The sequence below is a fragment of the Hippopotamus amphibius genome, chromosome 9 (assembly GCF_030028045.1).
Source record: "Hippopotamus amphibius kiboko isolate mHipAmp2 chromosome 9, mHipAmp2.hap2, whole genome shotgun sequence".
Taxonomy (NCBI): domain Eukaryota; kingdom Metazoa; phylum Chordata; class Mammalia; order Artiodactyla; family Hippopotamidae; genus Hippopotamus; species Hippopotamus amphibius.
The window spans coordinates 96877283-96949371 of NC_080194.1; the positions used below are offsets into that span (position 1 = coordinate 96877283).

Genomic DNA, 72089 nt, shown 5'->3' on the forward strand with positions numbered 1-72089 from the left:
GCAACCTAAATGCCCATCAACAGATGAATGGATAAAGAAGATGTGGTAAATATATACAATGGAATATTACTCAGCCATAAAAAGGAATGAAATTGAGCTGTATGTAATGAGGTTAATAGACCTAGAGTCTGTCTTACAGAGTGAAGTAAGCCAGAAAGAGAAAAACAAATATTGTATGCTAACTCACATATACGGAATCTAAAATAAAAAAAAAAAAAATGGTACTGATGAATCCAGTGACAGGGCAAGAATAAGGATGCAGGTGCAGAAAATGACTGGAGGACACAGGGTTGGGGGGGCTGGGGGCGAAGGGGCAGCTGGGATGAAGTGAGAGTAGCATACACATAGATACACTACGAACTGTAAAATTGATAGCTAGTTGGAAGTTGCTGTGTAACAAAGGGAGATCAACTCGATGATGCATGATGCCTTAGAGGGCCAGGACAGGGAGGGTGGGAGGGAGTTGCGGGAGGGAGGGGATGTGGGGATATATGTATAAATACAGCTGATTCACTTTGATGGACCTCAAAAACTGGTACAAGAGTGTGAAGCAATTATATTCCAATAAAGAGCTTAAAAAGAAAAAGAAAAAATGGAACTCAGTAAGTAATATTAGAAATGAAAGTGGAGAGAAAACTGATACCCCACAAATAGAAAGGATCAAAGAGACTACTATAAATAATTAAATGCCAACAATTTGGATAGTACAGAAGAAACTAATATAAATTCCTAGAAACATATCACCTACAAAGACTAAACCATGAAGAAACAGAAATCTGAATAGACCAATTACTAGTAGGGAGATTGACTCAGAAGTAAAAAATTTCCCAGCAAAGTCCAGGAACAGGTGACTTCGCTGGAGAATTCAGCAAGATATTTAAAAGAAGAACTAATGCAATCCGTCTCAAATTCTTCCAAAAAAGAGAAGAGTGGGGATACCTCCAAAGTCATTTTATGAGATCAGAATTACCCTGATATTAAAGGACACTACAAGTTAAAAAAAATTACAAACTAATATCACTGATGAACATATTTGCAAAAATCCTCAACAAAATTCACAAAACAAATTCAATAATGCATCGAAAGAATGATACAACATGACCAAGTGGGATTTATTCCAGGGTTTTGAGAATGTTTTAACATCTGCAAATCAATCAATGTGACACATCACATGAACAGAATGAAGAATAAAAATCATATGATCATCTCAATAGATGCATAAAATGCATTTGACAAAATTCAACATCCGTTCATGATGAGGACTCTTAAGCAAACTGGGTACAGAAAGAACATAATAAAAGCCATATATGACAAGCCTACAGCTAACATCATATCAATAGTGAAAATTTGAAAGCTTTTCCACCAAGATCAGGAATAAGACACAAATACCTATTCTCACCACTTTTATTCAGCATAATACTGGGAGTCCTAGCCAGAGGATTTAGGTAAGAAAAACAAATAAAAACATCCAAATTGAATAGGAAGAAGTAAAACTGTCACTATTTGCAATCAATATGGTATTATATGTAGAAAATCCTAAAGATTCCACCAAAAAACTGTTCGAATTAATAAACAAATTCAGTAAAGTTGCAGGGTACAAAATCAATATACAAAAATTGGTTGTATTTCTATACAATAATAATGAACTATCAAAAGAAAAAATATGGAAAGAATCCACTTACAATTGCATCAAATGGAATAAAATACTTAGAAATAAATTTAACCAAGGAGGTGAAAGACCTGTACACTGAAAACTGTAAGACACTGATCAAAGAAATTGAAGAAGACACAATTAAATGGATAAACAGTCCATGCTCATGGGTTGGAGATATTAATATTGTTAAAAAATATCCACACTACCCAAAGCAATCTACAGATTCAATGCAATCCCTATAAAAATTTCAATGGCACTTTTCACAGAAATAGAAAAAAAAATCCTAAAATGTGTGTGGAATCACAAAGACCCTGGATAGCCAGACAAGGCAATCCTGAGAAGAAAGAATAAAGTTGGAAGCATCACATTTCCTGATTTTCAATTACATTACAAAGCTATAGTAATCAAGACAGTATTGTATTGGCATAGAAACAGAAACATGAGTCAATGGAACAGAATAGAGAGCCCAGAAATAAGCTAATGCATAAATGGTCAATTAATTTTCAACAAAGGAGCCAAAAATGTATAATGATGAAAGGATAATCTTTTCAATAAATGGTGTTGGGAAACTGGATTGCCACATGCAAAAGAATAAAACCAAACTATCTTACATAGTACACAAAAATCAGCTCAAAATGGATTAAAGACTTGAACATAAGACCTGAAACTATAAAACCCCTAGAAGAAAACGTAGGATGTAAACTCCTTAACATTGGTGTTGGCAATGGTTTTTTGGATTTGACACCAAAAGCACAGGCTACAAAAGCAAAAATAAATAAGTGTGACTACATCAAACTAAAATGCTTCTGCTCAGCAAGAGAAACCATTGACAAAATGCAAAGGCAATCTATGGAATGGGAGAAAATATTTTCAAACTATATATATGATAAGGGGTTAATATCCAAAATATAGAAGGAACTCATACAACTCAATAGCAAAAACAAACAAAAAATTAAAAAATAGACAAAGGATGTGAATAGGTATTTTTCAAAAGAAGACATACAAATGGCCAACAGGTACATGAAAGGAGGCTCAATATTACTAATCAGGGAAATGAAAATCAAAACCACAAATGTGATATCACTTCCCACCTATTAGAATGGTTGTTATCAAAAAAAAAAAACAAAACAAAACAAAAAACAAGAAATAAATGTGCTGCTGACGATGTGGAGAAATGAGAATGCTTGAATACTGTTGGAATGTAAATTCCAGCCACTATGGAAAACACAATGGAAGTTCCTCAAAAAATTAAAAAGAGAACTACCATATGCTCCAGCAATCTCACTTCTGAGTATTTATCAGAAAGAAATGAAAACAGAATCTCAAAGTGATATCTGCACCTCCATGTTCCATGCAGCACTATTCACCAAGGTCAAGAAATGGAAACAACCTAAGTGCCGTAAGTGGATGAATGGGTAAAGAAGATTACAGAACTCAAAGAAACAAAGAGTAGAGAAGTGGTTTCAGGGACCGGAGGGTACCAGAGATAAGGAGTGGCTGGTAAAAGGGCACAAACTTCCGGTTATAAAGATGAATACAATATAAGGATCTAATGTATAACTTGGTGACTATAGTTGATAACACTGTACTGTGTAACTGAGATTTGCTAAGAGAGCAGAATTAAATGTTCTCAGCCCCCCTGGAAAAAAAGGTAATTATGTGAGGTAATAAAGGTGTTCATTAACTCAGTAGGGGAAGAATCCTTTTATAATGTACACACATATCAAATCACTATGTTGTACACTTTAAAGATCTTATAATTTTATTTGTCAATTATACCTCAGTAAAGCCGAACAAAAAAGAAAACTGTGCTTGTATAAGAAAACATGTGGGTTTTTCGACCTACCCGTAGTTTTTTGTAGGAAGGAGGTATCAGAGCAGGGGTTTATAGCAGAGCAATCCAAACAGCTGCAAACTGTACATCAATTATCCTCTTCCTTAAAATGTCCTCCAGACTTCCTAGCAGTGGGAGTTCTACTCGCCACACTAGCCCATATCTTACTCAGAGTCGATCCCAGCCTCACAGCATCTGGTTGTCTCCTCCTCATGCTCTCCTCTCCTCTTAGAAAATACAGATTTCTCTCATCTCATACGGAACAGTTTTGCTTTTCACTCTCTGTTGTATAAGTTCTTGCCAATTCCCTGAGGTCCTCTCCTTCTACATGAAGGTGAGGAAATTGAAGGACAAGTAAGAGTAGCCAGAGAAGGTGGAAGGGGAGACAGAGGACTTGAAAAGCCAGTGTGTCTGGACCTTAGAGAGTGAAGGGTGACGGAGATAAACATGGAAAAAAATGTAGGTACATCACTCCCTCCCCTGAAAAACGATTTCATTTAAAAAAACAAAAGCCCTTCAGGGAATTTTCCCCAGTGCTGGCTACCTGTCACTTCTACCCCAGTTCTGCTCCCTGGGGCTGCCTAGAAGGACAAGTACAGCATCTGGTTGACTCCTTCTCATATTCCTTTCTTCTCTTAGAAATTACAAATTTCTCTCATCATCTCATACAGAACAGTTTTGCTCTTCTCTCTCTGTTGTATAAGTTCCTGCTCTCTTGGGCTGCCCAGAAGGACTGTTGAATAGCATTCCTCTGACCCTCTCCCTGGCATTCTCAATAATAATTTTTTTTTTTAAATTCTTGAAATGCAGTCCAACAAATAATGTGCCTGCCAGCATCTCCCTTCCTTGTCCTCCATCTCCAGGCCCCTCTTTCAATGTGAAAACTCACAGAAAAGAGCCAGCCTCTGATGACTCCGTTCTGCACACTTTGTTCCATCCGGATAGAGCCCCTGGGTGGGAGCAGGAGCCTCACTGGATCTGCTCAGCCTCTGTTGGCTTCCCGGCATCCCCCGCAGGCAGCTTTGATCACAGTCAGACTTCTTTCCCTGCAAGCTTCCCAAGGCATCTTAACTTTCCTTGTCTCTCAACACTGGACGGCCCCAGCCTGTGCTGAAATTTTGTGTGCACGAGAGAGAGACACCCTCTTGGGGCTGATGCACAGTTTGGTCAGGGGAACCTGGGCCGGAGTTCAGTGGCCCCCTGACCAGGCCCCTCTGTGCAGCCTGCAAACTGCACAGCTGAACCAGGAAGCCTGCTTGCAACATGCCCGGGAGGGTGGCCGGGAAGTAAGAGCCTGGCCTCACTGGGGAGGAAACTGAGGCTCAGGTTGGCCCTGAGCTGAATGGTTTCTTGGCCCATGGTTTAGGCAGATTCAAATGCACCACCCTACGGGATTAACCCTGGTTCAGCATGATGGGATGCAAAGGGCCAAACGTACATTAGAATGTAGCTCCTATTAGCTACGTGAACTTGGTCTTTCTGAAGCCTCTGTTTTGTCATCTATGAAATGGGACAAACATTCTCATCACACAGAGCCATGAGGGTTAAATGAGAGACTGCAGATAAGTTCCCAGCCTCAGGCTGTCACAGGACCACATAGTTGGCCCCCTGCCCCCAGTCCTGAGTGGAGAGAGCAAACCAGAAGGCCCAGGAGGCTGGTGTGGAAGCCAGAGGGGAGGGAGGAGGCCAGAGCTGCGCGCAGTGGAGCCTCCTTTTTCTGGTGACTCACAGCCTGGTGACTAGCGAGGCTGGCAGGCAGCACATCTTGGTGGGGAGGAAGCCCCCCCTCTGCTCCATACAGTTGGCATATTGTGGGGGGGTGGAGGGCAGCCTGGTAGGCATGACATGGCTCCCGAGAAATCTGTCGCAGAGTTTGAGAAATACAGAAAAACAGGAAACACTCTGGGAAAATATCAAAATAATATTTCTTGTAGTGTGAGGATTTGGGAACAAGTCCTGGTGGAGGAAAGATGATATCGGGGATGAGTGTGGCTGGGAGGGGGCTTCAGGGCAGACACTCTGTACCAGCCTGGGCTCCATGCAGACCCGAACCTCAACAGGACAGGGGAAAAGTCAGGTAAGACACTCTCCTGCCACACCACCTGGAGTGCCATGCCCTTGTGGGACAAAAGCCTGACTCCTCCAGTCCAGGGACCATGACTCAGGCTTTGGAGATCTGGCTGATTTTCTCTAGTCACTCATGTGATCTCATGGGAGCTCAGACCTGTGCCTCTTTATTCATTCGTTAAAAGCAGATTCGTTGAACACTTATTCCAGGCACTGTGCTAGATGCTGAAGTTACAAATATAAATAAGGTAGGAGGCAAGTCCTCTTTTGGTTTTAATTACTGATGTGTATGCATGTATGAAAGGGGTGTGTGTGTGTATTTGGTGTCAATATTTGTGAGTTTATGTACGTCAGTAGCTGTGTTTGTATATGTATTTTCATGTACCCATGTCTGTAAGTCTATCTGCATGCATGTACAGTTGGCCCTTGAACAATGAGGGGGTTAGGGGAGGTGACTCTCTGCATAGTTGAAAGTCTGAGTGTAACTTATAGTCGGACCTCTGTATACACAGTTCCTTCATACCCGCAGTTCCGCACCCACAGATTCGTGTCGTACTGTAGTTAATCGCTATTGAAAAAAATCCACATGTAAGTGGACCTACATAGTTCAAATCTGTGTTGTTCAAGGGTCAACTGTATATGTGCGTATATGTGTAAGTGGATATGATTATGTATGTAAGTCTACACGGGCAGTTCTAAGTGTCTAAGTGTTTCTGTGTGCAGCTTCAACAACTAAGAAGAAGGGGAGAGTTCTCCATGGTGGGTGTGAGGTTTATGCATAGTGAAAGGGGACATGATTGTTGGGGGGCATTTGTTCCAAGGATTCTGGGAGCTGGGAGCTCATGCTGCCTCACATCACCCTCACCTCCTGCAAGGTGGAGTGAGGACACCAAGAGCCACGTGGACATGAGGGACTGACCGCAGGTCAGGGCAAGCTGGAAGCCGGGACCCAGGGAGGCAAGGCCAGAGTCCAGGAATTTGCCCAACCCAAGGGCTAGAACTGGTAAGAGGTTAGAACTCCCAGTGAGGGCTGAGGGCCTGGCAGTTATTAGAGGCCTGGAGGAGTTAGAAGACCAGGAGTGGACAAGAAAACATCGGCTACCCAGGTGCCCTGGCCAGTGGGGCCATGACTCCCCCACTGTTGGAGCACAAAGTAATTTCTTCTATTTTTTTTAAATTAACGTTTATTGGAGTATAAATTGCTTTACAATGTTGTGTTAGTTTCTGCTGTACAGCAAAGTGAATCAGTCATACGTATACATACATTCACTCTTTTTTAGATTTCCTTCCCATTTAGTTCACCACAGTGCATTAAGTAGAATTCCCTGTGCTATACAGTAGGTTCTCATTAGTTATCTATTTTATACATAGTAGTGTATATATGTCAATCCCAATCTCCCAATTCATCACCCCCCCTTCCCCCTTGGTAACCATAAGTTTGTTCTCTACGTCTGTGACTCTATTTGTGCTTTGCAAATAAGTTTATCTCTACCGTTTTTCTAGATTCCACATATAAGCGATACTATATGATATTTGTTTTCCTCTTTCTGACTTACTTCACTCTGCATGACACTCTCTAGGTCCATCCATGTCTCTGCATATGGCACTATTTCATTCCTTTTCATGGCTGAGTAATATTCCATTGTGTATATGTACCACATCTTCTTTATCCATTCCTCTGTCGATGCACATTTAGGTTTCTCCCATGCACTAGCTACTGTAAATAGTGGAACGCAAGGTAATTTCTAGACAAAAGCTGTCTCAGGCAGAGCCTGACTGAAATTTCCTACAGGGTGGCCATCACTGGCTGGCTTGGGAACCAGTAAGAAATCAGTGTCTGGAGTTAACGTGGCTCTTCCTGAGACGTGAGCCACCGGTGGCTCCAGTGAAGACTGAGACTGTGGCATAGGATGTGGGGAAAGGTGGCAGGGGACCCCGAGGGTCTCAGAACAGGAGTGGGGATGGGTCAGACAGGACACCGAGGTCATCTAAAAACATATGACCTTTGTTTACTATTGTCTCTAGTGTGGTTTGTCACTGAGATGGGCTTCTTTGCAATTTATGTTCACATAATATCGCTTTTATTATGCAGTTAATCACAAGAGGGAAAGGGAAAAGGGAGTGTATCTGAATGCTTCTATTTCATTTGCTTAATGGAGCGCTCAGAGTAGGAGACAGAAAGCTCCCCAATCATTTATTTTAGTAATCAGACTTGTATTCCAGAGTTTCTGACAGTGACATCCAGCCATTCTGGGCAGGGAGACCGACTGTCTTTATCTCGGTGCCCATGAATGGGAGCAGACATGCCTTCAAAGCTGTGCTGTCTTCTGGGAGTGCAGATAACAGCGTTGATAGGGAGAACAGGGCTGAGGGAGATGGCAGAGGTGCTCTCTCCAATCCTGCCAGGGCTTGGAAGAGACTTCTGTCTTACTTTGCACTGTATCCCAGATTGGTGGGTTTGGGGCTGTGAAAGGGATTTTAGATGTTCACAGCCATTTCTTCCACCTGGAGCTGGATTTCCTTTCAACCCCGGGCTTGTGAACGTGGGCTGACTTCCAGGGTTGCTTGGGTCTGTTCTCAGCACAGGGCCTGAGACCCTAGAGACAGGTAGTTTCTTCTCCAGGCTACTTGGCTTGATTTCTAGGCTGTGAGTTCACATTTCTTACCCAAATGAGAGAGAGTAATGTGTTAGTTGGTAAGAGCACTGGCTGTGGAGTCAGCCTAACCAGAGTTCAAATGCTGACCCCCTAGTAGTTGGGGCCTTGGACAAGTTACAGGGAATCTCAGCTGCTGATACAGCGAGAGGCAGTGTAGCCTAGTGGTAAAGGGAGTAGACTCCAGGCGGACGTTCCGATGCATACTTGTTACCTGACCTTGGACAGGTTATTTATTTCCATGTCCTAGTTTCCTCATCCAGAAAATGGAAGTTATGAAAGTACCTATCTCTTCGGGTTATCGTGAGGATTGAGTGAATTAATATATACCTATATAAATGCATGCATAAGTATACATATACGTGAGTACATATATAAATAGCTTAGAACAGTACACAACACACTTAGTGTCTGATCTTATTAATCTGCCTCTATCTCTAAAATGGAGATTATGGTCGTTCCCATGTCACCGAGTTGCTATGAAGATTACATGAGGTCGTGCTTTTAAAATGCTTTGCTTACTACCTGACAAACAGTAAGCTCTCCATAAATACAAGCAGTTGTTGCTAATGAAATCAGCCTGGATGCCGGGGTTGGGGCCCAGACAGCCAGGCGATCCCGGAGAGACCTGCCAAGCCGCCCATCACCTCTCCTAATAGGGCAAGAGGCCTGGGCGGCCTGAGCCTCCTGACATCCGGACGGCTATTACAGAGACGCGGCTCATCTCGGCTGACTCCAGGCCCAGCCAAGCGTCCCCTCTTTTATCGACCCAGGGAGGCGGCAGACTGAGGGGGCTGATTCCTTCATGAAAGAAAGATGCCTGTGCCTCTGACTTCCCGCTGGGTGCAGACAGAGGAGGAGTGGGCGAGCGTGGGCGCCAGGCCAGGGGGAGGAGGCAGGAGTGTGTGGGAGGAGCGGAGAGATGGCTGGGCTCCTGCCGCTGGAGACAAGCATGCCCTGTCTGGACGTCTGCTGGGCGCTGGATCCCTGCCTGGTGCCCGTAAAGGCAGCGTGCGCTCGCACCAGGACCCTCCCTCATCCAGAGAAGACCCACTTTCAGAAAGGACCCTGGCAGAACCCAGAGCCACCAAGTGCCCCCGTAGGTCCTGGGGTTGAGGACAAGGCTGAGAGCTGCCTGGCTCATTCTGCTAGGGGTACTGGACATGCAGACCTAAGTGGAGGACACAGGGAGGACATGCTTTCACATCAGGGGTGGACCCCTAAACCCAGCGGTCTCAGCCCCAGCAGGGAGCCTGGGGAGCTCTGTCCTGTGCAGCTGGTATCAGCAAGCCCCCCAGTCCCAGGCTGGCACCTCTCCTGTGACCTCAGATCTATCTTCATTCCACAAGACCTTGCCTGAGAGCAAAGTCATCTCAGTGCTTCCTGCTAGAACTACCAGTCACATGTCAGTGTTGTGCCGTGTATTATTTAAAAAATGGTAGCAATAATGAACTGCCCCTAGGCCAACATGCAGAGGAGCCAGACTGGGCTCTGCACTCAGATTGTCTGACTCTATTGCTTATTTTCACTTAACTTCTAAAGCCTCGGTTTCCTCACCTGTTAAATGGGGACCACCCCACCGCGAGGGATTGTTGTCCTGAGGATGACACACAGCCCTGGGCCACCTGGATCCCCATCAAGACGGAACTAGTGCCTGACTCTGGGGAGCATGGGGGGCGGGAGCATGGGGGGCAGGGAGCCCCAGCTGTCTGCTTCTTCAGATCTGCCTCAGCTGCATGGGGCTGCTTTGGCTAAGGTCTTGTCCTTCCTGAGGAAGCCTTAGAAGCCTCAGCACAACACATGTGCCCTAGAGGATGGGAGATATACCAGGAAAGACCCAAGGGACTGCCAAATCCATGAAAGTTTCAGGGGTGCAGTGCTTAGATAGCTCCTTCAAAGTCAAGGACAAATGATTGACCTTCTTATCATAGTCATGGAAGCAAAACACCTGGTGAACCTCTTTGGGTTCTGGAAGCAGAATCTTCCAGTCCTAGGGACACTGCTCCACTCCATCTACTAGATGGCATGGAAGGCTGCCAGCTTCAAGAGAGGCCCAGAGCAGGAAAGGACTCTGCAGCTGGTACCATTAGGTTCTCGCAGTTCAGCAAACTCTTCTGTGCTGGAGGTATCAGTGATAGGAGAATATGCCGTGTGCAGTTTGTGGCCAGTCCCCATGGGAGAATCACATCCCAGGCCCCTGGGTTTCTGGGGCATATGCCTTATGAAAAATGGCTCCCAGTGTGGGGTGGAGTCTGTAGAAATGGGATGCCTGATAATGAGGTGACAAGGGATGATGTGGCTGAAACTGACCATGGTGAGCTGAACTTCTAAAGCCTCTGTTTCCTCACCTGTTAAACAGGGAACATCCCACTGCAAGGGATGGTTAGGCAGGCCCAGCAACTATTCACTGTAAGATGGAAGTGGTAAGTCCAGGATCAAGGACCAGCAGGGCCAGAGGGCACAAAGAATCTGCCTGCCTATCAGCCCAGACCCGCATGGCACCACTGCTATTGCACCAGAGCCCCTCCCTCAGCTCAGACCTGTGGCCCTATGGGGGGGACCTTGTGAGGCCAGCTAAGGAGGACAAAGCCTGAGGCGGGTTTGTGCAAGGTTAGCTTGGTAACTGAGTATAAGCATTAGTGACCTTAAAATGCCTTCAGTTTCCAGGAAGATGCAATAGACATAATTTCCCCTATTCCTCCTGTTAAGTATAACTAACCCCCTGGACAATATTATAAAACAAACGTGAAAAGGCTCTGAAAGGTGGAGAGAAGAAGGCAGACCAGGTTGGGGCTTGGGTCCTGAGAAACAAGACAAACGTGAGGAAATTGAGTTCTTTGTTTTTTCCTGTTGCCTCTTATTTCCCAGGCTTGGAATTGAAGAAGTTGGCATCCTTGATTACCAACAAATACTAAAAAGATAGCCCTCCAAAGACCTTCTGTCTCCAGCCAAAGGACCAGGAAAAGGGCATTCTAGCAAGATAGAAAGCTTTAGACAATAATCTCTCTACTCCAGCCAAACACTATAGGAAAAAGTGTGGCCCCACCCCCACCCCCACCAGCAAAGGCTGAGTGGGGACCCTGGACTCCCACCCTCACCAAGCCAGGCTGTCATTGGGTGCTCCAATCCTCTTGCTGCATGCTCAGAGAAAGCATCAATAGAGAGAAGGGAATTTTATCCCCCCAACCCCACTGCACTGCAGTGTCAGTGGAGAGCACTTGGGGAGCTGGATTTGCATCCCCATCAGGTTGTAATAATGTGCCTCTCTCCCCGCCAATGGGGTGGGCTCAGAGGAGGTCCACTGGAAAGACCACTCATAGGCAAAGACCATCCTCATCCCAGCAGTGTCAGTGGAGGCCATGTGGGGAGCCTGAACTCTTATCTGTTTCCAGCAGAAATGAGGATTCTGATCCCTATGGTGTCTAGAGAGGTGAGTGGGGAGCCTGAACTTCTACCCCCACTTGGCAGCAATGAGGCAGCACCAACCCTTCCCCTATCAAAACTGTGTCAGAGTAAGTCCACTAAAACAAGGTTGAAATAAGATCCAAAGTCTTGTAACATAATACCACAAATGTCCAGGTTTAAGTAAAAATTAAAAGCATACAGATCAGAAAGGAAAAAATAAAACTGCCCCTATTTGCAGATGACATGATTGTTTATACAGAAAATACCAAGGAATCTACAAAAACCTCCTAGAACTAATAAGAGAGTTTTATACGTTCCCAAGATACAAGAAAATATACAAAACTTAATTGTATTTTATATATTAATAATGAATATGTGGACACTAAAATTAAAAATACAATACTATTTACAGTTTCTCAAGACATGAAATACTTGGATACACATCTAACAAAACATGCATAGTACTTGTGTGCTGAAAACTGTAAACTGATGGCAAAATAAATCAACAAAGATCTAAATAAATGCAGAAACGTACTATGTTCATGGATTGGCAGACAATATAGCAGTCAACATAGAAGTGCAACATAACAGTATCAGCAAGTTTAGTTTCTTTGGAGGCCTCTCTCCTTGACTTGCAGGTGGCTGCCTTCTTGCCATGTCCTGATGTGATCTTTTCTGTGCTTGTGTTTACCTGGTATTTCTTTGCATGCCCAAATTTCCTCTTCTCGTAAGGACACAGCCAGATTTGATTAGGGCCCACCCATATGACCTTATTTGACGTTAATGAGCTCTTTAAGGACCTATCTCCAAATGCAGTCACATTCTGAGATTCTAGGAGTTAGGACTTCAATAAATGAGTTTGGTGGGTCAAGCTGATAAAATTCAGTCTGTAACAGTTTCTTTAACCTGATGTGGAAGGCTTGCTATGGTCTGGCACTTCCCAGTTTCCCAGCAAACACATTTAGTTCTTCCAACGCATCGTGAGTGTTCTTAACCTTCATATATTTGTGCGTATTACTCCCTCTGTCTAGAAGACTCTCCACTCCCCATCATAAACACTCTCAACCCCCAGTTCACCAGCCTGCTCCTCCTTATCTTTTAGATCCCAGTTAAGATATCATCCCCTTCAGGAAGTCTTCCCTGACCCCAAGCCTGGGCTAGTTACCTTTCTAGACATCCCCATCCCAGAGCCACCACCACTCCAAATGTTCTAGTAACTTCTGGCTCACCTCTCCATCTCCCCCACCAGACAAAGCTCTGTGGAGTCAGAAGCCATATCTGACTCAGTGACTGTTATACTCCCAGAGCTAACAGAGTGTCTGGCATACTCAATGTAGATACTCAATGTTTGTCGAATAACAAACAATGAATTTGAGCATGAGGCTGGCTTTGTGTCCTGCTTTCTCAGGTCTCCTGCCTGCATTGCCTGAGGGAGACAAGGTCTCCCCTGCCCACGCCTGAGATGCACCGCGGGGAGCCCTACACTAGAGGTCACTAACTCTACCATTTTAGTAGCCAACCACATGCAGCCATGCAAAAGCACATCTATTTTACTGGTGATTATAGTCTAATATGAATGCAGATTATGTGATTACAGGTACCAGGTTTTGCCTCTTCAGTTACCCTGGCCCCACTTAAAGCATTAATCTGCTGCTTGTTTTACCCTCTTTCCAATGAGCAGCCTCTTCTAAACAAGACCTTTGAGGTCCCTGCCCAATCTTGCCCATTCATACTTCATTCACTCTGAATTACATACACATTTTTCCTGTTCAATCAGAGGTGTATTTCTCTCTTTCAGTTTCCCAGGACCCTGTGTGTGTGTGTGTGTGTGTGTGTGTGTGTGTTGGGAGACATATTTTCTGAATCCTATGTAAGCATCTTTGGCTTTGGGTTGAAACTGTTGTCTGCAAAGCCACTGCAATTTACTCCATGGTATCCATTTGATTTTGCCCAAAACCCTTGTTTCACTAGAGTCTTGTCTGTTCTGAGTCCCAAGGACTTTCATAGATTCCTCTGAACTGAGCCTCTGATCCTGTTTCACAGTGAGGCATACTTATTTAGCTGGGTTTGAATTCCACCTCTTTCACTGGCCAATTTTTGTCAAGTGACTAAGACTTTCTACAGCCCACTTTCTTTGTTTGTAAAGCTCGTTTAATAACGGCGCCTGTCTTGCGGGGCCTAAATCAGGTGATACAGGTCAAGCGCCTGTCATACACTAAACTTTCAACAGTGTTAACTTTTGCTGTGATGAGTCAACCTTCCCACCTCCTTCTTTTCCTTTGAGGTCTAGAGCCGTGAGACTGAGGTTTCAGCCTCAGCTCTTCTACTTTACTAGCTTTGTGACCTTGGGTGAGTCTCTTAAAGTTTCTGATCTTTAGTCTTCTCATGAGTGAAAGGCACAGACACACTACGTTGGAGGGCTGTTGTGGGGATGAGAGATGATCAGCTCTGAAAGCTCTTTCTCCACACTGTTGCCATGCAAATGGCATTCAAGCAATGGCCAAAGATCCAGGAAGTTTCCCGTGGTCCTCACAACAGCTCCTGTCAGCATCACAGCTTAGCTGTGCTGTAATAGCTCATATCTGCCACGCACATCAGCATACTAAACTCCTATTCTTTCCCATCAGTTTTCCTGAATCTATTTCTGTGAATCGATTTTCATATTTTTCTTACAAAATTGATTTGCTTAACAGTTCCCATCCCCCCAACCAACAGGAATGTGAACATACACACACACACACACACCCCGGTGTCTGGGGGCCTCCATCAATATGCAAAGATTAGGGGGAGGAGATGTGAAAGGTCTATCTGAGAACGAGGGATCTTGGCTGGATTTACTCTTTCTCAGTGGTTATGTTTGGGTCAGGAGGGGGCACCAACATCATCATCATTTTATACAAAAATGGAATTTTGGATCTTTGGAATCAGTAATTTGACCCCTTTACAATAGAGTAGAAGAATCCAGGGCTTATAGAAGGGAAAGGCTGGTCTAAGATGATAAGCTTGGGTTTTAATATGTCTGGATACCTTTCTTAGTTTAGGTTCTTCAGAAACAGATCGTGGGACAAGGATTTTTTTTCAAATGATTTATAAAGAAAAGTCTTTCAGGAGAAACTAGAAGGGAGTGAGGGAAGACAGAAAAACTACCAAGTGTACAATTTCAGGCGGAGTTCATGGACACTGTTGTCAGCCTGATCCTGTAGGGAATCTCTGGCATGTAAATGATGCCTCAGTGTTTGTTGGCATCAGAGACAAGAGAGCTGAGTGTATACCCACCAGTCAACGGCTAAGGCTCAGCATGAGGCAGGGCACAGTGGGGGGACTAACCTGCTGAGTACTGCCTCTTGGCTGTCTGTGCCTTTGGGGGTGCAGCCACCAGGTGGGTCTCCTGGAAAGTCAGGGACGCAGCCGTAAAGCATAAGTCACAGGAGCTGGGGCGGGGTGCATGGAAATGGTTAGAAGGCTCCCTGGGTTTTTGGGTAAGCACTGACAGCATCTCCCTTAGTATTTTATTCCCTTTCTGGGTATTTTTTTCCTTTTTCCCCTTAGTTCCTGCACCATAAGTAAGTACTCTAAAAATAGTTCCCTCTGGTTCATTACTGGTAGATATGTAAATTGATGTAACCACTTTGGGAAATAGTTTGGCATTGTCTCCTAAATTTGAATAGCCTACGCCCGAGCAACTCCCACCAGGTTATAAACTCTTTCTCATGTATGAGAAGTCAGGTACAAGAGCGTTCAGAGCACAATAGCCCGAAATTGGAAGCCAACCACACACCCATCTACGGTACCATAGATACAAATTGTGTTATGATGATGAAATATTGTAGAGCAATAAAAATAAACTGCAGCTTTACACAAATGCATGTAAATGTTGAATGTAAGAAAATACAGCACAAAAGCATATATGATATTTTACTTACATTAATGTGAAACAATAGGCAAAAGGAAACTACAATATTTAAAGTTGCTAGGAGGCAGGTCATGTTCTATTTCTTGACCTGGGGAGTGGTTACAACAAGGTTTGCTTTGTGATAAATCATCAAGATGCATGTATCAGTTTTGTATACTTTTCAGATTGTGTGGTGTAGTCCATAACAAAAAAGTTAAAATATCTAGGAACCGCTTTTTTAAAAACAGTTTTAATTCCTTTTCCCCTTCTACTTTTTGTCCCACTTTTTTTATTGTAGCAAAGTAAACAATAACATAAAATTCTACTTTTAGCAATTTTTAAGTGTACAGTTCATTGGCATGAAATACGTTCATAATGTTATACACTCGTTACCACTATCCGTTTCCACAAATTTTTCCTTATTGCAGATAGAAACTCTGTGCTCATTAAACCGTAACTTACATTTCCCCCTCCTTCCAGCCCTGGTAATGTCTATTCTACTTTCTGGCTCTATGAGTTTGCCTATTCTTGTTACCTCACGTAAGTGGAGTCATGTGATATTTGCCTTTTTTGCCTGGATTACTTCACTGAGCATATTATCTTCAAGTTCATCCATGGCATAGCATGAATCAGAGTTTTCTTGCTTTTTATGGCTGGATAATACTCCACTGTGTGACCAGACCACGTGTGGACTACCCATGTTGACCTGTTTCCTCATTTTGGCTCTTGTGAATAATGCTGCTGTGAACATGGGCGAACAAATACCTGCCCTCCGTTCTTTTGGGTGTATGCCTTCGAGTAGAATGGCTGGATCCCCTTCTGCTTTTAAGCTAAAAGAAAGGGCCTCTCTTTTTCACAAGGATTTTTGCATGAATTCCAGCCAATGGGAGGGCTGGATATTGGAGGGCTGGGCGAGGCAAGAAAATGACAGATGCTCCCAGCTTCAGTTACTCAGGACTGAGGAAGAGCCGAGGGAGGCCAGGATTCTTGGGCTCTGTGTCAGTTCCACTCACCGTGACCTGGACGCCCCTCCCACTCCTGTGCTCAGTGACCCCACTGTTAGATTAGCACCATGACTCTCTTGTTGGTGGGGAAGAGAATCAACAAGGACAAGTGGGAGATGTCAGACCTGAAAGAGGCATCTTGGTGTGGATAAAATACAAGGTGGGGAATGAGATGAAAAGCAAACATACTGTGGTCTTCCCTCGCCGATGGGGTAAGGACAGGAGGAGGAGGAGGAGGTCAGGAGAGAAGAGAAAGGCGCAGGAAGAGGAGGAAGGGGAAAGGTGCAGAGGGATGGCAGATGGAGGAAGTAAAGAGGGTGGAATCAGAAGAAGCAGAAGAGGATAAAGAGAAGAGAAAGAAGGCAGACTCTTTTCCAGAGGGCTGGGGCCGGCATTGCCTGGCAGCATCCTCTAGTGTTGCCACTGGATTCCAGATGAAAATAACAACCGGTCACTCTCAGTGGCTGGTACCCTGCTTTATGGGGCCTGAAAGCATGGGCCTGGCAGTGTTGAGAGAAACAGGCGCATTTAAATCAGTGAAACAGTACAGCCCTCAGCCGGGCCCTCCTGAAGCACATACCCACCTGATATGTTATTGACAAGGCTGACTTTTATCAAGATGTTCTGGCCTGCTGTGTGATAAATGTGTATCATCCCCTCTTTATCACCAATTACCTCATTAAAATAATTGTCTTAATTTCATTGTTAAAGTGATTAATAGGGCAAGTGTTAAAGGAAATTAATACTCAAAAGGAAGAATAACTGTGGCCGAAAAATAACTCCTCTGAACTGGTCTGATGGTAAAGTTAGGGATCTGGTAGTTAATGAGCCTTAGAGAGTTAAATATAGAAGAGTCCAGGAGATGGGCCAACTGGGAGAGATGGAGGGTAGCGCAGGAGGGGCGGAGCAGCTGGGGGAGCTGCAGGGGGCGGGGAGAGAGAGTGGTCCTCTGGGCCCACCCTCTGTGAGCTCCTGGAGGGAACCCCAGAATGCTGCCTGCCACTCGCACACTCCCGGGGCCTCGATGCTCAGCTCAGGGCAGCGTCCCTGTGAAGAGATGGAGGGGCTCTTGCCCTGTGGGGATCAGCATCTCATCCTTTCCTCTTGTGTCCAGCCACGCTCCTTCTACCCTGAGTCCCTGAGGTCTTTCTGTTTCCTACTCCGCTGACCAAGCAGCTGGATCTGCAGGGCAGAACTGGAGTAGGTGCCTCGGGGGCTGTTCTGAGGCTGCTTTTCCATCCCCAGAGGTGACCTGGGGGTGGAGAATCATGGTTCCTTTTGACAATTTCCTAACTCCTTCATTCACCATTTAATAAACAGCTCGCTTATTAAGGTCCTGTGATATAGCAGGTTCTACTTTAAAAGCTGAGCATTCAGGCACAGAAAGACAAATTCTGCATCTTCTCTCTCATATGTGGAAATCTAAAAAAGTTGAGTTCATAGTAACAGAGTAGAATGGTGGTTGCTAGGGGCTGGGGAATGAGGGAAATAGGAGGATGTTGGTCCAAGGATACAAAGTTTCAGTTATGCAGAGTGAGTGCAGTTCTGATGGTCTAATGCACAGCATGGTGACTACAGTTAATAAAACTCTATTGCATACGTGAAATTTGCTAAGAGAGTAAATCTTAAGCGTTCTTAGCACATACACAAAAAACTACATCTGTGTGAGGTGATGGATATGTTAATTAGCTTGATTGCGGTAATCATTTCACAATGTATACGTGTATCAAAACACCATTTTGTACACCATAAATATATACATTTTTTATTTGTCAATTATACCTCAATAAAGTTGGAAATTTTTTACATTAAAAAAAAACCCTGGGCATATACAGATAGAAAGACTTGGCTCTTTTATTTAAAGAGTTTTCATTCTGGTGGAGACAAAGACATGCAAAAATAATTATCACACAGAAATTGTTAATTCTGACTTTCTTGCATACATATATATACACACACACACATATATCTTTATCTCTAGTATTCAGCTGTTAAAATACATTGTTTTAAATTCTGAAATTTCTCATAGGCTCTCAATCAATGAAAACATCCTCAAAGACCTCTCTGTGTGCCTTGGCTAATTGGTGTACTACACACCCCCTCAGCTGACTATCAGCAGTGTGTGCTGTGTACGTGGTTTGGATATTCTCCCAGCCCTTTATTTTGTGTGCCTGAAAACAACTGTGATGCTGAATGGTTAACCAATGGTGTACAGTAATGGTGGTGGTTCTGCTGCCGAGAAACAAAAGTGTCACCGCGGGATGTTCAAACGTGAGCCCTACTGCCATTCAAGGTACCTGCCAGGAACTGGATGAGGAAAGAGAGAGTAAAGGGAAGCAGGGGACGACGGAGTGCAGACGACCTTGGCCATTATTAAAGACATCATAAATGTCACTACAGCCAGGGGAAGTGGCCAAAGCTGGAAGGAGCTCCCGTCCAAGACAGAGGACGTGAATGGAATGGAAGAGCGCTGGATCCCTGAGCGCTCTGCACAGAGAGGTGCTGTTTCTTGTGATGCTGCTTCAGGGGGCGCCATGCACAGAAGCTGGGCTCTGGAAGGCTGCGAGTTTGGAGTCTGATTCCAGCCTGATTTCTGACTGCCTTAGACCTTTGTATAACTACTCTGACCACATAGGTTACTAACATACAAAGTCAGCTAGCAACATCAGTAATACAGAGTATTCCATTAAGGTTCGTTTCTATTTACATATTCCCTTTGAAATATGGGGATGGTGGTAATCAAATATATGAAAACTGAAGTGAAAAAAGTCTCCTACTTACTTTTTATGTTGAAATTCTATCCATCAGTTTAGGAATAAATATGTATTTATTATTGAGAGATTAAAATGGTGCAACAGTTCATGATCATTTTGAAAGCTGTTAATTTCTTGTGTAAAAACATTCAGAACCTTCAAAGAGTTAAATAAAAAGGAAATTGAAAGTGTACTAGCTAGAGAACTTTATGTCCTTTTTGAACACAGAAATATTTGTAAAAATTTAAATAGTAATACAAGCTGAATGGAGAGATTAGATTAGATCATAATTCTTATCTTTTGTAGGATTGTTTGGTGTTTTAGCATTCATAGCACTAAACAAAATAACCTTTAAAGTTTGTATTTAGTGCTTCACTTGTAAATTCCATTTAGACTATGAGTCTCTCCTATTTGCAAAGTCTTCACATTTTAGAGTTGGAATTAAGAATGATATGTCAAAAAATATGTCAAAATCAAGATTCTGTGAAGAGAAAAGCCTCTAAAATTGTGTGCAAAAATATCCATGATAAACCATCTTATGTCAAGACAATAAAAAATATTCATATGAAAGGGAAAAAAAAACCCATATTGGAAATAACCGAAGTACACTCTAAATATCCTGGTCTCCTGCTGATCTCAGTCGAAAATGAGTATCCATTAGAGTTCAGTGACTGCAGCAGGGTTGTTCTTGAACTGTCAATCTTTGGAAGTTTAACTACTGAAATTTTTATGTATCCAACTGTAATAATAATTACTTGGTGTAATATTTCAGATTTCTTCCTGAATTCTGCAGGTTTGTTTTATGATGGTGATATTGGGCTTTGGAACATTATAGATTTTAATATTGATGTTTGGCCAACCTATGAATGCCACTGATGGACACCTATCCAGCGTGATGGCTGCTCTAACAGACGTGATGATGGCAGGGATGAAGTCCTGCCTGACTAACTGGGAGAATCAGAGAAGGCTTCACATAGAAACCAAAGTGGAGATTGGGAGGATAAATTCAAAGTTTGCCCAGAGAATGAGAAGGAGAATAAGATGGGGTTAGGTATTCTAGGAACAGAGAACAGTTAAAAAATGTCTTGAATGCATTTTTGAATTTCAGGTACCACTTTGGTATTTTCTACACGTGTTATTTCCCTTCATCTAAAACCAGCAGGGTACAGTAAGTATTCTTTTCTCCTTTTTGCAGAGGAGTGGACGGAGGCTCAGAGACAGGATGTGACTGCTCCCTGCAGCCTTTGAGTGTCTCCAGAATGATCTCCCTGCCTCAGGAGAATCAGCCTGAAAATGCAATATCCGGGCAGCCCCAACCTCGTCACTGCCTCAGATGCGGTAAGGGCCTCCCTGGGGCTGGGGAAGTGGCTGAGGAGCTGGGACTTTACTTGCCTGAGGCCTGATTCCTTTGAGGCCCAGTGCCTTTGGCCTTATTCCTAACCAGTGACCGTATTTCTAACCCATCACCTTATTTCTAATGTCACACGAGAGCCATCCTCCCCAAGGATGCCATTGTCTTATTCCATACAGGCCGGGGCAGAAGTGTCTCAGGCACCAGATAGAGCCCCGGCTTCCTTTGTGGCCCAGCGGGTCACTCCACAAAGCACTCTTCTAATGGCCTGATTCTTGGTTCAGAAGATATTCTTCTTTCTTGGGTTTTTCTTTCTTCCCTTTCGTCTCTTTTGGGGAAGGCCTGCTGCCTGGCACAGCTATTGTATTCGGAAATGAGCCTCCTGGGCTGGTGAATAAATTGCATTTTATCCCTCCCTGTCACTTCTGGTTGGGGGAGCACCGGGAGATGAAAGCTGAGACTTCAAAAGCGCTTCTTTTGACATGGGCGGCATTTCTCATTTCCGAGCCCGGAGGGCCCTGGGAATCCCAACACCTCAGCAGCCCTGGCAGGAGCCGAACCTCCACCATCCCCGGAGATCTTCTCCACCTCCTGGGCTAGGCCTCTGGTGGCAGAAGGGGCAGGTTCCATTCTCAGCAAAACATCCATGCAGGGGCCTCCATGCTCCTTGGAGGGAGAAACTGATCTCCTGCCTCCTGGAGTAACTGAGTGCTTGGATTTGAATTGTAATATCAAATCATACACAGCTGAATGCCAGTCACGTGGGGAATCTGACACAGCATTTCGCTGAGTGGCGGATCCCCTTTCCCCCGCTCCCCACTTGCACTAGCCCAGCACTTACCTCCGTGCTGCTGGCTGAGCCATCTCTCATGTTAAGACTCAGGAGCTGCTCTCTTCATTCTCAGATGGGCATGGATGAGGGATGCAGATGGAGAAATCCATCACCCATGGTCAAGCACAGACCCCAGGCTCTGATGGGCAGACACATCTCCAACACCCCTGTCTGGAGGGGCTGAGTGGGCTGGAGGAACTCCGAGGACGGAGCCGGCTTCAGAATTGGGCAACGTTCCACGAAGCTGCCGAATCTGGCAGAGCCGTGACCATCTCTACTTTCAGGCTGGCTTCCGCCCCGCTCAGGAACAGCCCGTGTACGATGAGATGGCTTAACTGCTGAGTGCTTCCGGGATGTAGCAGAGTGTTGGGTGCACAGGTGAAAAATATTGTGCCTGGAAGGCAATATGTGCAGAGGTTCCCACTTTGACTTTGGAGTCAGGGGATTCAGGGGTCAAATTCCACTCCATCACTTACCAGCTGAAGATGGGCAGTGCAGAGGCTCTACCTCAGTCTCCACATCTGTAAACTAGGGAGAAGAATGGCAGCTACCTCATCATCCTTGCAAAGGTTGAATGGACTCACTAGTGTAAAGTGCCCAGCCTGATGTCTAGGACAGAACTGATGATCAGTAACTGGTTTTTTTTATAGCTTGCTGGCTGCACACATTTGAGAAAGGGTGTAAGTTATTGAAAAGGGTGCAGATTCTGGGGGCAACTGAGCTTAAGTCCCACCTCAGCCCCTCTCAGTAGTCATATGACCCTGGCCAAGTGACTTACTACAAGAATAACCACCATCACCAGCAGCCACTATTAATGAAGTGCCCATCATGTGCCAGGTGCTTGGCCTAAGGTACCATCTCATTCTCCCTTATGAGGGGTTAAGTCATTTGTTCAAGTTTCCGCTGCTCAAAGAAGCAGAGATGAGATTTGAAGTCAGATTCATGGGCTTCCAACCACTGCCTCTCCTCACCGTGCAGTTTCCCCTAACTGCTCAGAGCCTCAGTTTCTACATATGTAAAATGGGGATGACAATGCCCACCTCTTAGGTTTAGGATGAGAATTAAAGAAGATAACACAGGTAAGACTCCCCCCAAATAGGAATCTTTCTACTACTAATAAATTCAGAAGGCAGCATTTAACATGAACAGCTCCAGTATGCAGTCAGAGACTCTGGGGTGGGAAAAGATTTTACAGAGTCATCTAACTCCAGTCTCCTTCAACACTGATGGCAGAAGTGAGACAGCTGTTGGGCTTTGCACGAACTGGCTGCTTTCTGGGAGAGGCCAGGGCAGAGTGTTCCAGAAGATGATGAAGATGTCCAACCAGGACTTGAGGATTATATTAGAGAAATTTAAAGGGCTGAACATTAGGCCAAGTCCCAAGTTTTCCAACTTTTGAATTCCCCCGTCCCCACAAAACTCCTCCTGGTTGGAGAGGACCCAGGCTGCATTTGCAGTGATGCTATGAGTTTCCTGCCACTTAGGGCCATGCCCTCCGCCTGTCCGCTCCCCGCTCTGACACCATCGCAACCCAATGGCCATGGAGCTGATGTCTCCTGGGACACCTCTTTAGCTGTGTTCTACCCAGGACACTTCTCTGGGCTGGGGCCATGGCTTCCGTTTTGCTGATGGGAAGAGACGTCTCTTGGAGAAGAGACCCGAGGGGTACTGTTGTTCTTCATTAATGGGACGGGAGGCTGAGGACATGAGAGTCAGGGCGGGTCCTCCCCTCAGTGCTGGCCCTGACTTCCCCTTTGATTTCCCTGGGAAGGATTGGACATTTGTCCAACCCTGGCCCGCTGAGATTTAGAAGGGCAGCAGAAGTTGTGTGACATGAAACCCAAAGGGCTGCCGTACATCACCACACGTGACAAATTCATAGAGGTGGAAAGAAAAAAAGCCTGATTACTGATGGCTGTGCAGCTGCGAGAAGTAAAGTTTCCAGAATTGCAATGAGCAGCCTTGTGCTGGAGTTTTATGTCATTTGCTTTCAATTCCATTTACAGTTATTTCTTGTTTTTATATCATGTTTTATTGAAATCCATTTTTTACTTTAATGCTTTAGGCTCAGTCATGGATCTTTTCTCCCCCCATCTTTTGCCTCCTGGGCACGTGAAAGTTCACATTATGCAAACACCACAGAAAAGAGTTTTGAAGCATCATGGGATTTGGTCCCTTTCTGTTTTTCTAGGAGATGAGGATTTATTTTTCCGAAAGCAGGCTGGGCGTGTGGCCCTGCAATCAGGGGTGTAGTGCAGAATCCGTGGCTGGGCTTTCTGGCCTGAGGCGGGGCCTGCCCCTCTCCTGCCTTTGTAACTCTCCTGGGAACTCAGTCTGGTACTGTGCTCACAGTGGGCTCCAGCTGTATGACCACCTGACTGACCAAAAGACTAGACGTTTCCCTACTCTGAACTGCAGGTTCTTTAAGCAGAGAAAGAGAGGAAACAAAAGTGTGGTCTTTGAGGCTCTGAGGCAAACCAGAACATATCTGGAAATGGAACCAAAACAGGGATCAGAGTCTTCTCTGTTCCTGCAGCCCCCACCCTGGGCCCTTATGACCTCTTACCTGAGAGGCTGCCAGAGCCTCCCACTGGGCTGCCTGCCCCCACCAGCTCTTCCAAAAGAGGAGGATGTCCCTAAAATGCCACAGTCATGGAGCGCCTTCCAGGTCCTAACCTCTGGGCTCCACCGTCCCTGACCTCCTCGGTGTGACTCCCAGGACCCACTAACAGCCTCGGTGACCAGCAGGTCAGGCTCTTCCCTACTCTGGTCCCTGCCGACTCCTTTGGCCAGTCATCCTCTGCATACGGAAGGACTTTTTCTTCAGGTCTGCCTCTCCAGGAAACTCTCCAGGCCCACTCTGGCTGCTGATGCCCTTTCTAAACTGTGGCTATTTGAACTGCTCCACTGTATCCAAAATCGGACACTTACCACGTGGAGGGAGGCTGAATACTGGGAGAGAAGAAGCCAGGTGAAGTGCCTGAGAAAATGACCTGCCTTGGAGTTAGAATTAGGATGGAAATTTGGAACTTGATGACTTTCTGGTTTTTTCCCACTGTTTGTATTTTTTTATAATTATTTTCCTTTTGCAAAAACTTGGTATTTTGTAAAGTTCTCTAATCATGTAGAGACAGTTTCTCCTTTTTATCTCTGTTTCTCAGTGCCTTACCTTATGGTGTGTAAATATATTTCACCATTTTATTTACAAAGAAAAAAAAACTGGTTGTTTTAGACACTTTTTCCTATGCCTTGTGTTGTTACAAACTGTGTATTGTCTCTCTTTTTTAAAAATTTTATTTATTTATTTATTTTTGGCTGTGTAGGGTCTTTGTTGCTGCTAGGGCTTTCTCCAGTTGTGGTGAGCAGGGGCTACTCTTCATTCCTGTGCACAGGCTTCTCATTGCAGTGGCTTCTCGTGTTGTGGAGCACAGGCTCTATGCCTGTGGGCTTCAGTAGTTGTGGCTCATGGGCTCAGTAGTTGTGGTTCGTGGACTTAGTTGCTCCACTGCACGTGGGATCTTCCGGGACCAGGGCTTGAACCTGTGTCCCCTGCATTGGCAGGCAGATTCTTAACCACTGCACCACCACGGAAGTCCCTGTGTATTGTCTCTTGATGAAGCTTGCATGAGAAGATTGTAGGCAGAATCTGACTATGAATCCACAAGGCCTGTTATGTTATACTATTTGGTCTGTGAAATCTTAGGCAATTCAGTTACTCCCTCTGTGTCTCAGTTTCCTTATCCATAAACTGGAGATCATTACCATACCTAACTCAGAAAGATGTTGTAAAAATTAAATGAGGTAGTATACATAAATTACTTAGAACAGTGTTTGGCATATAGTAAATACTATGTAAATAAAAGCTTTTATTATTATTAGTTCTAAATAACAGAAACTCAAGACAGCTTAACTTTTTAAAGGATAATTTATTATCATAAGGAAGTGATACAAATGTCTTTTGGAACCCAAGAACAGGGATCAATCTGGTCTTGGTTGAGTGCTGGTGCCAGATGCAGGACGTGACGTTGGTTGCTCTGTGAGTTTCACCCTTCTCTGCCTCGTGGTCCTCTAGCAGGAAACACGGCCACCTGTAGCTCCTGGGTTACCTGCCCAGCCATCTGGAGAGATGTGAGCTCTCCTCATAAATTCTCAGGGAAAGCCTTAGATTGGCCCAGTTTGGGTCAGGGGCTCAACCTTTATCTAAACAACTGTCTCCTGGGGGACACAGCAGGGCCATGTTTGACGAAATGGCTGCAGGAGCTCTGTGGTTGTGTGTGCGCTGATGCGCGGGTGGTCACCGGGAGGGAGAACGATGCACCGGTCAGCCCGTTCATACTGCGTCTTCCCCAGGAGCAGGCGGTTCTCTATACTTGCCTTGTGTTAGCTCACGGGTAGCACAGTGTGCCTCACACGTAATCGGTACTGATTACAGCTTAACCAACGTCTCGATGCAGGCTCAAAACACAAGGATTGTAGCTCTGTGGGTTTGCTTGTTCAAGTTTGGAATGAGTTATAGTCAGAGAGATGTCCAGAGCTCCCTCGGGCTTGAAACAACGAGATGACTCTCATTCCTGGTCCTCCTTGCTTGCCCTCTGCCCACCCCCCCCAGCCCCCCATCCTGCCCTCTCCCACCATGTGCCAAGAGGCTAGCCAGTGGGAACCGCTTCAGTGAGGAAAAACTGCATTCAGAACCTGGGAAATGTGCAGTCACCAACGCTTCCTTTGTGCTGAGAGCCTCCAGAGGCTCGTACCGCCCACTCAGCTGGGCTTGACCTCCCTTCTCCCACACCCAATGGTCTCTCAGGCCACAGGCACTGGAAGTTTTCCTTCGGGCACTGACCGGGTGAGCATCGGCCTCGGGGGTCTGAGCGGTGCGGCAACCGAGCTGGCGATGGAAGGAAGGATGCCTGAGTTTACGTCCCTCACAGGCGTGAAATCAGACTCCAGGGAAGAGCAAAGACGGGTCCTTTATGAGAATGCCTCCTTCACCCTTGGTTCCACATCTCCCAACTTCTCACACTCAGCTCATTCGCGGCAACAGAGGAAACCCGCGAAGTCTGCTGGTTCCTAGCCTGCCTATCTTCACTCTGTAGGGCAGTGTTCCTCTGCCCTGGCTGTGCTGTAGAATCATCTGGGGAGCTTCGAAAAAGCTCAGTTCCCAGGCAGCACCCCAGATTCTCTGGGAGGTGGACCTTCCGCATGCTTAATGCCCCCAGGTAGTTCCAACATGCAACTAATTTTGAAAACCACTCATTCATTCGTTCGTGTGATTTTGCCACTTAGATGACTTGAGAACCTGTACCACCAGCCCTATCTGCTCATCCTCTCATCCCAGACTTCTCGTTGCCTAAGTGGGTCCTCTCTCAGGGAACTGATGGTCATGTGAAGATTATTACAGGTTCTGAACTCTTGTTACTTCCCTTCCAATTTCCCTATCATTTCAAGCTCTTTCATGCTTTGTCATCAAATGTTGTTCAGAGCTTGGCTAATCCACTCTCCCCTCTCCTCAGCACCTTCACAGCATGTAGACCCTTCATTTGTGCCATGTTGTCTGGTGCTTATGTTGCTTTATTAAAATATCAGTTATTATTAACTTCTGGAGGGTAGGAAGGACCACGTGTTCTACTTTTTTCTCTGTGTATCTTCCTAGCGTACCTAGTAAAAGGTTGACTACTGGTAAATGTAGTTGCCCAAAGATAGACAAAGGACAGTGCTGGCCGAGGGTGGTCTGTACAGAGCCAAGTAGGGGCCTTCGAGGGCTGTAGGGCCTCTCCTACCCCTCTTAATCCAAGAGTGCAATACACCAGCAGAAGGCAAAGAAAGGGCCCTTTCTCTTATATCTGAGAGTGGTTAAGTATTAAAGGAACCTGGAAATGTGTGCTGGGATGTCCTGTGGAGGTTGATGATAAGGGAGGAAGCTTAATAATAATAGGTACCACTCACTGAGTACTCAACTTTGTATCTGTTCTTTACATACAGTTATTCGCAATAATTGTATTCTTTAATGTTTCTGAGCCTCAGAAAGGTTAAGTTATTTGCCCAAGGTAAATGGCAGCGCTCCAAAAGGACCCACCCATTTTTAGTGAGCTGACTTCAGGTAGAGAGAAGAGAATCACACAGGTGGGTTTGTCTCACTCCCAACCAACCTTCTTCCTCACACTTAGGACAGTGGCCTACACAAAGGTCTGCCCGTGGCCCTGGGTTTGTGTGCAGCACGATCTTTTTAAGAGGAACAAAGCCACAGTTTTAAGTAGCTTTAAGGAAACCGAAGTCAAAGATAAAATCTATCTTTATGTGCATATAATCATCATGTTATTGGTGCCAGCATCATCGTCATTTTCTAGTGAGGACTAATTGGTTGCAACTAACAGAAACCAACTCAAGCTAGCTTAAGGAAGGACTTCCCTGGTGGCGCAGTGGTTAAGAATCCACCTGCCAATGCTAGGGACAGGGGTTCGATCCCGGCTCCAGGAAGATCCCACATGCTGCAGAGCAACTAAGCCCGTGCACCATGACTACTGAGTCTGCACTCTAGAGCCTACAAGCCACAACTACTGAAGTTCATGTTCCTAGAGCCTGTGCTCCGCAATAAGAGAAGCCACCACAATCAGAAGCCCACGCACCGCGACAAAGAATAACCCCCCTTGCTGCAACTCTTAGAGAAAGCCCGCATGCAGCAACAAAGATCCAGCACATCCAATAAATAAATTAATTAATTTATATATTTTAAAAAAGCTAGCTTAAGGAAAATATGGGAAATATCGGGCTATAGGGTTGCCATGTGGCACCCAGATAAAGGATGTAGCTGGCCCCCAAGAAGAGGCTGGGTGCCATGAGCGCCCTCTTTCTTCAATCTCTGTGTCTTTCTCTTTGTTACCCTATATCTCCCCTGGAACCTGCAGACCTGCTTCCGTGCTCCCCAGTAAACACTGTCCAATGTGGTTACCCAGAACCTTTGGGTTTTCATGTTACAGTCCTGGGCACCTGGAAAGCTTGATTTCTGTCTTGGCTCCACTTCTAATTGTAGGGAAGAGCCTCCGACTGGCCCATATTAAGTTCTATGCCTCCTGAAAGCATCCCTTTCCTCCATCTTGTTGGTCAGTGCTGTTCTGACCAACACTCCCACATCTCTGCACAGGAAGGAAATGATCAGAGAAGAGGGAGAAGATTGTGAAAACTGGAAAGGTGCCCCAACAAGTGATTTTAACAGCAAAAATGATATTTTATTGATGCAAACAGTGGGTTAAGCATTTTCTATTTTTCTTTAATTCTCACAACCATTCAAGGTAAGTATTGTTATTCCCATCTTCCAGAGAAGAAAATTGAGGAAATTAGAGATTATCAAACCCTGAAACACTGATACTGGTGAGTTCAAGCACTTTTGGTATCTTCTGAAGCTAAAGCTGGGCTGTATGTCAGCTATGTTTATTTTTCAGTGTTTGTTCCTAGGGGTAAGGTGTACTGGAGAGTGTGTGTGTGTGAGTGTGTGTGTATGCGTGTGCGCTCCCTCCATGGGTCTGTATGTACTTAGTTTTTCCATGGCTGTCTGTGTCCTGAGATGCCGACAATGCACATTTTTCAGTACGGAGAGAATGTTCAGATGGAGCCGCCAGCCTGAGTCAGCCTGGAGCCAGAGGCCTGGCAGGAGAGGACAGAGATGCTCTTTATCCACCAGGAATGCAGTGACCTCACTATGGCTTTCCTCTGCGGGCTGGGCTTGTGTTAAGCAGAAGGAGAGAGATTTGGGGTTGGGGCTTGGTACTTAGCCCTCTAGGACTCCCAATTCACAGACTTCTCCATTCCCCTTTCCTTCTCTCTCATCAACCAGTGTGGATGGAAGCCAGGAGCTCTGGTTTCACGACTATGAGACTAAAGTGGAGCTTAGGCTGGAGCTGAGGTTCCAGCAGAGAGTGGAGCAGGAACACCCAGAGCAGAAAGGTCAAGGGCTCAAGAATGAGGAGACCCGGTTCCCACCTGGCTTTCTCTAGGTGGCTGTGCAATTCCATTCCAATCATGTCATCACTCTAGATCTCAGTCACGTGAAGGGCCAGATGATCTTTAGGGAGGCACCTTGGAAAGTTAACCCTCCCATCTACGACTGTTCTTGCCCTTTCTCCTGTCCTTTAAAGAAAACCATGGCTTAAGGTGGGCCTGGGGGTCTCTTTGAGCATGTGCAGAGTGCAGGTACATAGAACAACATCCCGAGTGTGGCTTTAAGCTAGAGATGGGGGGGTGTAAGTAGGCCAACTTCTTTAACAAGGAGAGTTAGGAAGTCACAGGCCACCGGTGTTACTAACTTTCATCTTTGGGTCTCGGCTTCCTCGGCTGTAAAAAGAAACTGCCCAGCTAGATGGTTTCTGGGGGTTCTTTCAGCTCTGTCTGCTATAGGTGATCCAGGCAGCCTGAGGACCCCGACCCTTTAGAAATCTTTCCCCCACTTCTGCTTATGTTTACTTTGAACTCACCCATTTTTTAGTCCATGATGTTGCAATTGTTATGGCAAGAGAAAGAATATTTGTGTTGTGTTGTGTTGTGAGTGTGGGGGGTGGGGGGGGAGGGGAGTGATTGAGAGAGAGAAAGGGATGGACAAACTCTAGGGGAAAAGACAGGAGAATGAGATTTCAAGGCTCCAGGAATCTGTCATGTGTTAATTGGTTCCCGTAAACCAAAGCTACGAACCCTTTCACAGAAAACACTAGTCTTGGTAATAAACCAGAAATGACGGTCTGAATGGTTTAAATCCTTCATATTTCAGGCCACAGTCACCCCCGTTTGACCCCAAAGTTTGATATAGATGTTGAGTTAGGGACCAGAAGCCAGTCTCCCTGCCAGCTGGGGACACCCGACCTGGGGGCTGCTGCTGATGTAGACCCTCCCCCGTGGGTGTCATCCCCCTGCCAGTGGCTCCTCTTCATCCTCCTACTTCACACTGGTGATTTAACAAGTGCAGAGCTTTTGACACGGAACAAAAGGTAAATTGCATTTGCTGTCTGTGTGTGAGGCCTATTTGTAAGGGGCCGCTCCTTCTCGTGGGAGTAGTTACAGGTTGGACACCGCTTTGCAAGTGGCACAAAAACCTGGTTTATTTCATTGTGGTATTTTTTTCTTATAATTTGTAAATGGTATTTTATTGGGATACTCAAAGGGATTCATTGAGAAGAACTGAACTCTCACACTTGGAAATGAACTGTACACAGATACAGAGATTTAATACAACCTGTTACAGAGAATATTCAGATATGGTGATCCTGCAGGGCTGGTGTTCACTACTCATCTCCCTTTCTAAGGATGGTGATGCTGGGAGCTGGGGTAGAGGGCAGGGACAGAGAAGAAGAGGCAGGGACGGTCCCTCACCTGGCCTGACCTAGAGCCTCTTCCTTGTCACCTGATTCTGAGTCTGTCTCCCTATCATCTCCTTCGTACCTCAGTCTGGCATCCACCGGAAAGGCCTCTTTTGAACACTAGAGATGAGGCCAGATTATGGAGTTTTCTCAGCGTCTGCCTGCAGCTGCTCAGTATTGAATACATATAAGACAACTGCTTTGGCCAAATAGAATCCATCAATTGTACTACTTGCCTCTTTCACCTTCAATTTTTATTCCTAATTGTTAGTACACAGACCTCCACACCACGGGCACCTCAGAAAGGACAACTCCCAAGTGCAAAAGTTTTGGAAAAAACTTAGAATGTCTTCTTTGGTGGTGGGAGGACTTTTATGATCTCCCAAGGTGTTGATTAGAGCTCTGAGAAACTTCTGCGCTTAATGATGTGTATAAAAGACTTCCCATTTTATTCAAGTGCCCCTTCCTCTAGGACTGTTTTCTTTGTCTCTCTTTGCATCAGTTCCTCCCTCTCCCTCCCCCTCCATCTCCCCCACCACACACACACACACACATACACCCCAGCTGCAGCAGCTGAATTAAAAATCTTCCCCTTATAGCAAATTTCACCTCACCAAAACTTTACTCTTTATTTGTTCTTCATTTCAATAGTGTGACAGAACTTGCCATGAAGTGCTCCAGGACCCTGCCCCACTTACTCACAAGGCTAACAGCTGTCAGGTCAAGACTAATTATAAATAGCAAACTTAAAATGTTCTTGAGTTTGGTGAGACAGTTATGTGGGTGGAAGTTGCTTATTTTTGACTCTTACCTTTTTGCTCTTAGAAACACCGTAGTTTCCCCAGATCAAAGAAGTCTGGGTGGATGAAGCATCGTGGCCTAGGCGGAGTTTGCATGAGACAATGAGAGCTCTTGGCTCTCATACTTATCCTCCCATCACATCCATTGGCCCCTGGCTTTCCCCACCAGACTGGAACCCACTGTGGCATCTGAGAGGACTCCCCTCTCTGTTTCTCATTACCTTGTCGCTGCGACCACCGCTCCCTGGCGAGTTGTGCCTCTTCAGCAGTTTAATTGATCAATAATTCTGTTTGAAACCTAGCAGGTCACTTCAGCAGGTGGACCCTTTCTCCCTGTTGGTACCTATATTTCAGTTTTCTTCTTTGCTATGCATGATGCTGTCCCATGGATAGAGGATGCCAACGTGGGTGTAGAGAATGCTAATATAAGCAGTGTGTCAGAACATGAGTGACAGGGGATACATCTGGGACATTCCTTGGGAACAAAAAACATAAAAACCAAATAAGAAAGGAGAGAAGAAAAGCGATGAGAACTTTCACATTAGAAAGAAATTACAGGGGCTTCCCTGGTAGCACAGTGGTTAAGAATCCGCCTACTCATGCAGGGTTCAATCCTTTGTCCAGGAAGATCCCACATGCCGCGGAGCAACAAAGCTCATGAGCCGCAACTACTGAAGCCCGTGTGCCTAGAGCCTGTGCTCCACAACAAGAGAAGCCACCGCAATGGGAAGCCCACGCACAGCAACAAAGAAAGTAGCCCCCGCTCGCCGCAACTAGAGAAAGCCCGCATGCAGCAATGAAGACCCAATGCAGCCAATAAGTAATAACTTAATTAATTAAAAAAAAAGAAATTACAGAAAAGTATTGATTCAACTGAGGATAAAAATTTTGGCAAACAGGTAGAAAACTTGACATTGTCTGGTACTTGGAAAGGAAGTTTTGTTCTAGCCACTCCTGGTCTTGCATAAAAGGAGGAGATTTGAATCACTCTGGAGGGTCGGGGTGCTTTTGTAATTGGGGCTTGTGTCTGGCAATTTCTGGGAATAGCTTTGCTTCCTGAAGGATGGCTGTGGGTAAAGCTTAGTGAGAGATCATCTGACTGCAGCAGGGGGATGCCTTGGGGGAGTGGATGACTTTGGATAAATTAAAAGCAGCTGCATGTCCAGTGGGTAAGGCGAATAAAGCTAGATCCTGGATCTTTGATACATACTTACTTTTCTTATCAAAATGTATTCTGGGAATCCTCACAGCACTAAAGTTATTTCAAGTCAGCTTGTAGATACCCTTTTCTAAGAGGTCTCCCCTTATCCCCTCCCCTTATTGTTTTTTTTTTTTTCTCCTCCTCTTTATCTCCATAACTAGGGCGACCAGTTGTCCTAATTTACCAAGAACAGTCCTAGTTTGCATCTTTTGTCCTGATATAATCATTAATAATGCATCCTTTTCTTCTCCTAAGTATCCTGGTTTGGACAATAAATCATATGGTCACCTTATCGTTGTACTCTGGACTTCTCCATCTCATAGCATTCATTGATCTGTATATGATATCATTTATCTAAATCCTTCATCATACATCACTGTACATCAAGGTCTTTGAGTGCAGGTACCTTGACTGCCTTGTCTACCTAGTACAGAGCCAGGCACATGCTTGATGTCCAGAAATGCTTATTAGATAGATAGATAAGTGCCTCAGATTCCCAGGGGTCGCCTAGCTCGAAATGCTTCATGAACTGTTCTGAGCAAGATAGAAATCATGTAGAGAATAAAGGAAGTGATTCCTCACAAACGGTCCCCATCCCACTGTTAAATAAACCAACTCATACGCATAGACAGAGCCCAGTTCCCTCTGCCACCTGGGTGTGGCCCACACAGGCAGCCCAGCTCTCTCTCCTCTTTGCAGTCATTGTTGTACCTCAGCACCCCTGTAGGCCGCTGTCCATGTGAATTACTCCCTGGAAATGATGCTGAACTAAGAGGCCAGCAGCCAGAGGACAACCAGGGAGGAGGGACGGCAGCAGGGACACCTGATGGCAGAGTCCTACTTGGCCACTCAATGGCTTTGCGATCTTGGTCAAAGCCCTTTGCCTCTCTGGTCTTGCAAAAGGAAGGTCCTTTCCAACCATCACCCTCTTTGAGTCAGCGACTGTCCTAGGATTCAGTCGTAGGTGGGAGCCAAGGGCTGTGAGCCAGGATTATGATAAAATAGGCTGCTATGTGCAACACCATGGAGCACGTAGCATGGCCTTTGGAGTTCTCCATCTCTGTGTCCTCCCCCAGCCCAGCCCACCCCGTGCTTAGTGCCGAACCCCCTGAAACAGCCCCCAAAGCTCTATTCGACAGGGCTTCTTCCTTAGCAGGGCCTTTCTCAGGGCCTCCATCCTTCCCTCAGAGCCCGGCTCACCAGTCCCGAGGTGTTGGCTGTCCTGCTGCATCAAGGGCCTGGCAGGTTCAGGAAGCCTTTAGGGGTGCACGCGCCCAGGGGACCAGCCCAGTGCTACCCAGCCTGACCCACAGCAGAGCCACTGGAGGAAAGTTCTGAACTGTGGGTTGAGAAAGAATGCAAAGGACAAATCAGAGATGGAGGTAAAGCCATACACAGGGAAGTGGCATCATGAGATCAGAAGTCAGGACTGTTCGGTACCGTCTGGGAAGCAGAGGGCAAAACTGGTGAAGGCAGAGAGTGGTGTGGAGCCTGCGAGGCAGGCGACTACCTGAGTGATGGGTTTTCATGGGGCTGAGGGCACGTGGGAGTCCCAACTGCTGAGAAGGATTGGAACATGAATGAGTGATAAGGGTTCATGGGTTCATATGGTACCATGGTTGGGGTTCTTTGAAATTTAACAGAGCCTTCCTGGAGATGCTATTCCTTCACTCAGCGTGCTAATTCTCAAGTGACAGAATTTCAGGTAGTGTGGTGAGCCCAGAGGGGGAGATATTTGCAGCCACTAAAATTGGATCATAGAGCTCCTGTGTACTCTATCTTCCTCTAAATCCAGACTTTGTAAGATTAACTAGCATCTAGGGGAGTTGTTGAATAAGACAGGTGAGAGGTTGTTCAGGTTTTCCATCCTGCAACCTTACTTGAAAGCTGAGGACAACAAGCCGGTCAGTTGTGATGGAGGAAGGAGGTCTAGGTGTGTGCATCTAAAAGTATCCCTAACAGCAGAGAAGGGTGTATATGTGCCCTGGGATTCTGGGGGTCAGGGCTTGAAGCCAATCCTTAAGAAATCTGAGGTTCTGAAACTGGTGGTCACCAGAAGGGAGAAGGCTGAGAGGTTAGGGGAAATAGGTGGAGAGGATGAAGAGGTACAAACTTTCAGTCATAAAATAAATGTCAGAGATATACTGTACAGCATAGGAAATATAGCCAGTAATATTGCAACAGCTTTGTATGGTGACAGATGGTTCCTAGACTTATCACGGTGATCAATCCATGATGTATATCAATGTTGAATCACTATGCTGTTTTCACCTGAAACTAGTATAACACGTATGCCAACTATACTTCAATTTATAAACAAACAAATAAATAAAAATAAAAAAAGAAATCAGAGGTTCTTGTGGGACTGGCCCTCTTACCTCAGAGTTGATGGGCTGCTGCTCAGATACTGTGAAACTGTGGACGCTTGGTTGGGGGCTGCTTCTGAGAGAGGGACCCCTGACTCTCAGATAGTGGCTGCTCATGGACTTTGAAAAGCACACAGTGCCTGGAAGCTTACCCAGGAGCCAGCGAAGCCGGGGCTGCCAGCTCCCTCCCTGCTACCTCTCAATCCTGGGGCTGTAGAATCTCCCTGATGGTTTGGCAACAGCAGCAGAGCTAATTTGTTAATCTTCCAGAGCTGCATCCAACCTCCTTTTGTGCACTGACACCCGAGTCATAGGAAAACACTAGTTCAGCCACTGTTCGCCTGCTGCAACTAAGCTACGGCGTTCTCTGCGTAATTCATCTGGGCATGAAATGGAAGCTTAATAGCATAAGTAAAGCACTAAGCAGAAATTGGCGATAAATGTCTTTTTTAAGTCTTAAAGATAGACTCTACTTCACTCATAAAGCCCAACTTGGTATTACTTAATGGCATAAAACGCTTTTCTCTGAAGGCATACCTACTGAGTGATCCTTTATCCACGCCCCCCCCCGCCCCCACCTTCCCCGGCCCCTGCCGGCTGAAATGGCCCCTCATCCTCTTGCTACTCTTCTGCCTCTCCAGCCACCTTTCCACCTGGCACTGAGCCAGGCACCCTGTCCTCGCAGGACCCTATACTCTCCCCCAGGGGGTGCTCTAGCAGCAAAGGCTGGAGGCACCCAAGCCCCGGTACGGCCAGGTCTGGGGGCTTTGACATGCTGGTCGCTGAGACCGGCGAGGTTCTGGGGTGACCTCAGAGCGGCATTAACATCCTAACATCCTGGGTCAGAAAGGGGGTGAGAGGCAGGACTTGGCCTCCATTCCTGAAGGATGAGGGATGGCTCTGGTGAAACCATTCTCAACAGAGGAGCTTCCGGCTGAGCTGAGCCTGCTTGGAGCTCCCTAGGTGCTCAGATGAGTCAGGCTCCAGCAGAAAGAACCTCCTGCTTCGTGGGTTTCTTGCCAGTTATCTATTGCCACACCAAAAACTGCGCTAACATACAGTGACTTGCAACAACCACGAGTCACAGCCCTCCTGCCAACAGAAACTTTTCATGCTAGAAGAACTCCTGCCTTTGTTCTGACCTTGAGTTAGTTCTCAGGCTTCCTTGTAATAACTTGGCCTTGCACGGCACAATGCCTAATTACCACTAATTCATTCCTTTTTGTTTCCTTTTTCCTTAACTGTAGTAGGTGAGGAAAGGCAAGTCAACCACAGTGAAGTGGTCCTTTGAATCATAGTTTCTTCAGTGCCCGATTGCCCTGCAAGACTGTGAGCTCCATGCAGGCAGCAGCTTTGTCTATTTTCTTGGTGGTTGCTAAGTGGTGTGAGGGACCACAGGATCCCGCATGTGGTAGCACATTAAATTGTGCCTGAATGGATGGATGAATGAATGTGTTCAACAGCATGCATTCAGCAGCTCTCATACGCCAGGCACTGTGCTGGGTGCCAGGGATCTGTTACGGAATAAGATACCATCCCTACCCAACAAGAGCTCAGATCTAGTCTGCGTGAGCCCAGGTCTGTTTCTCGGGTATTTCTTCCTCAGCCCCGGGGGCCAGGCACTGCTCAAAAACTACCCGACCATATGGGGACCATCCCTCCTGTACAACAGCCCAGATGGTGGCTTCACCAGGCAGGATTATTTAGGGGTGATCTTCTCCCAGCCTCCTCCTTCCCAGCCCTCACTTAATGACCCAGCATGCCTCATAATAAAGGGGGAGGGATTGCCTTCGCCTTGTGAGCATAAATGTTTTCTAAATGATATTGTTCCTGCAGCTTCCGAGAGCCTCGTAAACATGCCTGGCCCTGGATTTATTACCCGACGATAATCCCGTGTAGCCAGCTGGTGAGATTCAGAGTTTTGACCCCTTCTCTAGTACCCTCCTCTCCCTCACCTCGTGAAGGGGAACTGGGGGCCAAAGGTGAAAGATCGCAGAGCCTCAGGGACTGTGACTCGAGCCATCCCGCAGTGCTGCTGCCTCTCCCCGTTACATCTGCTCCCAAAGTGTTTCGAGCCAGCCTGCCCCCCAGGCAAACCTCCAGGAGTTCTGCTGCAGCAAGGCAGACCTCGACGGGCGTGAGGGGGCCACGCACAGCCTTGCTGCTCTCCTCTGCATGTGCGTCCCTGCAAATCCTCTTTAAATGAACCCAGCCCACCCGTGTCCATGCTGGGGATGTTCAGAAGATCACTGCAGACATCAGCGGGTGCTCGGCATCCTTCCAGCCTCTCCTGTGCACCTGATTTGCAGCTTTTTTACTTTCAAGACCCTTTCACAGTCATTTTGGCTCCATAATTCAGATTCTCTACCTTTGTATTGACAGCCTGGTGTGGGACCAGCTCTCCCAGTTGGCCTCAGAACCACAGCTCACTATGACTTCCGTTCTCTATGATTTTGTTTCAGACATGTGGATAAGAGATCCCACAGGCCAGACCCAGAAGCACCCCCTTGTCCCGCAGCCTCCCTGACAGAAGAGGGACCTTGGACTTCAGAGACTGATTACTGTGACACTGAGGCCATGTTGTTAGCATTTCTGGAATGCACATCTTGTTATCTGTATGGGCAAATGAGTGTCATCCAAATATATCTGAGTCATACTGCTTCAGCCTTAAGGCCTGGTTTCCTACAGTGCCACATTAAAAAGAAAAACAAATCTAACTCCAAAAGCTGTGAAAAAGCAGTGTAATTTTTTTTTTCCCCTTAAGGTTCTTGAAGAGATGGCAAAGGGGAACATATATCACATCACACAGAGGAAAGCACTCTAAAATTCCTGTTTACTAATCTGTCTCTCCATGGGCTTACCATATCCAGCAGCAGAGCTGCAGTATACAGTTACACAGGCTGTGCACTGCACAACTCAAGGGGGTACTGCTTTCATTTGTAACCATCATAGATGAGTATTTCTGATAGCAGTGTATGGCAGATGCTACTAATGTGTCTTGAAGAAAAAGTCAGTTTAACACTTTTTTCTATATGGCAGCTTCTCTAATTCCTCTTTTCCAACTCTTTTCCCCCAAATCTCCACCCTGTGCTGGCTCTCCTACTTTAATTCCTCATTTCTCTCACCCCAGATCTTTTCTTTGAAGTGTGGTCCATGTCCTCCCTGGGCCATCAATTTAACCCCAGCTCCTTCCAGGTCTTTGCTATCCTCTGCTGTCACCATTCCCCAGGACCAGGTCTGTGGAAACAGAGACTCCCCTTTACAAAATGCCATTGCTACCTCTCAGACCCCAGGGGCCAATGTTGTCAAGAAAAAGATTTAAGAACCTAGAGGAGACAGAAAAAGACCCTCACCCTTGCAGCCAGAGGCCACAGGTCTGCTCTCTGCCGCACTTCCAACCAGTCCTTACAGCCAGGCATGTACGGGAATCTGAAAGGGCTCCGTGGAAATGCTCCCAGGGCCTCTCTCTCATCCCTCCCAGCATCTCAGATTATCTTTGTGGAGTGATTTTCTTTTCTTGCTCATGAACCCAAGTGTCTCCCCTGGCAACTTAAGCCACAGCCTCTGGTTTAGACCCACAGTGGGAAGGGCTCTCTCCCTGCTCTCCTCTGAACAAGATTTCTAAGTAAGCCAACTTCTCTCCAGACCATATTCCCCAAAGTATGGGCTGGGAGGGGAAGGAATGACCCTGATGAAACCCCTCATCTGGGGGCTGCTCAGAGAGTGGGCCCTGATGCCCACCTGCCCCTTATCTTCTTAGGTCTTGCTTTCATCAGCATATTTATTCATTCTCTGTCTCTGTCTCTGTCTCTCTCCCTCTCTCCCTCTTCTCTCTCGCTCTCCCTCTTTTCTCTCTCCCCCTCCCCTTCTCTCTCTCTCTCTCTCCCCTTCTCTCTCTCTCTCTCCCCTTCTCTCTCTCTCTCTCTCCAGACTAAATCCTGCCTGGAACAGTTTCCAGCAGACTGTGGTGGCTGGAGAAGAGGCTTCATCGTACTTTCATCATTTACCGGTGCTTCTAGGAGGACTTGCTTCCCTGCCCTGCACTGTACTGCTCTCCTCTACAGATGCTGCCTCATGCCAGGCGCTTGCTTTCCCAGCATAGAGAGTAGGTCTTCCCCACACCTTTGTCCACAGGCCAGCCTCTTTTCCGTGCAGTTCATTTCTTCTAATTTAAGCTGGAGACCCCCGACACCCACCCCTATGCAGTGCATTAACCCTTTCAGAAGAGCCAGTTCCAAGGAGATTTCCCTCCATTGGAACCTCCGGAACAACCCCTGCCATCCTGGAAGGCAGCCACATGCTCCTGTTTCCCCAAGGTCTCTTGGGGGCTGCAGGTTGTTTGGTCCCTGCATCCCGTTCAGACGTGGGTGGGTGAGCCCCAGTCTAGAGCCCACACAGAGGGTGGAGAGTCTGTTCTCTCTCCTGCTATCTCTCCCTTCACCTTCTCTTTCCCTCCATTCTCCTGGGCCCTCCATCCTCTTCCTAAATAACACATCACAGTCTGACCCAATCAATCACCCTCTTTCAACATCCTCCCCAGGATGTCTTTTTGGAGAATGTGGTAAGATCTTCCTGTCACTTTCTCATCTGCTGAAACCCAACAGAGGTGAGCAGCGGTTCCTGTCAGCACAGCCCTAAGAACCATCTGCACGGGATGAGGCAGAGGAGCAAGGAACAGGCAGAGCAAACACTAACACTGCTCTTCTGTGTCCCTCCCTGCTGGGGTGAGCTGGGCTCTGGAACCCGCTCCTCCCCTGCCACGCATGTGCATCTGTTCCAGAGAATTACAGAACCAGCATGTGAGGCCTCATCCCCGGGGGTTGTCAGTGTCTGTACTCCCCTGTTGTAGCGCTGAGAGATGGAATCATAAGGAGGAAGTGGTGTTGGTGACAGAGACTGGGGCAGGACAGAGGGTTAGAGACACAGTTAGCTGCAGAGCATGGAGGTGAGAAAATGCCCACTGGACCCAACATGTTGGGTGGAAGTGTTGAGGAAACTGTGTTGCTGAAGTAGAAACACAGAAGGAAGAATTAGAAAGGAGGTTGGAGATGATTGTGAGAGGCTTGGAGAACTGGCCAAGAGGTGGCCTTTTACTCTGCAGGCAGTTAGAAATCTGGTTGCTGGTAGGCGACCTAACATTCAGGTAGCTGCCAAGACTGTCTTGGACATCTTGTCTCCAGCCCCTCTGCCCCATCCGCATCCAGGCTGTCAGCATCCCCTTCTTCCTGTTTCTTTTCTCTTCTACCCGGCCGTCCTCTAGCCAGCTGCCATAGAATCCTTCCCAAGCCCAGTTCCAGACATGTCACTCGCGCTCAGACATTTTCACCAGCCCCTACTCCCACTGCTTGTCAGCAGATTCCTCATCGTGACCTAGTCTAACAGCCAGGTCCCCCGTGCCTTAGTGTTCCTCTTTCATTCCAGCCTTATTTCCACTTTATGCAGCCTTGGGTCCATCCAAACCAGGCCACCAATTGACTCACCCTGTGCTCTGTTCAAAATCACGATGTGCAGACCATCCCCACCTTTCCAGGTCCAGTTCAGAGGACGCCTCCAGTGGGAAGTTTCTCTGATTGCTTTCTCCTCTGTGCTCCCATAGCACTTGGCTTTGGCCCCTTTGGCCACCTTCTATCTTGACTTATTGCTATTTATAGGCATATCTTCCCACCCCTACTCCATTCCCCAAGGGGCAGGGTCTGCATCTGTCTCCGTCCCTGGGCTGAGTTCAGGGCCTGGACAACCAGTAATCTCATGGGATCTGTCCCAGCCAAAGACTCCGTTATGTGTGTAGGTTAGGGAACACTGGTGGTCACCTTTGCTTCTGTCCAAAACACAAAAACCAAACCAAACCACACAAAATAAAATAAAAAAGACAGACAGACATGAGAAGGAGGTTCTGAGAGACAGAAGGAAGAGAAGAGCTGGGTGTTTATTTCTGGCTTCCTGAGCTGTTTATTATCAGCTGCTCTCAGGTACAGCACCCCCTTCGCATCCTCACCGACAATTATTGAGGAAACATTCAACTAATTTCCTCAACTCCAACTGCCTTTAGTAGATCTAATTTTAACATTACTCTCAGTTGTTTTTTGAAGATGCAAATAAGCTGAAATGGCAGGTGCCTGCCTGCCTGCTTGTCTGCTTGCCTGTCTGTCTGTCTTTCACTGGGTGGGCCAGGAGATGTATGGACTTTAGGGGTGCCACGCTGCTTCTGCTCCCTAAAAGCTGGCCACTCCCTGGCTCAAAGAGGGGAGGTGACCCAGATTATGACTTTTATAAACTTCTAAAGCCATCAACCATTTGTAGATGTCTCCACAGAGAGCCAAGAGCTCTGCTGTTTGCCCTGCGTCCAACATCAAATGGTTTAATTATCCTGATTATTGGACAGCGAGTGAGTGTGGTGTGGTAGATGGAGGACGATGAAAGTGAGAAGCTGGGACCAAGGAAGTAGCTCTGGCCACTGGCAGCGAACACAGTCAGACTTCCCTTGTGAGAAGCCTGAGGGTAAAAGGACCACTGAGGAGACTTCTGGTTCATTCTCTGCACCCTGGCAGGACTCCTGGTCATTAGGGAAGAAAGCCAGCAGGCTTCCCTGTCACCTGCTCCAGGCTTTATAACATTCATGTCGAGAATATTTTTTTTGCTGTACCTCAATCCTCTTGTTCTAGCTTCAGCCAAACTGCATGTTTTTCTCTCTCAGGGGAGATGAAGAATTGCTTTTTTGCTCAATTTTGCTTTCTATAAAAACAAAAGTCTGTTTAAACAGCTCTACATCAACATCTTCTACTAACTTTGAATAGCATATATATTTTTTAAAAATGTACACAATAAGATACACCTTTCTGAACAAGATTGTATTATATATACTGTGCCTCCCAGCCTACTAAGTATTTCTTCCACCTACATTGTTTCATTTACTCTGTACAACAATCCCATGATTCAGATACTCTCCTTTCTCTCTGTTGAAAGAAAAAAGTGAAGCAACTCCCCAAGGCTGCACAGCCAGCCGGGACCCGGATCTTGGGTTTCCAAAGCCAGTATTTCTACCATGCTAGGCTGTCTCTTGTTAAATGCCTTCTAAAGATTGTTTTGAAGTGGGTAGCACCAGCCTCACACCATAAAGTGCCTCTCCCAATCTTGAGAACAATTCATTCACTCATTGGACAAATACTGACTGAGCACTGCTTACTCTGTCCTAGCCACTGGACGGACACTTAACATCACAGTTAATTAATTAATCAGTCAAGTGCAATTCTGATAAAAGCTGAGTAGAGTCTCCCTCTCTCCCCCTCATCACCCTCTGGTTTCCCGATGCTCTGTCTGCACAGTCAAACTCTACCTTTGTTCCCTGCCCTCCTCCAAACCCCAAATCAAAATCACAGCCATTGAAACTGCAGAAACTGCATTAACCCACTGAAGCACGCTGGAGGGTTAATGACTGACAGCTGAGTGTCTTAGTTTTCCTGTAAGAATTTCTAAAGAGTTTTTTAAAAGAGCATCAAGTCTCCAAACGAGGGTACATCTAGACGTACATGAGAATGTTCCAAAGGAATAGTGAGCATGGGTACATTGAAAGGAATCAATTTCCACCTCTGCATCACCCAACTCACTCTTTCCTAAAACTGCTCTGCTGGGGAACGAGCCTCCTGTTGAGATGTCTTGCTGTTTCTACCTTCCCACTTCCCCTTCCACAATCACCTTTCTCTTATTTTACAAAAGAAAAGCATCCTTCTCACTTGTTCTAAATCTTACTCTAATGGATGATTTGTGCAAAGGTAAACCACCTCTAGAGCATCAAGAAAAGAGACAATTCAAAATATCAATATACCAGTCAGGGATTAGTGCAGAAAACAGAAACATTTCTAAGCAAAAAGGAATTTAGAGCAAGGAGCTAGATACTTACAAAATCACTAGGAAGGCTGCAAGTACAGATTCTAGGCTGGATCCCTTGGAACGATTTCTAGAACAGTAGAGGACTAGTCCACAGGGAGCTCTTCTGAGCCACCACTGGCTCCATGCTCGTCTGGGACGGGAGCCAGCATCACTGCCTGAGCAGCCCCTGCACACCAGGAAACTGCACATGGGCCCCCGAGGCTCTGATCTGGGCTTAGAGAGCGAGGCCAAGAAGTTGCTAATGCTATGACTGTTGCTTGACACACAGAAAGCAGGAGAATAAACACTGGAATGTGCTGCAGGTAAATTTCAACCATCTCATTTCCATCTTCCAAGTTCCACACAAGTGCATCAAATGGCGGAAATTAATGGCACCCCCAATCCTGCATGCAAGCAAACATCAAAAATGCAGTTGCATTATGGTTTCCTTCAGGTACATGCCCAGGAGTGGGATTGCTGGGTCACATGGTAGCTCTAGTTTTAGTGTTTTAAGGAACCTCTGTACTGTCTTCCATAGTGGCTGTATCAGTACCACAATGTTCATTGCAGCACTATTTACAATAGCCAAGACATGGAAGCAACCTAAATGTCCATCGACAGATGAATGGATAAAGAAGGTGTGGCACATATATACAATGAAATATTACTCAGCTGTAAAAAGGAATGAAATTGAGTTATTTGTAGTGAGGTGGATGGACCTAGAGTCTGTCATACACAGTGAAGTAAATCGGAAAGAGAAAAACAAATACCATATGCTAACACATATATATGGAATCTAGAAAAATGGTACTGATGAACCTAGTGGCAAGGCAGGAATAGAGACATAGACGTAGAGAATGGACTTGAGGACACAGGGCGGGGACGGGAAGCTGGGTCGTAATGAGAGAGTAGCATTGACATATACACACTACCAAATGTAAAATAGCTAGTGGGAAGTTGCTGCAGAGCACAGGGAAATCAGCTTGATGCTTTGCGAAGACCTAGAGGGGTAGGAAAGGGAGGGTGGGAGGGAGGCTCAAGAGGGAGGGGATATGAGGATACATGTATAAATACAGCTGATTCACTTTGTTGTACAGCAGAAATTAACACAACGCTGTAAAGTGATTATATTCCAACAAAGATGAAAAAAATTTTAAGTATATTATCCAATAAAAACTTTAAAAAAAATGTAGTTGCTAGCTTTCCACCCTCCCCACAAAGAAGTGTGAAATGGAGATTGAAGAGCCACTCCAAGTATCTGCGCAAAATTGGTGTCCACAAAACCTCCCTGAATTCAAGGCACCGTAAAATTTCCCAGGGCTTCCACCCTTCCTTGCCTTAACACATATTTCTGTTAACGACAAGGTACAGCATGTTGGGAAGTTGTGGATTCACGGGCTGATGGAAATGAGGAGTTTTAATTTCAACACCTCACCGCTTCCATCCCCACCTCCCAAGGGACAAGCTCACAAGCAAAGAGCCGGGAGAACATCGGCAGGAAATACAAAGGCAGCTTATTTCATCCAGGTAACAAGTTCATGGCAAGGCCTACACGGCTTAGAGTTAGGGTGTTGAAGATTTATGAAAAGCTAGCTAAGTTTCAGTCTTCTAGTGAGGCATCCAGTCTGTGGGTTCACCATTCTCAATCATGAGAAAGAGACCCTTATTCACCCACGGCTCATGCATGTCTCAGGTATGCATGTTGCATGGTTGCCAGGAGAAGGTAAGAAGTCCCCACTTCCATCTGACTGCTCTATGTTGCACTTTCAAGTCATAGGAGCATTTATTAGAGGTGTAGCCATGCTCATTCATCCCTTGGGCGCCATCTCCTTCTCGTCATCACCCACTTCTCTGCTCAGTTATTCATTCCTACCAGGAGCTTATAAGATGTAGATTAATTTAATGAAAATATCCTGTGGATCCTACTGTAAAAAATGCTCTTAACAATCAGTAATAAACATGCCGTGGTAAGCCCCCATCTACTTGTCGTTCGACCCCTTCTCTGCTTCTGTCATCAATGTTGTAACAGTAGTCAACATTCACCCACAGACATAAATTAATTGTGCAAGGGAGTCCCATGTCTCTCATTAAGAGATAATTTTCCAAAATATTCTGCTTTGTATATTTAATATTTTCACTGAAAATGTTCTGTGTGTATGTTGTTTTAATCAATTACATGATAGTAATCATTTAAATAATATTTTAAAGTGGAAAAAAAATACTTTACCCTTTAGAACCTTATGGTCACAGGAATTTTTTAAGTTAATTTTAATGTACGTATGGTAGGATGACCAGTGAGAGTCTTTAAAGCCTAAGGACATATAATAATATTACAGTAAAATTCTGTGGGGAAGTGAAATGAAATTCTAGGAGAAAAAGAAATAAAGTAAAATTCCTGCCAGTTAAAGAAGAGGTTTTTGTTGTTGCTGTTGCTGTGTTCTTTAAGAAGATGAAGGGTAAGCATCACCTTGGCGTGGTATTTAGTGTCCTTCTGACACATTTCCCGCTCCTGGGCACATACCCGGAGAAAACCATCATTCAAAAAGAAACACGTACCATAATGTTCATTGGAGCACTATGTACAAGCCCGGACATGGAAGCAACCTAAATGCCCATCAACAGATGAATAGATAAAGAAGATGTGGCATATAAATATAATGGAATATTACTCAGCCGTAAAAAGGAATGAAATTGAACTATAGGTAATGAGGTGGATAGACCTAGAGACTGTCACACAGAGTGAAGTAAGCCAGCAAGAGAAAAACAAATACTGTATGCTAACTCATATATATGGAATCTGTAGAAATGGTACTGATGAACCCAGTGATGGCAAGAATGGAGATACAGAAGTAGAGAATGGACTTGAGGACACGGGGCTGGGGTGGGGGGCGAAGGGGAAGCTGGGACAAAGTGAGAGAGTAGCATAGACATACACACACTACCAACTGGAAAATAGATAGCTAGTGGGAAGTTGCTGTATAACAAAAGGAGATCAACTCGATGATGGGTGATGCCTTAGAGGGCCGGGACAGGGAGGGGGAAGGGAGTCGTGGGAGGGAGGGGATAAGGGGATATATGTGTAAATACAGCTGATTCACTTTGGTGTACCTCAAAAACTGGTACAAGAGTGTAAAGGAAATATATTCCAATAAAGAGCTTTAAAAAAAAAAAAAAACAGACCTATAACTACTTAGCACTAGTTAAAAAAAAAGAGTTCTGTAGCGATTTCATTATAAAATGGCAATACTTATAATAACCTGGGAACAAAATCTTATGAAACTATTTAAACTCAGCATTTAAAAAATATTAGATGTCAATTTGAAAACATGCAAGGCAGTGCTTGGTTTTCCTCATTTCTTTTAGGGAGCCCGTGAGTCCAGTGTTTGAGGATCCGTATTCTGGAGCCAGCAATGGCCAAACCCCAGGAATGAACCCGTATGAAGAAATTTTGAGCAGTGTTGGAGGGCAGAGGGGAAATACTTTTGACCAGGGGCAACGCAAGGAGGTGACATTTGCCCACCAAGCCTTTTGCTTGCAACGGCTCATTTCAATTCCCAACCCTCCCCCCCCCCCCCCCCCCCCCCCCCAGTGGAGGCACTTGTGCTGCGTGCAGCTCTGGAGCCAGGCTGCCTGGATTTCCACCTTAGCTCCTCTGCCTGCTGACTGGGTGACCTGGACACACGCCTCCAACTCTGTGAAGGCTGGTCCCTCGCAGTGTACAGGGAGGACTGGAGCTGTCTCCCGGGGCCGCCGTGAGGACCTAGGCCGATGACTCAGGTGATGTCCTTAGCGTGGCGCCAGCCCTGGAAACCACTCAGCGGACTTTTGCTCTTTGTATCCTCACCCTCGTTTTCCAGGAAAGAAACCAAGGCCCAGAGGAGTGAAGTAATACCTCGAGCCTTGACCCAGCTAACCCCACAGCACTGCTCTGCCCTCCGCAGAGCTGACGGTGATGGCCAAGGGGGTGGCCGCCTGCTGCTGCCTGCCAGCTGCTGCTCTTTCTTCTCACACCTTCCTGCCTCCCTGGGCTTCTCTCCTTCCCCATCTCCGGGGAGGGGGCTGGCACAGAAGCCTCTGCAGGGCAGGTGTCCTGCGGGTGGGGGTGGGGGGTGCTGGTGTGCCTGGGAAGGAGGGGATAGGCCGGGTCATGATGCCCTTCAGCCTGCCCAGCAGATCTGCCCGTCCATCTGTCAGTTCAGGTTCTTTTGTCAAAATTCACAAAACACCTGCCTCTGATTTGAAGAAATTGTTTGCCCTTATGGGCACCTGAATGCATCAATTCTTAATACATTTCCAAAGGAATGAGAAGCAAGGAAATGGTGAAGAGATTGAGGTGTGGACTTGTCAACCTCTTCTCACATCTTCTCCCCGTCCCCAGACTCTCCTGCCCCCAGGCAACACAGGGAAGGGAGAAGCCCCCAGACTCTGGAAACCGCTGGCTGACGTCAGTGGCTACTTCACTTCTGTCTACAGTTTGCCCTGCAGACGGGGCTTGTCAGAGCCAGGCCGAGGGGGGACCAGGAGCAGGAGAGAGACTCGGCTGCCCCCTGGGCATCTTCAGCCCAGGTCCCCAGATGTCTCAGTCAGCAAGGCTCCAACCCCCAACATTCCTGAACCAAAGTTCTTCGGCCCCGCATCCCGTTTCTTCTGCGTGTTGAGCCAAGCCCTTAACATTTTTGTCTGTCTGCTGGTTTACTCTCAGTATTCCTGCTCTAGACATTAGAATGTCAGAGGGGCAGGGATCCTGTGTGTTTTGTGTGCAGTTGAGTCACCACTGTCCCCTGCAGCCTCTAGCATACAGCAGGCACTCCATAAATGTTGAATTGCACTAACAGACGACTGCATGCCTGAAAGGCCTCCACCTCCTCTGTGGACCTGAGCTGGTAAGGCCTCTCTCTCCCTAGCACAATACTGCTGACTTGGCCTCTTAACCCCCTTACACCCGAACTGACACATTCACCATTCATTCATCAAAGATTTAGTGAACCCTGGGTACGTGCCATGTCAGGTAAACAAGGGGCTCGCAGTGCAGGAGAGGGACACTAAAGAGTAAACAGACACATGCTACATTCACCCCTCTAACGGCTTGTGAAGGAAAAGAACGGAGTACTAGGAGAGAGGAAAAGGGGGTTGATGTCTAATTTAGAATGTGGGACCAACCAAGACCTGAAAGATGAACCCAGCAAAGGGAAAGGCAAGATGCTTTGCAGGCAGAGAGGACAGCATGCAAGCGCTCGGAGACAGAAGGATGCCTGGTTGGTGGCTGCAGAATGAGCCAAGGAGGGGCGGCGGCGCCGCCTAAGATTGGAGAGGTGGGTGGGACCCAGAGTGCCCAGAACCCATGTACTTTCTTAAAGACTTCTGTTTTTATTCTCAGGGCAGTGAAAAGCCTTGCAGAGTGTTGAGTAGGGGAGTCACATGATCCCATCTTTATCATTTTAAAAAGATCTCTTTGACTGCTGAGTGGAAAACAGATTAGAGACGGGCAAGAGTGGAGGCGGAGAGACTGGTCAGGGAACTCTTGAAGAAGTGCAGGTGACAGATAGGACTCTGGTGGCTTTGACATCATTTCTGCCCCTCTCGGATGTACAGCCCATTCATTCATTCACACATTCATTCATTCAGAAACTCATTAGTGAGAACTTTACATGACAGGTGCCGGGAGTACAACCGACAAGATAGGGCCCTTGCCTACGTGGAGCTTACACTATAGTAGGAGAAACAGACCACTAAGCCCAAACCTCCAGGCGTCCAGCCACCTGAGAGGGGGCCTACAGCAGCTGAGGGAGGGAGGTACAGGGACTCCAGGAGATGCACCCAACCCTGACTTGGGATATTAGGGGAGAAAGATCTAGACCAGGATTACAAAATCCCAGGTACACATAAACTGACCCCACGTCTGCCTCCTGAAACAACCAAGGGATCTAGGTTTTTAGTCATCCGATTGCCCGCCAACTAATTCCACCAGCTGCCCTCAGGCAACACAGTCCTAATGTGGCCCAAACTGTCCCCACACTGTAATCCTTGACTCAAAGCATGACAAGTCCGTCTACATAGTCATCCAAGCCATAAATCGTCCCTCTCTCACCTCTTACATCCCAGCGCTCACCGAGTCCTATTCGCTCAGCATCCTAAGGACCTCTTACTTTCCCCTCTTCTCTTGATCCCACAGCCATTCACCTGCTCCAGGCCACCATCACGTCCTGCCTAGTTGCTGTGATACCCCCACTGTTCTGCCACCTCCAGTCTGCCAACCATCCTGCCATGCATTTGGGGGGCTTTTTAAACACGCACTTCTGCCAGGCTTTCTTCTGGCGTCATCCTCAAGCCTCAGCTCGGTTGTCACTACCTTTGGGGAAACACCTCTGACCCCTTCCCTGCTTTAGGCCCCACCCGCCTGTGATGCCCTAGCACTGGGCACTTCCCATGCGTGGCCACGGTCACAAGTTACTGCAAGAACTGCCTCCCCCATCAGACTCTACCCTCTGTGATGGCATGTGTGGTGGCTTTCTTGCCCACCTCTTTATGTACAACTCCATGCCCTCCAGACAGCAATTTCTAGAAAGGGTCATTCTGCAAGGGAGAGGTGATCCCTCAGCTAGAGAACCTGGACGCTTGTTCCAACCCTGTGGAGGTGAGACGCCCACAGTGGGGGCCCCTCGCCGAGCCTGGCCTCCCCCCTCTGCCTGTCTCTCCTTCGCTTTCCCTCCTCCACGAGCTGGCGGCTGTGACCACAGATGGCGAGAGGAAACACAATTTATATTTCTTTATTTGGTTCGGAGAGTGCTGTGACAGTGGGAAATAAAGTCTCCCTCTCCTCACCCCACCCCCAAATTTCTTCTCCTTTGGTCTGTGACTCTTTGAAGACGACTGTCTGCGAGGGGCTGACGGGCAGGTGCCGGCGGGAGGCAGCGAGCCGAGGAGAGGGTGTGTTGACTGGGAGGAGAGCCCTGATGCGTCTGTGGCTGTTACCAGCACCATGACAATGACGGTGACGGCGACGGAGGCACTTGGATTGGGGAGGAAAAAGAGAGGCGAGAGAAGAGGAAGCATCTTGTTATCTGTCGCAGGCGAGAGCAGGGTGTGAGTAGGCTGGGGCCTCTCACTGCCTCTGAAGATCTTTAAGGACAAAAACAAAAAACAAAATAAACTAAACCAGGTCTGTCTGGACCTGGGGGAGCGGCAAACTGTCCTGAGTGTGACCTGAGGGGCAGCACATTCTTTTCACTGCTCCCTCTGGAACTGATACCTGCAGACCCTTCGGTGGGAGAAATTTCTAGTGACTCAGCACAGTGGTGGCTCTGCTCTGTGCTCCCTGCCCCAGGGCTGCTATTTCTACTCTTAAAGCTCAGGGAACGCGAGGTGATCCCTAAACTCTGTCCCCTGGTTACCTGAGCCTTTCTCTTCTTCAGATCATGTGCAATCTTGATTTTGTTTTTGAAATTTTCATTTCAATGGAGAAAGGGAAGAGAGATGCTAGAACTGAGCAAGTGCTGGGAATGAAAAAGGTACTGCCAGACCCAGCAGCTCTGCAGAGCTGCACAGGCTTATCCTAGGAAACACAGAGGCAGCAAATGAGAGAGAAAGAGAGAGAGAGAGAGAGACAGAAATTTAGTAGAGCACTGAGTTTCATTGAAAATGAAGCCAGAGCTGGAAAATGTCGGCCGACTTCTGCTGTGTCTGCTTCGGAGGCAGACGAGAGGGGAGCAGGGGCTCAAGAAGAGCTGTGCACGCCCCTCCCCCACTGGCTCCACCCATCTTTGGGAGGGTTCAGGCTCTCAGGGAGCCAGGCAGGCAGACACAATCTCTGCTGTCAGATTCTGGGCAAAGGCAGGCAACACTGTGCTCTGTGTCCCCTCCCTTCCTAAATGGCTGAGTTCTGCTACCCCTACATCTGCCTACACCCCAGTGCGTGTGCACACACACAGTCACACACACACACACACATTCACCCTTCAGCCCCCTCAGCAGCTTTTGCCGGGCAGCTGTATCAGGCAGCTTACATCATATTCATTAACTAACCAAAGGGAAGAAACTAAAATCCAGCCCCAGTCCAAGTGGTGTCTCAGCTCCATAAAGGATTGCAATCTTCACAGTCCTTGCCTACCCCAGAAAATAACAGCAACAGAGCAGTTTATACTTATTTGGTGCTAAGTAGGGGTAGGCATTGTGGTAAGTACTTTGAAGACTTATCTTACATAATCCTCACAACTGCTCTCTGATAATTTCAGTTATCAATTTCATTGTTAAGATGAAGAGACCGAGGCTAGAAATTAAACAGACAAACGAAGCAAGCTAACCCAAAGTCATACATAGCTACTAAGGGCCATGGCCTCCATAGCTGATTTAGACGCCTCTCCTTTGGGTTTCTAGTACACACAGCATTAAAATTAGGGTTTTATATACTATAACCGAGAAGAACCCTATGGAGCCTTTCTGGGACAGACCCCACCATGTCCTCTGCCTGTCTCTAGTCTGTAGAAAAACTTTAGTCAAATAATAAATTTAATCTGAGAAGTGAAAAAAATTCAGAAACAAAAGAAAACAGTCAAACAAGACAAAATAATAATAGCTTATCTATTAAGCAAAGTAAAGAACCTTTAGTTCCTCCTCAAAAGCTATAGATAATATTCTGAGCTATATCCTGTGAGCTGTTTTGTAGATAAGGAAACCCCCACCAGGTGAAGAAGTTACCTATATGATGACCAGACTGTAGCCATGACATAAGCTGCCACAATGCTGAGAACCGGACTCAAGGAAATGAGAACAAACTGACTCTGAAACTGAAGATTAACTGTACTTAAAAGAAGATGACACTGATCAGACCACCAGATGCCCAATTTCAAGATGACTGTCAGAGCTGACTGTGCGGCTCTGCACACAGTAGCCCCTTCCCTCCACGTGTACATCCCCTTAAAAGCCTTTAAAAGCCCTTGGCCTTGATCGACAGTGGGGAATTGGCTTTTGGATATGCGTCTGCCTTCTCCCCAGGTTGCCAGCCTCCTGAATAAAGCCACCTTTCCTTTCCTAACAACACTTATTTCTCTAGCATTGGCTTTTGAGCAGCAAACAGCCGAACCTGTGTTCAGTAACAATGCCATGACCGAGTTCTCACTAATAGAATGTCAGTGGAAGCTCATGTGTCATTTTCAGGCCTTTGGGTACCTGTGACTCAGCTTCAACCACGTACACAAGAGTGATGCCCTACAACAGTGGTTCTCACACTTGGATGCCATTGGATTCAATGTGTAGCCAAGCACAGTACCCACTGCTTTGGAAGATACTGGACAGACAAGATAGAAGGGACCTGGGTCCCTGAATGACTCTGGAGCAGAACCTCTTGCCAACTAGGAACATTCACCTTGGACAGTTACATGAGAGAGACATCAACCTCTATCTTATTTACCCTCACAAATACCATGGAGAAGATGCTTAAGCAATTATAAGGAAAATCTGATAGCACTTGGATGCTTGGAATGTCAACCACTGCTCAGGAAATGCAAAGGCAGGCACCAGCAGTCACTTGCTTGTAAACACACACACACACACGCACACACGCACGCACACACACACACACCCCTCACATACTTTTCCACATGGCTCTCTCGTCCCAGTCACTCTTAGGGCAGCAATCAGCTAGAACCACAGCTTTCCTGGCTTCCCACCAGATTCTGATTAATGGGGAACTTCTTCACCCCCCTCCCCCCACCCCAAGGCAGGCTGAGCTCCAACTTCCTCCTTTATATTCTCTTCCTGATCCTATAAAGCAATTAAAGAAAAATTTCCTGTAGGCTCTGGCTTTCCAGTTTTTTTCTCTTAGAACCTGGCTCAGATTCTCTCTGGTTCTTGATCCACAAGTTTCTCCTTCCAGTTCAGGAGGTGAGGAAATTCCATAATGCAACTGACTGCTATGGGGCCTGGGGCTCCAGCCTTGATCCTTGGTATAAAATTCAGGTAGAGTGTATATGTCAATATACACACTACCAAACATAAATTAGGTGGCTAGTGGGAAGCTACTACAGAGCACAGGGAGATCCGCTTGATGCTTTGTGAAGACCTAAAGGGGTGGGATAGGGAGTTTGGGAGGGAGGCTCAAGAGGGAGGGGATATGGGGGTATATGTATATATATGGCTGATTCACTTTGTTGTACAGTGGAAACTGACACAAAACTATAAAGCAATTATACTCCAATGAAGACAAAATAAATACCCCCCAAATAATAAATAAATAAATAAATAAATAAATAAATAATAAAACTCAGGTAGAATCCTTTCCCACCTGCTCCCTGGAAGTGTGGGGCCAGGCCAGCTCAGTAGCCTTGCAGTTTAGGAACAGGGCTCCCAGCAACCAAGGGCGTGAGGGTGAGGTGTGCCTTTTGATTAAAGGAATGATGGCAATTCCTCAGGGACCCAAAGTGGTAGAGCCTGAGTCCAAGACAATGGACAGGGAAGAGCTGGGCTGAGGACCACATGCACAAGAAGGAAGGTCATTTCCTGGGTCCTGGGAGGAAGTGGCCCTGCCTGGGAAATCAGCACCAGGAGAAGGCACCTCAGGCATCATATCACCTCATCCATCAAGAAGAGATGATGTCCCTTGGAGTTCTGGGGTCCAAAACATAAATGCCGGTGAAAACATGTGCAATGGTACAAGCAACACTGGAAAAGCTCCGAGCTATGAAGTGACTTCAAGCCCATAGGACAAAGGATGCTATAGTCCCCCCCTGCTCCCTATACGGCCCTGGGCAGGCTACTGGGCCTCTCTGAACTTCAGTTTCTTCATCCACAAAGTGAGTATGATGGTAACATCCTCCCTACTGACTCTACTATAGTGTTAACAAGATGAATCAGTTGATTTATGTGAAAGTAAAGGGAAAAACGTAATTGTAATAAACATTCACGTGCTCTGATTCTCTCCTGGCTTCAGATGGAATTCAAGTGCTGAGCAGACAGACTTTACTCTAGAAGCTGCTCATTAAATATTTACTAGAGCATTGTTGATTTTGTTGTTTAAAAAAGAAATTAAGTGAACTCAGTGGCTTATATTCAGAGGAGAATGGAATATCTACCTAGTCTCAGGAGGAGACAGGAGACAGGCACAGAGATTCAGACCTGGGGTGGCTCACCAGGGCTCCTCAGGTGGCTCCCTATCACTGCCCCTGCTGCTGTGCAGATGCCTTGGAACCTCCATGGATAGACTGGGGGCCACACAGGAGACAGTAGAACAGGGAAGCAAACTGGTGGGCCCTGGGAAGGGTCCTTGGCCCCTCGACTCTCTTCCTCACTGTTCTAGATGGATCTGCTATACCTGTTGTCCTTGTCTCAGGGCCTGTCCTCCCCACACCTCCTGCGTCTGCTCCCCACAGCCGCGAAGGAGGCATGTTCTGCCCTGTGGAACATCCCCTCAACTGGCTACAGTTGAGGAAGAGGTATCCAGCCCAGGGGTCAGTCTACAGACTGGTCAGTGGCTCCTGATCGTTTCCCCCCGAAGATGAATGTCTCAGAACCATATGGAAAGAATGGGCAGTGAGCAGTGAACACAGAAGCTGAAGGGTCCGTCGTGAGGCGGAGAGGCCGGGCTGGGGCGCACAGTGAGCCATGGGTGGGCCAAAGCTCTGAGCAAGCAGAAGCCTGAGCTGGATCATCAAACAGAGCTCAGAGCAGGAGCGCCAGGTGGCAGTGGGGAAAGAAGTGGATGGACCTGCAGTGATAAAAATGCAGAGAGAGGAGCTGAGACTCCTTGATGACCCTGCCCTGATGCTACTGCTGAGGCTCAGAAACTGGGGGGTCTGGAGGGCTTTCTAGCCTCAGCCTCCCCCAGGCCTGGTTCACCCCAGGGTCTGCCCTCTCCAGAGCCTGTTTGTTTAGCTTCTCCAGAGCAGCTGGGAGGCCTGGCTTTGTGGCTGGGGTTCTCAGTTTCTTATCCTCATGTGATCCTTACTACAAACCTTCCACTATTTGAAGAATCCTGATTGAGGCTCTGCTTCTTGCAATTCCAAAAGCCAAAGTAACAGGCTACCTTTGGGGATCTGCAAATTTGAGTTTCAGAGCCCAGGGTCACTGGCAGGTCCCTACGGTGTCTGTCTAGTGAAGCCCTACATTCCGGAAGACAGAGCCCAGCCCCGCAGCCTGGAAGAGCCGGCCTTGAATGCCTGAGGCTTCTGTTCCTGGAGCCTGGTTTGGAGTGTGTGCAAGGTGGCTGGTGTGCGGACCTGGTCCTTGTCCCTCCATACTAGGTAACCAGGGAGGATCTTGCCAGTGCCTTTGTCCTGCATGGCATTGGCATCAGGACTATAATCAGTCAAGAATGTTTGTGGAGGGAGGGTAGCCTCAAGATGGATGCCCAACCAGCATCTTTATGTGGTCCCTCCCCTAAAATTTGCAAATCCTGAAGCAAAGGTACAGAGGCCCCCTGCCTAGTCCCTTTCTCTTTACACCCCCAGCTCCACCCCACACCACCAGGTGTCTCCTGTACTTTGGCATGGATTCCCTAGCTCACAAGTTCAAGCCCCATCTATGCCCACCTCTACCTGCCTCAACAGTCATTCTTTGACCAACCTTCAAGGCTAGGGGTGTGCACACCAGTGGGGAAGTTCATCCTTGGGAGGATGGACCCAGAAAAGACGCCATTGTAGGTCTTGAAAGGTTGTTCAGCTCTGTTGGGCCTGGGGTCCCAAATACTTTGAATGTGGTCCAGAAGAGGAACCAGGTATAGAGCAAGCACTGTCTTTATTCTCTATCTACAGCACCCACCAGAGAGCAGCTTTTCTCCTGGCTTCTTCCTGGGCTGCGGATGAGAACAGCTCATTTACAGAGAACTTGCTATGTGCCAGGCACAATTCTAAGCATGCTTCTTATATTAAGTTGATGGTCAAACAACCCTGAGTTATCATTATTCCTATTCTACGGAGGAGGAAATAGGAACAGAGAGATTAAGTAACTTGCCCAGGAGCACACAGCAAGTAAGTGGTAGCAGCAAGGTTCTAACCCAGGCAGTGCAACTCCAAGGTCTGTGCTCTAACCCTCCTGTAACACAATCTCAGCAGCTGAAGCGGCAGCAGGGCTCCCCACCCACATGACACTCCAGGCTGGGCCCCGTGGAGGCTCAGAAACCACTCTCCTCACATTTCCCTTTCTGTCCATAGCTCTGAACCTAACACCCGCCTCTCAGCCTTGTCTGCCTGGGAGCCTCTGCAAGCAGCCCATGGACGTGTGGAAGAGAGGCAGCCTGGAGAGGGAGCATTGGGAGGCCTCCCCCATCTCAGGCAGAGTAGGGACAAGATCAGAGCTAATACCCGCCCTCCGTGAGCACCTGCTATGTGCCAGATACGTGCTTTACCCACATTATCTCATTTAATCCTCACGTGACTGAGAGGTAGCTATTGTCCCCACTTGAAGATGTGTAACTAAAGCTTTAAAAGGTTGAACAATTTTCGGAATTGCTGCGTAGTTGGCTTAAGTAGATTTAAACCTATTTCCGTCTAAGCGAATGGCAGCTGGCAGGTCACAAGGCATTACCTTCCCTCCATTCTTCCTGCCTCCTGCCCTTCCTCCCTTTTCCTCTTCTCCATTCCCCTCCTCCACCTTGCCCCCTCCCCTCTTCCCTTCTTTTCTGTACTTGGGAGGAGACCGCCTCCTGGGTGAGTCCCTTCCATCTCTGACAGTGTCTGATGGGTGTCCCTGAGTCAGCGCTTGTGAAGATGCCCTGGGAAGCCTGTGGACCCAGGGGAGGGGTTGTGAGAGAGAGGGGGACGAGAACTCAGCCATTGCTGCGGGGACTTCAGATGCCCACACTGGCTGCCGACCCCCAGAAACATGGAGACCAGTCGTGGCTCTTCCTGACTCCTCCCCTCCAACCGCTGCATATCTGTAGCCTGATCAACAGTCTGTCCCCAAGATGCTGACCCAGTGGGAGACTGGAGCAGGCTGGCCTGCCTGGGGCCGGAGGCCCAGGGGACTGAGAGTGACCGAGCAGCGTTCTCCTCCTCTCTGAGGGCTTTTCTAGGACTGCTGGCTCATAGGTCCCCAGGAGAGTGGGGGCATTTTTTCACCCATGCATAAGGGAGCAGTGAGCCACCTTTGAATACCTGAGCTGAGGGCTTCGGGTGCTTCCTAACACCCCTTATCCCCCAAAACTTTCTCATCGTCTAAAGCCACAGACGGTTCTGAAATCATGGTGGTTTGGCTGAGTGTAAAAGACAGGGTGGGCTCACTGCTGTGACAACAACCTCCCATATTCAGTGGCTGAACACAATAAGGCTTCATCCTCACCTGGTGATTCACGAGGGCTCAGCAGAGGCAGCTGGAGGGCTCTGCTCCACACACTCATGCAGGGACCCAGGCTCTCCCCATCTCCAGCAAGTCAGCACAAGATGGGAAGAGAAGGGGGAGGGCCACACGTGGGAGGTTCCAATGGGCCAGGCCTGGAAGTGGCGTGCATCACTCCTGCCCACATTCTGTTGACCCGAACTCATCACATAGCTGCCCTGGACTGCAAGGGAGGCCGAGAGGAAGAGGAGAACTCAATGCTGGGGAGCACAGCACCCTGCTGCTCTCTGGAAAGAGGGCTGGCTTTCTTTCCTTTCACTGGACACCCTTCTATGACTCTCTCAGGCAGGGTAATAATGAAAACAGTAAATGATAAAAAAGAGCTAACATGTTGGAATGTTTACTATGTGCCAGATGCTGGACAGAGATTATTTTATTTAACCCTCACGACCACCTAACGCCAAAGTACTGCCATTATTTCTATGTTAGAGGGAAGGACTGAGGTGAAGAGAGGTTAAGTGGCTCCTCTTGGGTCACACAGCATGTGGGTGGTCCTGCTGGAGTTTGAGCCCAGCTCTATCTGCTTCAGGGGGTGCCCCAGTCTCTCATAGCTGCTGAGCACACCCAGGTTGAAGAGCCAAAGACAGCCAGGCTGGGATCCAGCCACGGCTGGGCCAATTCACCCTCTCGCAGACGACAGAGGGGCCGGGCCATTGTCCTCCACAGCTGTCTCCTCACCCCACCTCCCAGGCAGGGTCTGTGAGGCAGAAAGCGTCCAAATCACCAGGCAATCTGACAGCACATCCCCTGCTGAGCAGAATTGCTTTTAAAAAAGCACAAAAGAATCTAAAAAAGAGTGGATACATGTACATGTATAACGGATTGACTTTGCTGTACACTTGAAATTAACAAAACATTGTAAATCAACTATACGCCAATAAAAATTTTTTTTTAAAAGTGCTTGCTTTTTATGCTCTAATTCAGGATGACATTGGATGTTCCCCAGCAGATCTCTCTGCCCCTTTCCCATCAGCTTCCCACTTCTTCCTGTCCCCTTCTCCCAAGCTGTCCCTTTCCTGATGGGCAGCAAGGCCCATACCCCGAGTCCAGGTCCTTCCCCATCCTTGGAGGAAGCTGACTCCACAAGATGGGGTGGGCTGCCCCCATCTGTGGTCTGGCTGCCTCGCTTCCATGTTCCTCTTAATCCCATAGCCCCAGAGCCTGCCCCTGTCTCTGCTGCAGGTCAAAGCACACTCGCTGAGATCACAGACACTGGGGTCAGACAGGCTGGGTTCAAAGCTGGCTCTACCACTTACATGTTAGTCGTGGCACCTTGGTCAATAAGTAATCTTCTTTGTTCTCCTCATCTGGTAAATGTGGGTAATGTCTCTCCCACGGGACTGTGGCAAGGATTAAGTGAAATAATGCACGTAAAGTTCTTGGCCCAGGGCCAGGCACACAGGAAGAGTAAAATGCTCCTAGATGTTATTAGTTCTGAGATAAATACATGGCAGTGAGTAGATATTCCCAGTAAACTCTTCCCTCATTGCTAAGATGGGGCCAGCTTAGCTCAGCTTCTTACCCTTTCTAACTCTCTGAGGCAGTCTCTGCACCAGACTAGCTCCAGCACCTGAATGATGCTGAGTCACTGTGAGGGAGCCCAGGGAAGAACTTAGCTAGAGAGCCTGAGTGATCTATATGATAAATTAAGAGGGGGAGAGGAGGTTAGTCCTCTGAGCATATGCCAAGATGGGACTTCATTAAGGTAATACTCGTGCACAAGAAAATAGAGAGGGAACTGGACAAGCCAGGGAGAGCTGTCAGTCTCACTGTGGGCCTGGCCCCAGAGAAGGAGAAAGAAAGAAGGTGGGTGGAAGCACTCTAGCCTGGCCTGCCTTGCAGTCTAAGGAAAGTTCAGCCAAGCCCTTGAGAGTCCTTGAGCCAAAGTTGGCTGACAAAGGGCGCCCTGTGTTCCAGGGTTGGGTCTGCCTTAGTGTCCCAGCCACATGTGGTCAGTGGCAGATCAGCCCAGGGAAGCATGGCCTGGGTGCAAAGGTGGCTGTGGGTTTCCATGCACGGCAGCCAGGGCCCTCGGTCAGTGACTGAGCCACAATTAGTAACAGGCGATCATTCTCCTGGCCACCAAAGAAGGAGACAGAAAGACAGATCAGAGGGCAGAAGCTGATGTGTGATCTGGTGGAGGGAGCTGTGGAAAGAAAGAATGAAGAGCAGTAGGGGGATAAGAGGAATGAGAACGTGAACATGGTTGGAAATTACAAATTTTCTCTTTAACACTTCTATAAAGACACAAGCTGTAGACTGGAAATTCTTTTTATTATTTGCGGCCACCTGGGGTATGTTCCTCCCACTGTGACTGAGTCTGAGACTAGTTCCAGTACTCACCAAATCATTCTGTAAATTATGGTGCCTATGATGTAACAGATGTGCTTCTAAGTGCCTTATAACTGCTGAGTCGTTTAATCCTCATGACAAACCTTTGATGTGGGTGTGATCGTCACGGTCGTTTTACAGATGGCGAACTGGAGGCAAGGAGGGGTTGACTAACTTGCCTGAAGTCACAGCCAGGAGCTGGGATTTGAACCCCAGAGTCTGTGCTCTTGCCTGATACACTAGACTGTCACCCACCCCTGGCCACCACCACGTCTCCTACTCCCTCTTCTCACTCCTCTCTTATGCATTACAGCCTCACCTCTGTGTACCGGTGCGGCAGCCACTCCCCTGTGTGATCACCACTCTCCTGCAGGCTCCTCCAGCACTTAGCACAGGCCAGCCCACATGGTCACTACACATCTTCCGATTCTGGGTTTGGATGACCTTTTGAAGCATTGGAACCGTATAATCCCAAACTCCACTTGGTTATTTGGGGCTTGCCTCACTCAACATCAGCTCTTAAGTAGGGCTGAGGTTCATTCTAGGTGAGGCGGAGGAACATCTCCATAGGAGGACATGACACAACCTTCAGTGTCACCTCTACCAGCATCCCACAGCCTTCTGAAGGTCTAACCACTTCTTCTTGTTATTCCCAGATCATTCCTTTTTCCAGCCTTTTAGTAGAGTCTTCAGGCTTCTGCTTAAACACAGGATTAAATGCCTCGCATGTGCCTGCACGGCTGGTTCCTGCCAGGTGGGGCCCCAGGCACCTGTGAGGGTCTGCACTTGCCAGGAGTATCCCTGTACCTGAGCTAGTGCAACATGAAATAGCAGATACAAAAACACCATGACAGATTGAGATACAAGTTTTATATTTTAAAACTTTAAATAGAGAAAAGTTTTATATTTTAGAATCTTTAGCAGTACCTTTTTTCTGGTTTTTAACAAGGAGTCCCACACTTTCATTTTGCAGTGGGCCCCACAAATGATGTAGCCAGCCCTGTGTTCACTGCCCAGGCAGTATGGGACTTCTCACCAAAACTCATCTCACGAGCTTTGAGCTGAGAAGAAGGGTGAGGCCCCACGAGGACGGGGGCTTCCAGGACCGCAGTGAAGGGGGTGCACCAGCGTTCCATCCTCAATCTTCAAGTTCCCGCCTCTCTCTGCCTACCTTCGTGGGCTCTGACAGCCTCTGGTCTCCTTCCGTATTCCCCCAGCCCTTCCTGATTTTCTGCCCCTGCCTGACTCTCTGCTTGCTCCTCCGCTGACTTTCTGCCTTGCCCGCCTAATGGGAGTGGCCCCCAGTGCTCTGTGCCTCAGTCTCTCTTCTCTCCTTTACCCTAACTGACCATGTCCCCTGCTTGGCTCTGGTGGGGGTGACTCCCAAAGGCCAGCCCCCAGCCACCCTCTTTCAGCAGCTCCTGTTCCCCGCTAACAAAGCCAGTCAATTGAGCAGATCTTCCTTGGCTGCATGCCCAAGGCATTCCCAGGACAGACTGTTATCCCAGACTCAATGTATTAAAAATGGAAGCTACTCATCTTCCTCCTTGAGTCACTCTTCTGACTTTTCTATTTCCAGCCGTGACATTCTCATTCTTACAATCATCCAGGACTGAAACTCCCTAGTAGTCTTTTACTCTTCTCTTCCCTTCACCTCCAACCTCCAAGAGAGCTCACATCGTGTCATTCCTCCCTTAAAAATGTGTCTTGCATTTGTTTCCTCCAGTCAGTTCCTATTTCCGGCAGCGTAGTTCAGACCTTTACCAACTCCCCCTTCGACAAGGGCTTCCAACTGACCTCTCAGCCTGGAGGCTCTTTCTCTGCCAATTATTCGTCTACATGGCTCTAGGAATACGTTTATTAAAAATTGTTCTGCTGATGGTAGATCCTGTTACTTAAAATTTTTCAGTGGTTCCCTATCAATGAGTCTAGCACTCTTCTCTCACTGACTAGTCATAAGAATTGGTCACATCAGGTATGATCATGTCACTCCCCTACTAAAACCTTCATGGCTTTCCATTGCTCAGAATAACCACTAATATGACCTGGACACACACAGACTAACATGCACGTACTCACTTTGCCTGGATAATTCCTAATCATTCTTCTGAGCTCAACTTCCTTGCCGTAAAGGGTTATAGTACTTCACGTTTCTCTTGTGAAACCCTTAACATTATTATAATTTCACTGTGTAATCAAAGTTTAAGGTCACCCTTTCCTTCTAGACTATAAACCTCTTAAGGATAAAGACTGGGTTGATCTTGTTCAGACAGACCTCTCTCCTTGCCTGATGTATAACAGACATTTAGTAAACATTTGTTGGATAGATGAATGAACTACCATTTATTAAGTACCAGGGTGGGTCTCTGTGAGGTGCTTTATCTCATTTCATCCTCACACTACCTGTTTGGTATTATTTCCACAAAGCAGAAACCTTAAATGCCACAGGTCATAGGCATTATAGATAAGAAGCCATTCTGCATCTTGGCTAAACAGGTCAACCATTTGCCAGACACACCTTGTACTTTCTCACCTCGCGGTCTTTCTGGCTTTGCCTCCACCCTTCTCCCTTTAACTGCTGAAATGCTAGCCACCTTTTAAGCTCCTGCCTTAAAAGGGGCTCCTGCTACCTTCTCATCTGACCTTGAATGTGTATAATGCATTGGGACATGGATGAGCTCTGGAATCAGATAGACTTGGATTTGAATTCTAACTACTCCCCACCCCTACAAGGTAGTGACTTTGAGCAGGTAACTTGAGCTCTGTTCTCTCGTCCACAATGCAGTAATATTAAGCACCTACTTCAGGAGATTTAAATGAGATCGGGTATCTGGAGGGTTTAACTGGGAGCCTGGTTTATAGAATGGACCACAGCAACATTGGGTCTTCCTTTCATCCTCCTCTTGTTTCTCCTTCTCCTTCTTGTCCTCTCCTCTTCCTTCTTCTCCAAAATCTGCTCTTATTCTTATTCCCGTTCCAAGAACTCATACTTACCTACCAGACCTGCCCACATCATCCTAGAACTCACTGTATTTTCTTACAACATTGATATCAGTGATCACTGGCAACATGCAGAACATGTAGACATGGTAGAACACTCCATGTGGCCCGTCTGCATGTTTTCCCCCAAACGTTTGCTGGGGGACAGCAGAGAGAATACACATTTTTCATCCACCTCTGTACCTGAAATCTGGAGTTCTTTTACACTGGAACCTGGTAAAAGGTCCTCAGGGACCCAGCTCCTGAGGTCCCAGATTCCCTGGTAGGAGAACATTTGGTGAAAGTTGAATATAAAAGGATTTGGAGCTTGGTTTTCAAGGTCGGTCGAGACCCAATGATGTTTCACTATCATTCAACTTTGCAGGGATTCTCATAAGAGAAGGTAATGGGAAAGGCAAACTAACACTGTTGAGTACCTGCTCTGTGCCAAGTCCTGTGCCTGACAATTTACAGAGATTCTCATCCTTACCAGCCTGCTCTATGGGATAGACTTCAACATCCTCATTTTAGCTCCACTGGGTTGGTGAGAAATGCTTTCTAAAGGTAGCCAATTCCTTCTTGGCTTCTCATACATTAGAAAAGTTTTCAAACTTATCACCGCCAGATGCCCTCCAAGAGAATGATGAAGGTTACATACTCCAATCACGCAAGGCAGAGCCCAGAGGATGATCCCTGGAGGAGAAAGAGGCTGTTTCTTCTACTTGGGCAAAAGCATCTTAACCATTAAGAGGTGAATTTAACATTCATTTTCCCCCAAGCCTCTAAGCACTGCTCAACCTTTTAGTCAACCTTACAAACTCAGGCAGGCCTAGCCCTGAGCACGGCATTCCCCAAAGAGCAACAGGGCGCGGCACTAATTCAGCAAGGAAGCTGAGGGTATGTTTTGCTGTTCAAGGGATTATCATAAGCAGCCAACAGTAAAAAACTAATGATAAAGAATGGCTTCAGCCCTTAGAACCTGCTGTGTTGTTTCTGCATACTTCCAAAGCACTTAGGATGTATGAGAGGTGTTATTTAAGGGAATAAATAACAACATTTATAGGCTTTTCCTGGAGTGTGTGATCAGCTTTGTATAATCCCCTGAAACCATTCTCAGCATGGATGCCCACACCAGGGAGCAGCCTCTTGGAGGGCCCGAGGGTGGGTCCTGCTGCAGCCTGGGGCCCATGACGGGCAGAGCTGAGTTCCCAGGCATTTGCAAGGGAGCACTTCCAGAAGCACCACCAGCCCAAACTGGCTCCCTTGGGGCCTGCTGCTGGACCCAAATCCACTCCCCCACAGAGGACAACTATTTTAGGGCTTCTTTAGTCATTAACACTACAGAGAGGATTAGTCAGCCAGTTTCCTTCCATAAGGGCAAGTTCCCGGGAGGCCCAAAAGCAATAGGAGTTTGGATTGAAAGAAGGATTCTGAAGGAGGACATGGCAGTACGGGGCAGAGGGTCTAACATGATGGGTCTAGCGGGGAAGTGCATTGGTAGATGGACAAAAAGGAAGAGGGTGGGGGGAGATGGAGGTATAAGTCTGCTGAAATCTTATTTTCCAGACCCTATGATTTGTCCTCTGTAATCAGCTTCCTCACCCAGGGTTATCTTCTTTTCCATCCCAGCCCAGCCCTGTCCTCCACCTTCAATGATTTCCTGCCAAGTTTAAGGGTCATTCTTTTCCCCAGTCTCAAAATTCACCCTATCTCCCTCCCCAGGGAGTATCTTTTCTTCTTAAAAGATTTGAGCAATTGAACAATTAAGCATAAGGTTAATTATATGCTGCTCAGGATGGGGGCATATCCAGGCACCTTAAATGATCCTCAGGACCACCAGGGGTGTGCTCATAGGAACTAAGAGGTTCCTCTCCAGGAAGACTTCACTCTGAAGAAAGGAGGGTCAGGGGGAGATGACTTTTGGAATCAGAAGAGCAGAGCAATTCTGATTTCAGGCCAGCATCTGCCCTTGGAATCCATGCCTGAACTCTGGGGTGTGGCACCTGCTGTAAAAGAAAAAGTCAGAATGTCGGTCACGATCATGGTCATGAAACACAGCTTCGCTAACACCTGCACTGGGCGTAGAGAGGCATAGGCAGCTGGTAGTAAGTTTCGCCTGGGATAGGGGCTGCTGCAACCTTGGGCCTTCAGCCTGAGCAGACACAAGTCACCTCCTGGAGCAGCTCTATGAGGAAAATATCTGACCCACCACAGCGAGATCAAGAGGTCTGGCTTATAGAAACCTTGTTAAACTTCTAAGACATCCTCTGTGGATTCCCAGAACCATTTAAGAGGTATGAGAATGGGGCTGGAATTCCCAAAGAATGAGAGGGTGCAGAAGCAGAGAAGTCCTGGTGGATGACAGAAATCCTGACGGTCCACACGGGTGTGACTTGACAGGTTAGGTATCTGACTTCAGAAGGAGTGCAGGCCTTATAAAATCTTGCAGCTTCCTCTACTCAAAACTACATCTTGACAGAAAGATAATTTTTCTAAAAAAGCCCTTGGAAGCTCTAGGCAAAGGCTCTGAAGGGAAAACAGGGTATGTTTTCCCCTCACCCTAAAACTTTGCCCAACATCCATTGTGACATCTTCTTGGCAAAACATTGAGAAGAGTCTACTCGTGGTACATACTTCACCAAATGTTCTAACATTCTGTTTACTGTAAAGTCATAGCGTTTCCCAGACAAGGCATGGTTGGGGGAGGGGGGTAGGTTCTCAATCAAAATAGATGGAATTTGCTAATTCATTGCCGTTTCTATGATCTCAGTTCTTAAAACTGTGGGGTAGCTTTTAAAAATAAAACTCTCCTGTAGCTGATGGTTTCTACATATTATGAAGATGATGCTGGTTGTGAGACATCAATGTTAAGTTTAGCCCCTGGATCACATTATCTAAATAGACACCATTAACCTCAGCATAAAACTTTGCACTGTAGCTAGAAAACAAGGAATTAAAAAAAAAATTTAGTTTCAGGTAGAGAGGCCTTCCCTCCTCCCTCTTTTGGGATGCCCACAACTCAAATGATCTGTGATGAAGTCAACACAGCCCTGTTTCCTCTGGGCTCCTTCGCCACTTTGGGGGGACATGTCTTGCTCACTGTGCGCTGTGTGTGTTACCTCAAGTCTGTCTCCCTATAAGCTGTAGGGAAGGGAGCCAGCCACTGCAAGAATGAATTATTCTACTGTTGCCACCTGTTAATCCTCAACTAGCTCTTAATCCTCCTGCCTTCCCATTTCCTATTGAAAACTCATAGTCATATTGACTCTGGTGCCTGTGTCTTCTGTTTTCTGTGCTCCTCGAATGCTTGGTTCACCTGCAGTCAGTGGCGATGCCAAAGGATAGCTTGGGGGGCCTTCAGCCTCATCTCCAGCAGTCTCTCCAAAGCCACCTCAAATTTGAAGAAGCCACTATTATTGGACAAAAACAGTGGATATTTTAGCACTGAGATATAAATAGCATCTTTATTAAATGTTACTTTTTATTGATCTGCTACATACACTGTAAAATAAAACAGAACAGGGTTTCATGCAAATGAATCTTCAAAACAAGACTCTTGACCCATTTCTAACCAGATTCCCAACTTTGGGGCAAATCATCAGCTCTGCCCAGTAAATAAACTTCTGGCATAACACTTTACTCACTTATGTGGATAGACTCGTGGGTCTATATAGTGAACTTCCCAAAAAAGGTAGGAATATTATGTCATATTTTCTTGAAGTATTTTCTTTGTGGATATCATTGTAATTGTTGAAAAAAAGAAAATAGCACCTTTGTTGATCATTCCACTTGCATCCCCCTGACAATCGTCACAATTCATTTGACATATGTCCTTTCAGTTCACTTGTCACATTGGCCAAACATAATAATAAATAACATTGTTGTATGCAGTTTAACATTTTACCTATATGAGATCATAATGTAAGTATCACGCCACAACTTGATTTTTTCTCTCATTATTATAGTTTGAGGTTCATACAAATAAATGATGCCTTCCATATTCCATTTAACTGATGCAGTAAAATCCCAACATGCTACATTTCATCTATCCAATAATTGCACATTGTTGGTCCATTTAAATTGACTACAATTTTCTCCTATTAAAAGTGAAACAGAGGGACTTGTGCTTCCAGCAAAGATGAAGTGCCATAAGCTGGATTTACCTTCCTTCCCGAAACAACTAAAAATACTAGGAAAATTGCATGAAACAATAAATTTTGACACTAAAGATTAGGCGATAAAAGGAATCATGGCTGAGAGACAGGAAACAAAAATGATTTGAGCCCAAAGATTGCCCCAGTTTACTGCCTTGAGAGCATTTTCAAGCCACAGCATGGCAACTCAGGCAGAGACTTCTCTGATCTAGAGATGAAGCTGAGAGTCTGGGGAGACAAAGATGGCTAGAGTCCACAGGGCAGAGTCCTCTGTGCAGTCCAAGCTGCACAGAGACAGAACTCTGGAAAGCTACAGAGGGTCCCACTTGAGCCTATAGCAGAAAGCCGATCAGTACATGCATGTAAAGAAACTATCAAAGGCCAGAGTACATGCATGTAAAGAAACTATCAAAGGCCAGGGAAAGAACCACCCGAAAGGAATAGGAGGAATGGTACCCAGTGCTCATATAGGGCTTGGAATAGTACCTCTTCCCCTAGCCACACTAGAAAATCTCATAATTCATAGAGCATTGGGTTGAGTATTTAAAATAGTCTTGCTTCAGTAGTGGGAAATATCTATCTTTAAATTAAACTCTGCTCTCGTCTCTAACAAATTTTAAAAACAAGACCAGAAAGCATTAATCTGTGTTCAAATAGCTTAACTTATCCCAGAAAAAGACATCAAGAATATTTATAGGGATACAAAGATATCTAGCACCCAACAAAGTGGAATTCACAATGTCTGACTTTCCATCAAAAATTATCAGCATCCAAGATAGTGGGAAGTTGTTGTATAACAAAGGGAGTCCAACTCGAGGATGGAAGATGCCTTAGAGGACTGGGGCGGGGGGGGGGGGGCTGGGACTCGAGGTGGGGAGAGCCAAGGAAGGGAGGGAATATGGGGATATGTGTATAAAAACAGATGATTGAACTTGGTGTACCCCCCAAAAAATAATAAATAAATAAATAAAATTAAAAAAAAATTATCAGCATCCATATTATGTGTCATCTGGAAAGTACAAATTAAAACAGTAACAGACCTGAGGACACGGGGTGGGGGGTGAAGGGGAAACTAAGACGAAGTGAGAGAGTAGCATTGATGTAAATACACTACCAAATGCAAAATAGATAGCTAGTGGGAAGTTGCTGCATAACACAGAGAGATCAGTTCGACGATGGGTGATGACTTATCAGGCTGGGATAGGGAGGGGGGAAAGGAGTTGTGGGAGGGAAAGAATATGGGGATATACGTATAAATACAGCTGATTCACTTTGTTGTACAGCAAAAATTGGCACAACAGTGAAAAGCAATTATATTCCAATAAAGAGCTAAAAAAAAAAGAAATACAGTAATGAGATGCCACTACACACCTATTAGAATGGCCAAAATCCAGAACACTGACAGCACCAAATGCTGGTGAGGATGTGGAGCAACAGGAACTCTTATTCATTTCTGGTGGGAATGCAAAATAGTACAACCACTTTGGAAGACAGTTTGGCAGTATCTTACAAGACTAAACATACTCCTACCATATGATCCAGCAATTGTGCTTCTTGATATTTACCCAAAGAAGTTGAAAACTTATGTCCACACAAAAACCTACACATGGGTGCTTATAGCAGCTTTATTCATAATTGCCAAAACTTAGAAGCCGCCAAGATGTCCTTCAGTAGGTGAACAGATAGATGTACTATGGTACATCCATACACAATGGAGTGTTACTCAGCACTAAAAAGAAATAAGTTCTCAAGCCATGAAAAAACATGGAGGAACCCTAAATGCATATTACCGAATGAAGGAAGCCACTCTAAAAAGGCTACATACTATATGATTCTAAAATACTATAACATCCTGGAAAAGGCAAAGTGGTAGGTACAGTAAAAAGATCATTGGTAGCCAGAGGTTGGGCCAGGAGGATGGATAAATAGGCAGAGCTCAGAGGATTTTTAAGGCAATGAAACTAGTACTCTGTGTGATACCATGTGATGGATACATGTCATACATTTGTACAAACCCATAGAATGTATAACATCAAGGGTGAACCTAATAAGGGTAAACTAGGAATTTGGGGTCATTATGATGTGTTAATGTAGGTTTATCAACTGTAACAAGTGTTGATAATAATTTGTTGTTGATCCTGGGGAGGCTATGCACGTGTGAGGGCAAGGAGGATGTGGGAAAACTCTGTACCTTCTGCTCAATTTTAATATAAACCTAAAACTGCTCTAAAAAATAAAATCTATTTTTAAAAAGTTGTCAGGCATAAGAAGAAGTAGGAAAATCTGGCACATAATGAGGAGGTAAATCAATCAATTGAAACTGAGCCCAGGATTGACATAGATGTTAGAACTACCAGACAAAGATGTTAAAGCTGTATTTATAACTATATTCCATATGTTCAAAAAGCCAGAATAAGGGGGGAAACGCTATAGGAAATATTGACTATATTGAGGAAAGACCCAAATCAAACCTATATAGATGAACAGTTCAAGGTATTAAATGAAAAATACACCAGATGGGGTTAATAGAAAACTAGAAACAGAAATATAAAATAGCAAACTAGAAACAGAAATGGAAAACTGTAAATCACAAATCCAAGAAACTCAATGAGCCTTAAGCACAAGAAACATGAAGACAACTGAAGCAAAGACGCATCATAATCAAGTTGTTCAAAACTAGGGATAAAAAGAGAATCTTAAAAGCAGTCAGAGAAAAAAGATACCTATGTACAAAGGAACAAAAATAAGTATGACTTCAGGTTTCTTGTCAGAAAAAAATGCAAGTGAAAAGTCTTTGGAGCAATATCTTTAAAACATTTGGAGGCGGGGGGAATATCTTTCCAAAATTAATGAAAAATAAAACATTTAGTCATTCAAAAGCTAAAGAATTCATCAACAGCAGACATAAGCAAGATAAGAAATGTTCAAATGTTCAAGGACTTCTTTCAGGAAGAAAGAAATCGTAGCAGATGAAAATCATGTCTACACAAAGGAATAAAGAAAACCAGAAACAGTAAACATAGAGATGGATAAATGTAGAGAATATCTTCATTTATTATGCAAATCTCTTTAAAAGATAACTGACTATTTAAACAACAACAATAATAATGTAGTGTGACACTGATAACATTTACAGAGGTAATATATAGAACAAAGGTGCACAAAGTCCAGGAGGGGAGAAATAGAAGTATAGTATTAGAAGGTTCTTACACTATATGTAAAGTGCTATACCATCACTTGAAGGTATACTAAGGTAAGTTAAAAGTGTGTACTATAAACCCTAAAGCAACCACTATAATAACAAAAGAGTTATAGCTAAAAAGCCAATAAAAGAGGTAAAATGGAATAATAAAAAATATTCAATTAAATCAAAGAAGGCTTTAAAAGAGGAAAAAGACAAAATAACAGATGGGACATATGAAACAAGTAGCAAGATGGTAGATTTAAACCTAACTATATCAATAATCATATTAAATAAAGTCTAAATACCCCAATTAAAAGGTAGAGATAGATTGAATAAAAAAAAGAGACCCAACAATATGCAGACTGCTAGAAATTCACTTTATAGTGAAAAAAATAGGTTACAAATAAAATGAAGGAAAAGTGAACACTAATTAAGTGAACACTAATCAAAAGAGAGATGGAACGGCTATATGAATATCAGACAAGGTAAACTTCACTGCAGAGAATATTAACAGGGATATAAGAAAAGTTCATTTTATAATTATAAATGGATCAGCTCATACAGAGGACATAATTTTAACATGTATGCACCTAATAACAGAACTTCAAAATACATGAATCAAAAACTGATAAAAGTGTAGACAAATCTACAATTATAATGGGAAATTTTAACATACCTCTCAGTAATTTATTGAATAAGTAGACAAAAAAACTGTAAGGATATAGAAAATTTAATAACATCAAGCTTCCTTCAGCTATCAGTGGCAGAAATCCCTGATTCAAAGTGACAAGTGACAAGAAAAAAAATATTTTTCTTAAGAGGAAGTCCAAACTAGGGGGATTCAGTGTTTCAAGAACGAAAGTTCTATCATTTTGATATTCGTCCATTTGATATTCTTTTTTTTATTGGAATATAATTGCTTTACACTCTTGTACCAGTTTTTGAGGTACACCAAAGTGAATCAGCTGTATTTATACACATATCCCCATATCTTCTCCCTCCCTCGACTCCCCCCCACCCTCCCCGTCCCGGCCCTCTAAGGCATCATCCATCATTGAGTTGATCTCCCTTTGTTATACAGCAACTTCCCACTGGCTATCTATTTTACAGTTGGTAGTATATATATGTCTATGCTATTCTCTCACTTCATCCCAGCTTCCCCTTCACCCCCTGCCCCCCCCAACCTCGTGTCCTCCAGTCCATTCTCTGCATCTGCATCCTTATTCTTGTCTTGTCACTGGGTTCATTGGTACCATTTTTTTGACCCACCTCCTAGAATAATGGAAATAAAATCAAGAATAAACAATCGGGACCTAATGAAACTTCTTAAAAGCTTTTGCACAGCGAAAGAAACCATAAACAAGACAAGAAGGCAACCCTCAGAATGGGAGAAAATACTTGCCAACGAAACAACGGACAAAGGATTAACCTCCAAAATATACAAGCAGCTCATGCAGCTTAATACCAAAAAAGCAAATAACCCAATCCACAAATGGGTGGAAGACCTAAATAGACATTTCTCCAAAGAAGACACACAGATGGCCAACAAACACATGAAAAATGCTCAGCATCACTCATCATCAGAGAAATGCAAGTCTGAGCCACAATGAAGTATCACCTCACACCAGTCAGAATGGCCATCATCAAGAAATCTAGAAACAACAAATGTTGGAGAGGGTGTGGAGAAAAGGGAACTCTCCTGCACTGTTGGTGGGAATGTAAGTTGATACAGCCACTATGGAAAACAGTTTGGAGGATCCTTAAAAAACTACAAATAGAACTACCATAAAATCCGTTAATCCCACTGCTGGGCATATACCCAGAGAAAACCATAATCCAAAAAGAAACATGTACCATGTTTATTGCAGCACCATTTACAATAGCCAGGACATGGAAGCAACCTAAATGCCCATCAACAAATGAATGGATAAAGAAGATGTGGTATATATATACAATGGAATATTACTCAGCCATGAAAAGGAATAAAATGGAGCTATTTGTAGTGAGGTGGATAGACCTAGAGTCTGTCATACAGAGTGAAGTAAGCCAGAAAGAGAAAAACAAATACTGTACCCTAACTCATATATACGGAATCT

At 46.1% G+C, this 72089-nt stretch overlaps 1 long non-coding RNA gene across 1 annotated transcript; it reads left to right on the forward strand.

The window, feature by feature from the left end:
• Positions 1-5739: 5739 nt before the first annotated feature.
• On the forward strand, positions 5740-37866 carry LOC130859987 (uncharacterized). Its single transcript, XR_009055358.1, has 3 exons — positions 5740-5803; positions 20459-20601; positions 37617-37866. It is a non-coding gene; the product is annotated as an uncharacterized LOC130859987 (long non-coding RNA).
• Positions 37867-72089: the final 34223 nt, after the last annotated feature.